The sequence below is a fragment of the Triticum urartu genome, chromosome 4 (assembly GCF_003073215.2).
Source record: "Triticum urartu cultivar G1812 chromosome 4, Tu2.1, whole genome shotgun sequence".
NCBI lineage: Eukaryota > Viridiplantae > Streptophyta > Magnoliopsida > Poales > Poaceae > Triticum > Triticum urartu.
The window spans coordinates 210,223,256-210,295,344 of record NC_053025.1 but is presented as its reverse complement, the minus strand read 5'-3'; the positions used below and the strand labels follow the sequence as shown (position 1 = coordinate 210,295,344).

At 47.4% G+C, this 72,089-nt stretch overlaps 1 pseudogene; it reads right to left on the bottom strand.

The window, feature by feature from the left end:
- Positions 1 to 47,860: 47,860 nt before the first annotated feature.
- Positions 47,861 to 48,972, bottom strand: LOC125554693 (annotated as a pseudogene).
- Between the last annotated feature and the right edge of the window lie 23,117 nt (positions 48,973 to 72,089).

Sequence of the window (72,089 nt, the reverse complement as noted above, 5' to 3'; positions counted from 1 at the left end):
GCAGCGGAATAAGTACTCAAAAGTAAACACAGTAGAATACAAGCATAGTCATCATGATGAAATGAAGACAGGCACAGAGTACAGGAAGCATAATCACAGGATAACTCAGGATGAAGACAAACAGACTGAAGAAATTGAACTGAGGAGATTGAGAAAGTCTTCAGTCAAAGTCTTCAAACACAGATATGAACAAACATACATCACAGTTATGAGGAAATGAAAGAGTTGAGAAAATAAAACCAGTAAGCTCGGTGAAGACAATGATTTGGTAGACCAGTTCCAACTGCTGTCTCAGTTGTACGTCTGGTTGGAGCGGCTGAGTATTTAAACTCGAGGACACACAGTCCCAGACACCCAGTCAAGGACACTTAGTCCAAGACACCCAGTCCTCACCGTATTCTCCTTGAACTAAGGTCACACAGACCTCGTCTAATCACTCATGGTAAGTCTTCAGGCGACTTCCAAACCTTCACAAACTTGGTCACTCGATGATCCACTATTCCTCTTGGATGCTCTAGACCGTGACGCCTAACCGTCTGGAAGAAGCACAGTCTTCAAAGGTAACAAGCGTCGGATCCACTCAGGATCAATCTCTTCAGTGATGCTCAATCACTTGGGGTTTGTAGGTGTTTGGGTTTTGGGTTTTTGGTTTTTCCTAACTTGATGATTTTCGCTCAAAGTCCTCGGAGGATGGGTTGCTCTCAAATGACAAGTGTTAGTTTCTCTCGGAGCAGCCAAGCAGCTAGTGGTTGTAGGGGGCGGCTATTTATAGCCTAGGAAGCAGCCCGACATGATAAGACATAAATGCCCTTCAATGATATGACCGTTTGGTGGATAGATATTTGGGACAGCTGGCGCATAGCACAGCAACGGTCGGAATTTTGAGTAGCAAAATCCTCAGGGCTATCATGTTCCTCACTGTGTAGGCAATCTGCATTGGCGAATTCCTAACTCCTCAGCCAGGACAAATTCCTCAGAGACCAGAAGAACTTCGTCTCTGTCACTGAAGAAATTGACTGAACTGTATGAGATTTCCAATGGCTTCACTCGAAGGGATTGGTAGGTGTAGGATTTGAGTTGAGCATCACATGGAAATTTTTCCTTAGTATTTCCTCGACCCCCTTTAACAGTACGGTGTTTCCTATGACTCAAGAAAGAGAAAAACAAAACTATGAAAACGGAAGTCTTCAAGCTTCATATTTCTCGCATGAATATCAAGTCTTCACGGACACACCAATTTCTTCACTTTCAAAGTCTTCATGAAAGTCTTCAGAAATACCAAAATCTTTAGTCGAAGATATTCATTTTTAGGGGTCGACTTTTCCTGTAAATATCAAACTCCTCATAGACTTATAGACCTGTGTACACTCACACACGCATTAGTCCCTTAACCTATAAGTCTTCAATACACCAAAATCACTAAGGGGCACTAGATGCACTCACAGTACCGACTACCCTTGGAAGATTCGGGCTGATCTCTGCCCCGCTTGGTGTCTGGTTCTGCCGCGAGCACGGCAGCCCCCTTGCGCTTCACATCCTTGGCCTTGGGCTTCTTCTCTTCTGGGTCTGCGGCAGGCAGCTCGAGGAGGGAGAGACGCCCTTCTTCAGCCCTGGCGCACTTGGTTGCCAAGTTGAACAACTCCAAGGAAGTGCACAGGTCTTCATGCATCGCCAGCTCCTCCTTCATCTTGACATCGCGCACGCCGTCGGAGAAGGCTGAGATGATGGCCTCCTCGGTCACCTTGGGAATCTTGAGGCGTGCAGTGTTGAAGCGCTGGATGTACTTCTGCAGGGTCTCTCCGGGTTGTTGCTTGATGCGGCGCATGTCGCTCATGGCGGGTGGCCAGTCGCGAGTACCTTGGAAGTTGGCGATGAAGCGGGTGCCCATCTCGTCCCAGGAGGAGATCGTGCCTGGAGCCAGGTTCAGGAGCCAGGTGCGGGCCCCGTCCTTGAGCGCCATGGGAAACCAGTTCGCCATGACCTTCTCGTCTCCGTTGGCAGCTTCGATGCCCAGCTCATAGAGCTGGAGGAACTCCGCAGGGTCGGCCGTGCCGTCGTAATGAGGAGGCAGGTCTGGCTTGAACTTGCCAGGCCACGCGACGCTGCGTAGCTCGGTAGTGAAGGCACGGCAGCCTGCTGTGGCCACGGGAGGCCTTGGGTGACGAAGAGCTTGGTCTTGCATGTCCCCACGCGCTGCAGATGGGAGCAGCGCAGGGTCTTGACGTGCGGGAGCAGGAGCATGGTCGCGGCGTGCTGGAGCAGGGAGTGCCCGGGCAGCTTCTTGCGGGCGAGGGACTTCTTGGCAGCTCTGCTCTTGCCGCGTTGGCACCTGACGGAGCGGGTTCCGCCCAGGGGCCACGCGCCTTGGAGCCATGGCGCCTTCTTGAGGAGGAGGCGGCTGGGGCGCCCCCGGAGCTTCGTCACCCGCGCGGGGCGGGGTGCGGTGTAGCGGAACGGACGGCGCAGGAGAGCCCCCTGCGGCGCGGACGAGCTCGGCGACGCGGTCGAGCCATTCTTCGTAGACGTCGTCGACGGGACGGTAGCGCAGGAGCTCTTTTGCCGCGATGAGTGCAGCTTGAGCCTCCATGGGTGCGCGGAGCACGCGGGACGAAGAACCAGCTGGGGTGAGCGAGGGAGTAGCGATGCGGCCGTCTTGCCGCACAGACGGATGCTGAGACGACGCTTGCTGCTCGTCCCCCGCCGGGCCGGTGGCGGCGTTGACGGCAGGTGACGGGGAACGGCGAGGACGCCTGCCGACAGGAGCCGTCTGGGCGACGTGGGAGGCGAGAGCGGCCCGGCGCTCGGCGCGGGCCCGACGAGCGTCAGACATGGATGCGATGGTCGGAGGAGAACGGGGTGGTGGAAGACGAATTCCGGCGCACCCCTACCTGGCAAGCCAAATGTCGGATTTTGGGTTCCGGCAGACCCTTGAGGTTCGAACACTGGGGTGCGCGCGGAGATTTCGCCTTCTACCTACCTGCACCCCTCCGCCTCGCTAAAATCTAAGCTATGAAAGAACAGCACAAGAGACAAAGGGTTTATACTGGTTCGGGCCACCGTTGTGGTGTAATACCCTACTCCAGTGTGTGGTGTGGTGGATTGCCTCTTGGGCTGATGATGATGAGCAATACAAGGAAGAACAGCCTCGCGAGGGTCTGTTCTTGAATGGGGCAACGAACTGCTAGGAGGAGTTCAGTCACCCTTCTCTCTCTCTCTCTCTTCTCGATTGCGATCCGATCTTTCTACCCTGTGGGTGGCTAGTCCTATTTATAGGCAAAGGCCCTGGGCCTCTTCCCAAATATTGAGCGGGAAGGGCGCCAACAATTGGCCACTTTGAAGGGGAACATCTGGTACACTTATCCTAACTAAAGTTGGTCCTCGCCTGCCAAAGGCTCTGGTGGTGACGCTGGCTGGGGCTCCACAATGACTTCCTCCCTGCCGTTGGACTGGTCTTGGTCTCGTTGCACCGAAACGGGTGCCTTTGCTTGATGCTCTCGCCTGCGCTTGCTCCCTTTGCACCAAAGAGGAAAGGAAGACACTGCGCGGCTGGCGCCCGCCTGGCGCCTTTGGTCGTCATGGCTTGCGTCACGGGCACCTTGTGAGGTACCTCGCCTTGATCTCTCCGCCTCCTCGTGGGCCAGCCTGATGAGGCCGTGCCTGAGGAAGCTCCGTGTCATCCGCCCCACGAGGCTTGACCCCTCGCGAGGGTCTTGGGTCTGTGTTCATGAAGACGGGCCGTGCTGGGCCCCCCTTTGAGCCACGCCGCAGGCCGCAGGCAGGCAAGTCTGGGGACCCCCGTTCCCAGAACACCGACAACTGCTGTCTCAGTTGTACGTCTGGTTGGAGCGGCTGAGTATTTAAACTCGAGGACACACAGTCCCGGACACCCAGTCAAGGACACTTAGTCCAAGACACCCAGTCCTCACCGTATTGTCCTTGAACTAAGGTCACACAGACCTCGTCTAATCACTCATGGTAAGTCTTCAGGCGACTTCCAAACCTTCACAAACTTGGTCACTCGGCAATCCACTATTCCTCTTGGATGCTCTAGACAGTGACGCCTAACCGTCTGGAAGAAGCACAATATTCAAAGGTAACAAGCGTCAGATCCACTCAGGATCAATCTCTTCAGTGATGCTCAATCACTTGGGGTTTGTAGGTGTTTGGGTTTTGGGTTTTTGGTTTTTCCTCACTTGATGATTTTCGCTCAAAGTCCTCGGAGGATGGGTTGCTCTCAAATGACAAGTGTCAGTTTCTCTCGGAGCAGCCAACCAGCTAGTGGTTGTAGGGGCGGCTATTTATAGCCTAGGGAGCAGCCCAACATGATAAGACATAAATGCCCTTCAATGATATGACCGTTAGGTGGATAGATATTTTGGGACAGCTAGCGCATAGCACAGCAACGGTCGGAATTTTGAGTAGCAAAATCCTCAGGGCTATCATGTTCCTCACTGTGTAGGTAATCCGCACTGGCGAATTCCTAACTCCTCAGTCAGGACAAATTCGTCAGAGACCAGAAGAACATCGTCTCTGTCACTGAAGAAATTGACTGAACTGTATGAGATTTCCAATGGCTTCACTCGAAGGGATTGGTAGGTGTAGGATTTGAGTTGAGCATCACATGGAAATTTTTCCTTAGTATTTCCTCGACCTCCTTTAACAGTACGGTGTTTCTTATAACTCAAGAAAGAGAAAAACAAAACTATGAAAACGAAAGTCTTCAAGCTTCATATTTCTCGCATGAATATCAAGTCTTCACGGACACACCAATTTCTTTACTTTCAAAGTCTTCATGAAAGTCTTCAGAAATACCAAAATCTTTAGTCGAAGATATTCATTTTTAGGGGTCGACTTTTCTTGTAAATATCAAACTCCTCATAGACTTATAGACCTGTGTACACTCACACACGCATTAGTCCCTTAACCTACAAGTCTTCAATACACCAAAATCACTAAGGGGCACTAGATGCACTTACAATCTCCCCCTTTTTGGTGATTGATGACAATATAGGTTAAGTTTTCAACGGGGATAAACATATGAAGTGTAAATATTGATATTGAGGAATTTGATTGCAAGATATAGAAGAACTCCCCCTGAAGATGTGCATAGTGAGGAATTTGCTTTTGAAGCATTGCACACTTGAAGAGTTGAATCATGGAGATCTCCCCCTATATCTTGTAATTCATACACGCATTTAACATATAATATGAAGAATTTGAAATGCATGATGAAATATGGTGCCTGATGAAATTCAGCATGTGTGCAATAATATTAACAAGGAATAAGCATGCAGAATAGTGCATCAAGAGTATCAGAGCACAGTGCATCAAAAGTATCAGAGCACCATCGGGTTTAAGATTACAACTCGATCTAATAAAGTTTTAGAAGAACGAGAGTTGTAACTTAGCAAAAAAATGCCAATATAGTAGACCCGCTTGAAGACTAACTCATATTTCTCCCCCTTTGTCATCGAATGACCAAAAGGATCGAAAATGAGGACTAACGCCCCTGAAGATAATCATGTTGATGAAGGAGCGCCAGCGTTGTTGGGGTCGTTTGTTGATGTAGGGCCTACCGCAGTGTCGTCCAAATCTTCATGTTCATCAGTGTCGCACGATGAAGAATATGAGCTAGCCACCAGAGAAGGAACCTTGACCTTCTTGAATTTCTTCGGTGGAGGTGCAGACCAGTCAAAATCTTCATTAAGAACCATGTTCTTCAGATCTTCTTCACCATACAGATGTGATAGGATTGCCCAGGTGCGACCGAAGACTTGATGGAGGTAGTAGTGGTTTTTCTTCACTGCATTGTGTGTGGCAGTCATGTTGTGAAGAAGTGAACCAAACTGACGCTTAACCCATTTGTGATTTCGATCCACCTTCTGGTGAAGACTAAGCAGAAGTTCACGGTCAGTCATCACACGCGGAGCAGTGGCTTGAGGAGTGGACTTAGGTGCATTGGCAGAGTCATGTGTGGCAGAGTCATCATTGGTGGAATAAGATGCAGCTTTGCGAAACTGACCATCCAATGGACGAATGCCTTCATCAATTACAGCTGGTGCCTTGCCCTTTCCATCAACTGAGGAATATGTCTGCTTGAGGACTTCAATTGGGGGCAAGTAGCTAAGATGATTCTGGAAATCAGCTTTGTAGTTGAGTGAAGACCTTGTCTTGAGGAATCTCATGATCCAAGGTGCATAAGGCTTCAGCTCAAACGGAGACAGTGCAACATTGGCCATAGTCCTCATGAAGAAATCGTGATAATGGACACGAATGCCATGAACGATGTTGAATACCAGATTCTTCATGATGCCAACAATTTCCTCATCAGATGAGTCGTGGCCTTTGATAGGACTGATTGTCCTCGTAAGAATACGATAGACAGTTCTGGGCACGTACAACAATTCCTTCACGAGGAATTTGGTTCTTGGTGCTTGACCTGGCTTCAAAGGTTTCATCAGCACCTGCATGTAATGATGTGTGAGCTCAGGTTCACTGTGGATGCAGCGAGCTTCTTCAAGGGGAGGACTGAGTGGTAGAGCACGAAGCAATTCAGAGGCTAGTGCAGTGTAGTGAGTGTTTTTAGACATCCAGTCCAGCACCCATGAATTCACATCTTCAGCATCTCCGGTGATGTGCAGCGTTGCATAGAATTGAAGAATAAGTTCCTCATTCCAATCGCAGATGTCAGAGCAAAAGTTGAGCAGCCCAGCATCGTGAAGAACACTGAGGACTGGTGCGAAGCACGACAGAGATTCCATATCCACGTGAGGAATATGCTCATGGTAGAAAATCTTCTCCTTGTTGAACAACACTAAGGAATAGAAATTGGGTTGACTAGCAGTCCAGAAATGCCTCTTCCTAATGCGAGCAGAGTCATATGGGTTGTAATATTCGAAGAATACGTGCTCGCCGAAGAAATCATCAGCCTTGAACTTTTGCTTGCGTGAGAATGGATCCTTTGGCTTCAGCAGAGGAGTGTCAGTGAGTTGCATCACGACTTCAGGAATCTCAATCGCAGGTTCTTCAGGCTGAGGAATTTCTGGTTCCTCCTTAGTGGTAGTCTGCATGGTTGTGCAACAGCAGCAGTTTCATCAGCGCTAGTGGCTGGAATTTCCTCATGGACAGATGCAGTGGGATGAGTTTCTTCAGAGCCCATGTGAACAGTTTGTGTGGGGGACTGAGGAATTTGCTGTAGAGGAGTGAACATTGGAGAGTTTGGATGCTGACTTTCCCAGAATTCATCACTGATGAGGGTGTGGAGCAGCCAATGTCCACATCATCATCTTCCATTTCTTCAATGCCAGCCTCTTCAGCTGTGAACTGAGGCATAGGCGAGGAGATGATAGGTGTTGAAGGGATCGCATCCACTTCAATTTCTTCATCCAATGGTTCAGACGAGGCAGCAGAATGAGTTTCTTCATCAGATCCGCTGGGGATCACATATTCTTCATCAAAAGGAACAAGGTCCTTTGATGTCCTGGTTGAGATGGGAACAACATCAATCGGATGTGCAAATGAACTTGTCATAGGCTTCATTTTCTTCGGAGCTGAAGAATCTGAAGCATGTGCTTTCCTTTTCTTCACTGCAGCACGCTCTGCAGCCTTGGTCTTCTTCACATCTGATGTAGATGGAAGGATTGGAGTTGAAGTTGGTGCAGGAGCAGCTGAGGAATCTGGTTGATTTTCTTCAGGCACAACTGATGCAGTTGCCCTGATTTCTTCAGTTTCTTCAGGCGCACCACAAGTGGATGCCCTGGCAATTTCTTCAGCGGCTGGAGTGCAGTCATCAGCCCTGGAACTCACATTTTCTTCAGCAGCCTGATTTTCATCAGCGGTGCTGGCATGTTCTTCAGTCGGCTGAGCAGATGCTTCAGCCTGAGGAATTTCCTGTTGCGTTGGGGCAGCAACATTTGAAGTGAACTGTTCAGTTATCTTTACAAATCTAACTTTGGCTCCTTGCCAATCAGCATAGTAGGCTTTGAAGTCATCGCTGAGGGTTTTGATTTCAGATTGGATTTTTACAAGTTCATCAGTTGTCATAGTGACAACGTTGTTCTTCAGAAATTTCTCCTTCTTGTACCGCGCTTTCTTGATCTGCCTGGTGTAACACCCTCGATGCGACTATAGCTCCCACATGTCGAGGCACGACTTAGAGACATAATCGCATTGAAGGCATATGTCGCAAGTTAGGAAATCTTCACAACATCCCAAGTAATAAAAATAAAAGGGGAGATATCATAGTTGGCTTACACTCGCCACGTCAATCAAGTACATAAATAACATTACATCATCCATACACTCAAGGCCCGACTATGGCGCCAAAATAAAAGAGAACCCAACATGCGACACGGTCCCAATCACCCCCAACTGGGCACCACTACTGATCGTCGGGAAAGGAAACATAGTATCGTTGAGAGTCTTCGTCAAACTCCCACTTGAGCTCATACGCGTCTTCTGGAGCGGAATCATCAGGCCCTGCATCTGATATAATAGTAATCTGTGAGCCACAGGGACTCAGCAATCTCGCACCCTCGCGATCAAGACTATTTAAGCTTATAGGTGTGGCAAGGTAAAATATGAGTGGAGCTGCAGCAAGCGACTAGCATGTATGGTGGCTAACTTATTCGCAAAGGAGAGCGAGAAGAGGAGGCAAAGCGCGAGTGAGAAACTAAAGAGCAACCCGCTCAAACATTACTCCAACACCGTGTCCACTTCCCGGACTCCGCCGAGAAGAGGCCATCACGGTAACACACTCGGTTGATTCATTTTAATTAATTAAGGTTCAAGTTATCTACAACCGGACATTAACAAATTCCCATCTGCCCATAACCGCGGGCACGGCTTTCGAAAGTTCAATCCCTGTAGGGGAGTCCCAACTTAGCCCATGACAAGCTCTCACGGTCAACGAAGGAATAGACCTCCTCCCAAGACGTCCCGATCAGACTCGGTATCTCGGTAACTCAAGACACTTCGACAGGTTAAAACAAGACCAGCAACACCGCCCGAATGTGCCGACAAATCCCGATAGGAGCTGCACATATCTCGTTCTTAGGGCACACTCAGATAGGTCAAGCTACGAGTAAAACCAACCCTCAAGTTTCCCCGAGGTGGCCCGCAGGCTGCCCGGTTCGGACCAACACTCAGAGGGAGCACTGGCCCGGGGGGGTAAATAAGATGACCCTCGGGCTCCGGAAACCCAAGGGAAAAAGAGGCTAGGTGGCGAATGGTAAAACCAAGGTTGGGCATTGCTGGAAAAGCTTTAATCAAGGCGAACTATCAAGGGGTTCCCATTATAACCCAACCGTGTAAGGAACGCAAAATCCGGGAACATAACACCGATATGACGGAAACTAGGGCGGCAAGAGTGGAACAAAACACTAGGCGAGAGGCCAAACCTTCCACCCTTTACCAAGTATATAGATGCATTAAGATAACAAGGCAATATAATGATATCCCAACAAGTAAATAAAAGATGTTCCAACAAGGAATGGCCTCCAATCTTCACCTGCAACTAGCAACGCTATAAGAGGGGCTGAGCAAAGCGGTAACATAGCCAATCAACGGTTTGCTAGGACAATGGTGGGTTAGAGGTTTGACATGGCAATTTGGGAGGCTTGCAAGCAAGTGGTAGGCATCGTAGCAATGGCATAGCAAAAGAGCGAGCAAACTAGCATAGCAAAGATAGTAGTGATTTCGAGGGTATGATCATCTTGCCTCCACAGTTGTCAGAGTTGACTGGATCCTCAAAAGCAAACTCAACGGGCTCCTCGTTAGCGAACTCGTCTCCCGGATCTACCCAAACAAGACAAACAAGCAACAAGGATACAATCAACCACGTGCAAACTCAAACAACAAGATGCAAAGATGATATGCTATGCGGGATGCGATGCGGGATGCAAAATGCAAGATATGACAGGAAATGCATGAACCTGGCCTCAACATGGAATTCCAAATGTGCCACTGGAAAGATGAGATGAAATCTCTTGAAAACGATATAAAGAACGCCGGAATCGGAGTTACGGTTTGGAAATGGCAAGCGATTCAAAAATGACACTGGTCTGCGATTTACAGCAAGTTGGCATCTAAATGCAACGAAATGAACATGCTACAGCCACCAAACATGTCAACAAAATACATGGCAGGGATGCACACAAGATGCTTAAAAAAAGTCTAGCACTGAGCTACGGCCAAATCATCCATTAACAGGTTTGAACAAGCATGGAAAAAACGCAAATGACAAACAAATCTCAGACTTAGTGAAATTAACACCTGTCTGGAATTTCAGATCATATAGCCCTCTTCGGAGCAACAAAACAACATGCTATGGGACCTGAACATGAAAAATAAAGACATGGCAAGGAGCTACTCAACAAGTTTAACAAAAGGCCCTTAGTGACCTTGAGCCAAAAGGGATCACAAAATATACTAACAAGCACACGAACATAGCAAAAACATAATTAGTTTCCAGACAGTGAAAACTGGGACATGCTGAAACATAACTCACGAAGGCATGTTTACGAGCTCGATGCACTCACTACGGTGCAAGTCATGGAAATACAAGCATACATACCTTAAGAAGGCACAAAATTCAAGCTATACATGGCAAGAACAATGGCATATCATGCACGGAACAACTACAATAACATCGGCAAAATCGCAAACAAGTTGACGATCTGCCCAGATTTGCAACGAAGCAAAAGTAGAGCTCGATTGACTCAAGCTAGGGTGCTCCATAATTGAAAAAAAAGACATGGATGGATAGATCACTACAAGAATAACAAAACTCCCTTACTGATCATCCTCAAAAGAGGCATGGATCACTAGGAAACAACAAGAACATATGGCATCATGAGATGAACAATCCCAGGACTTGGTGAAATCACTAAGTCCCTGAAAACAGAATTAGCAAGTGCACCACTTTGCAAGATTGCACAAGTCACCACACACATCCTAAAAATACATGGGTTGCACCTCTACATAGATGACAAAACCCTTAACAAAACATATGAAGAACTCACGGGCATAGCATGCACACAATAATCATGGCAAAAATGACAAAAGTGCTAAACGGAGTAACAGATCTGACAATTAACTCAAGTAGCCCTCTTCTAACAGCATTTCGGGCATCAAGATGAACTCAAATGAAAATGATGCAGTGCAATGAAATGATGTACTCTCTGAGATGAACATTTTGATATGCTATACGCCCAAATCGGAGCTACAGATGCAAAGTTACGGAGCCTCGAACATGAGCACTTGAACTAAAAATTCTGGGGACTTAGGAAAAAAATCAACCTCCGGATCTGGATCTAGGGTTTGCACGGAAACCGAGGCGCGGCGCGGCACTGTAGCTGTTCGAGGACCGCCGGAAGAAAAGGAGCCGGGGCGGCCGGAGCTCTCGCTGGAGAGGCTGCCGACGACGAGGAGGCGGGGCGGCAGAGCTTCACGGAGGCGGGGCGGCGGCCGCGGGGCTGCCCGGCGACGAGCTTGGCGGCGGGGGCGGCGAGGCGAGGCGGCGGTCACCGGCCGGTGCGGCGGGGCCGGCAACGGCGCGCGACGGCGCCGGCCACCGGGCGCGGGGACGAGGGAGGCGCGAGGGCGCGGGCCGGGGAGGGCCGGCCGCGGGCCACGGCGGGCTGGCGGTGGAGGCGGCGGGCGCAGCCAACGGGGAGGCGCCACGTGGCGGAGGCGGGCGGTGGCGGACACGTCCGGCCTGAATCGGACGTGTCCGTCGGCAGGAGGAGCAGTTTTAGGGTTTCGGGGAGGACGAAGATCCGAAAACGGAGGGGTGTATATATAGGCCTAGAGGGAGCTAGGAGAGTCCAAATGAGGTGCGGTTTTCGGCCACGCGATCGTGATCGAACGCTCTAGGACATGGAGCAGAGTTTGATGGGTTTTGGCCAAATTGGAGGGGTGTTGGGCTGCAACACACACGAGGCCTTTTCGGTCCCTCGGTTAACTGTTGGAGTATCAAATGAAGTCCAAATGGTACGAAACTTGACAGGCGGTCTACCGGTAGTAAACCAAGGCCGCTTGGAAATTCTTGGTCCAATCCGGAAATGTTTAATCCCCACACATGAAAGAAAACTAGAAATGACCACCGGAGGAGAACGAAGCGTCGGAATGCAAAACGGACAACGGGGAAAATGCTCGAATGCATGAGACGAACACGTATGCAAATGCAATGCACATGATGACATGATATGGGATGCATGACAACGACAACAACACACGGAGACAAAGACCCGAACCCGAGAAAATAAAATAACTTAACACCGGAAACGACAAGAGTTGGAGTACAAATAGGGAAAGTTACATCCGGGGTGTTACACCTGGCCTTCTCAAATTTCCACTTTTCTTCTTGAATGAAGTGGGTCAGCATGTGACTTTGGCCAGGAGTCAGCTTGAAGTTAGGCAAGGTGTGTTGGGGTCCTTGTGCCAATCATCAATGTAGTCGAGGATCAGCTTGGGATCCAAAAGTAGTGGCACCTCTGATCCTTTGGCTCTAGCGGCCCTGACTTGCCTGTCTCTGATGATTTCTGCAAGTTCATCATCATCAGCTTCATCTTCATCAGACGACACTTGGAAAGCGACTTGCTTCTTTTGAGGACTTGGGCATGGACCTCGTCCAATAGTGGCCTTTGTCTTCAGTAGTGAGGGGCCAGCTGAGGAACTTGGTGCAGCTGAGGAACTAGCGAAGACACCTGAGGCAATGGAGATGCCGACAGTCCTTTGGCATGAAGCGATATGCACAGGTGCTGAGGATTTGGTTGGAATAGCTGAAGGCTTCGGTGGAGGAGCTGAGGACTTTGGAGGAATAGGAGCAGCATGAGGAATTGGCCGTGAGGGCTTTGATGATTCTGGCCGTGAGGGCATTGCTGAGGAACTTGGCCTTGAGGGCATTGTTGGTGAAGCACTTGGCTTGCGCTCAGGCTTCTTTGACATAGCCTTCTTTGGCTTGACAGCAAAGGCCTCAGCAGAGGCAGCAGCAGAGTCTTCATTAAATTTCCTCACTGCTTCTCTGGCTTGCTTAGCCAGCTTGGCTTGCCGCTTGGCCCATTCATTAGGATAGTCCTCACCTCGCTTGAGGCTGGTGGGATCAGCAATTTGGCCAGGTGCCAATGGAGCTCTTGGGCATGGAGGATTGAGTGCGAATTTCTTCATATACTTAGGAGTGACATATCTGTACTCCCTCCATTCTCTTGCCCATCTCCTCTCTATTTTCTGAATGCGCACTTTGCGTTCATTCTTGGTTTCCTCAGTAGGTGTGTAGTACCCAGCATATATGTCATCAGGGATCTCAAACGCTGTATTTACCTCAGGCCTCTTTCCTCCCTTCTGTGGCCTTTTACCATCAGCCATTTTCTTCAGTTGAGGAATTTGAACAATCGAATTCTCTGAAGAAGTATGCAACTTTTCTTCGAGGAACGCTGCAAATGAGTTAAGTTGATGAGAACCTAGTGATTCAACAGCTGACATGTGTACCTGTGAACAGAGTATAGTTGTGAGGAATTTGGAGAGGTCATATGCGTTCTCAGAAGGTTTTTCAAAATGAACAGGTTTGAGGAATTTGACCAGATGAGTCTTGAAGATTTTCACTAAGCGTTCTTTGTCTTAGGTTCCAGAGTTGTATAGATCGAAGATCCACACAATTGTGGAACTTTGAAGAAAAATGATGCTTAGAGAAACGAATCAAGAACAGATGACTTGTGAGGTGTTTAGTGTGTGAATATATGAAGAAAAACACCTTTAAAGATTTTGTAGATAATCATTCGAATGAACGAGGGCAGTAAAAGTAACTTTTATTTACCCTGGATGAAGAACACGACGAACTGGAGTGAGGAGATGTGAAGTTCTTCTATGCATATCTTCCATGCCCTAACTTGGCACAGGAAGACGGCTACGGCGACGGTGGAGTGAAGATGTCCGCGGTCGGCGCGAGTACGTCGGCGACGAGGTCGAGGCAGTGAAGCTCTTCCTCACCGGCGGCGATGAAGTAGCGGCGGCGCTAGGGTTTGAGAAGCTCGAGCTAGAGAGAGAGGTCGAGCGGAGTAAAAGAAGTGAGGAAGGGAAGGAGGGGTATTTATAGCTATGGTGAAAAACTGCTCGCCCGAAGAAATTGGACGAACGTGCCCCTGACCCTTCTCATTCGCATGACATGTGTCACCCACGTAGTGAGAGGTGGAGATCATGTTAGATCGTGGGTGAGTGGATAAGTGTATCGAGGGATGCGGAACGGTTTGAGCGGCAAAACCGAAAATTTTGATAAGATAGGTTTTAAAGTTCCGTTCGCAATTTCTTCAGCTGACAAGGACACAGTGAAGATTTTGAACGAGTTTCAAATAGAGCGCACATGAAGAATTTGTGAACAGATTGGGTTGAGTATAGCATAGAGGGGAATGGTCCGATCACTTTCACTTAGCAGAAAACCAACTGAAAGAAATAGCAATAAGTGAATGCCGCGGAGGACATAAACTCATATATATATATATATATATATATATATATATATATATATATATATATATATATCCAATGAAGAAAAACGACGGAACCAGTGAAGACTATGCAAAGTTGAAGAATATGAATAATTTGAGGGATTTCAACTTTTGGTGGTGGCGTGACCCACCGTATAAGAATGATGATTTCAGACACCGCGTACAATTATCGTAGGGTTCTGAGAATCAAATTCTTCGTTAATTTCTTCACACTAAGAGTGTTATTCTTCATTGATTGAAGAAAAACGTTTCTTCATGTGTTGCACATCTAAGTCATCAATTTTTCATAAGTGTTAGGATGAGTGTCCTTTTCAAAGAACATTCAAAGATTCTAGGATAGTTAGCTCACACCGCAACTTGCTAAATCTCTTCTCATCCAAGGGCTTTGTGAAGATATCGGCTAGCTGTTCTTCAGTCTTCACATGCTCAATAGAAATGTCGCCCTTCAACACATGATCACGAAGAAAATGATGATGAATCTGAATGTGCTTTGTCTTCGAGTGCTGAACTGGGTTGTGTGCAATCTTGATGGCACTCTCATTGTCACAGAAGAGAGGTACATTCTTCATGTTGACGCTGTAGTCCTTGAGAGTTTGCTTCATCCATAGCAATTGGGCACAGCAAGAACCAGCGGCAATGTACTCCGCTTCAGCAGTAGATAGTGATACACAATTATGTTTCTTCGAGGACCAACAGACCAAAGATCGTTCGAGGAAATGACATGTACCAGATGTTGACTTGCGATCCACACGATCACCAACATGGTCAGAGTCAGAATATCCAACAAGACCAAAAGCTGAGCCCTTGGGGTACCATATTCCAAGTGTTGGTGTGTGAGCTAGATATCGAAGAATATGCTTCACAGCCTTATGGTGTGATTCCTTCGGTGCAGCTTGAAATCGGGCACACATGCAAACACTAAGCATTATATCTGGCCTAGATGCACATAAGTATAATAAGGAACCTATCATGGAGCGGTGTACCTTATGATCAAAGTCAATACCATTTTCATCAGTGCACAGATGGCCATTTGTGGGCATAGGAATTTTGACGCTTTTGCAATCTTGCATGCCGAATTTCCTCAATACATCCTTGAGGTATTTCTCCTGAGATATGAATATGCCATTGTGTTGTTGACAAATTTGAAGACCTAAGAAGAATTTCAACTCTCCCATCCTAGACATTTGATATTCTTCACTCATCATATAGGCAAATTCATCACTATAACGTTGGTCAGTACAGCCAAAGTAATATCATCAACATATACTTGGCACACAAACAATTCACCATCATAAGATTTAGTGAAAAGAGTAGGGTCGAGTGAACCGGGTTTGAAGCCTTTCTTCATGAAGAGTTCCTTCAAAGTATCATACCAAGCCTGTGGGGCCTGCTTGAGGCCATAGAGGGCCTTGTTGAGTCTGAAGACTTTGTCAGGATTCTTTGGATCTTCAAAACCTGGGGGTTGAGCAACATACACTTTTTCCTCAAGCTTACCATTGAGGAATGCACTTTTCACATCCATTTGATATAGAGTGATATCATGATGGTTAGCATAAGCAAGTAATATGCGAATAGCCTCAAGTCTAGCAACAGGTGCAAAAGTTTCATCGAAATCAATTCCTTCAACCTGTGTGTAGCCTTGAGCTACAAGCCGTGCCTTATTCCTCACCACAAGGCCATTTTCATCTTGCTTGTTGCGGTAGATCCACTTTGTGCCGGTGATATTGTGCTTGCGAGGATCTGGACGTTTGACCAGTTCCCAGACATTGTTAAGCTCGAACTGATGTAATTCTTATTGCATGGCCTGAATCCACCCAGGCTCCAGAAATGCTTCATCTACCTTAGTGGGCTCTGTAATAGAGACAAAAGCATACTGCCCACAAAAGTTAGACAAATGTGAAGCTTTTGAGCGTGTGAGAGGACCTGGCGCTTTGATGTCATTGATGATCTATTCAACTTGCACTTCTTTTGCAATGCGAGGATGAGCTGGTTGTCGTTGAAAAATTTGATCAGTGTTTTCTTCAGCACCATTTTCTTCAACATTTTCTTCAGGTGCATTAGCTCGATGTTCTTCATGTTCTGGAATGAATTCTTCAGCAGATTCTTCAGTAGGAATGACATCCTCAGTAGCCTTGAACTTGATAGTTTCCTCAGGTGCTGGTTCATCTATCACAGTAGGTAGGTGCTCTCTTTGCGAGCCATTAGTTTCATCGAACCACACATCTACAGTTTCAACAACTTTGTGAAGAACGTTGTTGAAGACTCTGTAGGTGTGCGAGTCCTTTCCGTAACCAAGCATAAAACCTTCATGTGCTTTCGGTGCAAATTTTGAGTTGTGATGAGGATCTCTAATCCAACATTTAGCACCGAAGACTTTGAAATAACTTACATTGGGTTTCTTATCAGTGAGGAGTTCATAGGCAATCTTTTTGAAGAATTTGTGAAGATATACTCTGTTGATGATGTGGCACGCAGTATCAATTGCCTCAGTCCAGAAATGACGAGGCGTTTTGTATTCATCAAGCATAGTGTGAGCCATCTCAGCAAGAGTCCTATTCTTGCGCTCCACGATGCCATTCTGCTGAGGAGTGTAAGGAGCAGATAACTCATGAGTGATACCAAGTTCATCAAGATAGTCATCGAGACCAGAATTCTTGAACTCAATGCCATTGTCACTTCTGATGTGCTTGATCTTCACACCAAAGTTGGTTGAAGCCCTCGAGGAAAATCGTTTGAAGACTTCCTGCACTTCATGTTTGTAAGTAACAAGGTGTACCCATGTGTAACGAGAATAATCATCAACAATAACGAAGCCATATTGAGATGCTTCATTTGAGATAGCAGAATAACGATTAGGACCAAAGAGATCCATGTGAAGAAATTCAAATGGGCGAGTGGTGGTCATGATAGTCTTCGCTGGATGCTTGGCCTTGGTCATCTTCCCAGCTTCATAGGCTCCGCATAGGTGATCCTTGAGGAATTTTATATTCTCGATGCCAATGACATGCTTCTTCTTCGCAAGCGTGTGCAAATTCCTCATGCCTGCATGACCAAGTCATCGATGCTAGAGCCAGCCTTCTGAAGCTTTTGCAAGTAAGCACACGGCTGGTTGTGGTCCTGTAGAGAAATCAACAATATACAGGTCTCCTCTCCTAAAGCCTTCAATGACTTTGGAATTGTCAGCTTCCATAACCACAACACAACGGTACTTGCCGAAGACAACAACCATATCAAGATCACAAAGCATTGAGATAGACATAAGGTTGTATCCTAAGGACTCAACAAGCATGACTTTGTCCATGTGTCGATCCTTTGTAATCGCAACCTTACCTAGACCCAATACCTGACTTTTTCCTTTGTCAGCAAAGATGATATGCTTCAGATGCGACGGAGATAATGGAGCATCCATCAATAGATTCTTGTCACCAGTCATGTGGTTTGTACATCCACTATCAAGGACCCACTCAGTGGCTTTGGGTTGATCATCCTGCAGATGAATTAGTGCAGCTTACAAACTCATATACTTCATCAGTGAAGAATATGACATCAATTCATCAGATCAATTTCATCAAGTAAAAGAACTGATAAAGCAATATGAGGACGTGAGAAAAGAAGGTTCATTTCTTCATGATTAGCCTGCGTCCTATCAGGCATGCTCAGGTCTCCAGCAAATTCTTCAGACGATTACGTGCGTCTGGAGACCTGACCCTGCAGAAGAGTTTAGTTCTTTTTCTTCACCACCCACATCTGAAGGGGTGGCAAAGAGTTCATCATTCTGCGAGCTCCATACAAGAAGGATGGCATAGAAGCCAATCCATTTCGTTTCACATAAGATGGGTTAGAGTAAGCATATGAGTAAGAAGAGAAATTCTTCGAGGACTTATGGACATAATGATTTGAAGAATAATGCACATATCAATAATCCTGAGATCTTCCCTGCGAAACAGACGGGTTAGCATGATGATGTTCATATGAGGACTTTGATCCATATGAGGAATTTGGTCCGTATGAGGAATTTGATCTGGGGTTCCTATTCTTCACAGGTGGCGTCATGATGACATTCACCTGAAGATTTTCAAGGCATCTTTTGGGAACCTAGATTTTCTGCATAGGGGAGCCGTTCCTGCAGTTAGTGCCAACATATCTAGCAAATACTTTACCATTCTGATTTTTGAATAACTTATAGTTGGAGTCAATTGACTCATAATCAGAATGAGGAGATTCACATGCAAATCCAGATAAGTTAGATGGATGAACTGGAGGTCCCTTTGCAGCAACCCATGTAGTTTTGGGGTACTGCTCAGGCTTCCAATATGTACCATCAGCATTGAGTTTCCTCTCAAAGGCGATACCCTCTTTCCTAGGGTTCCTGTTGAGGATCTGCTTTTTAAGCACATCACAAAGAGCCTGATGCCCTTTGAGGCTTTTGTACATGCCTGTCGTGTACAATTCCTTCATCCCTGCATTGTCAGTGATACTAGCAATGTCCTCAGATGAGGAATTAGTGATGGCAGAGGCATGTGAAGAATTTGAAACATTAGCAGCATTTGAAGATTCAGGTGAAGAATTAGCAGATTCACGTTCAATGCACTTCAAGCATGGAGGAACAAATTCTTCCTGAGATGCGCTGATTTGTTGAGCAAGTAATGAATCGCGCTCCTTCTGAAGATCTTCATAACTCACTCTTAGCTTCTCAAGGTCTTGCTTTCTTTGAAGAAATTCATAAGAAAGCTTCTCATGATCCGATAAGAGAGTGTTATGATGACTTTGAAGTTTGTCAAGCTTGGACTGAAGTCTCTGAAGATTTTCAGTCAAAGTTTCAGTGCGATCCATTTCTTCACCCAGCATATCATCACTTTTATATAGCATGTTTTGAACCTTTTCTAAAGCCCTTTGTTGTTTTATAGAAATCTTAGCAAGTTTAGAATAGCTGGGCCTAAGGTTTTCATCAAATTCATTCTCACTTGATTCAGAGGAGGTATATTTGAGTACCTTGGCACCCTTTGCCATGAAGCAATAGGTGGGAGTGTAGTCATCATCGCCTTCATCAGCCTTGTTGGTGAGGTCATTTTCTTCAGTGTTGAAGATAGACTTGCTGACGAATGCAGTAGCGAGAGCTAGGCTCGCCACTCCGAATTCAGACTCCTCAGATGACTCCTCTTCCTCATTTTCTTCATATTCAGCCTCAGAGTCCATTTCCTTGCCAATGAATGCCCTGGCCTTCTTGGAGCTGCTCTTCTTGTGATATGAAGGCTTTGAGGATTTTGATGATGAGGATTTTGTGGATTTCTTCTTTTTCTTTGCATCATCAGAACTGTAATCCTTGTATTTCTTCTTCTTTGATTCCTTTTCCCACTGAGGATAATCTTGAATGAAATGTCCAGGTTTTTTACACTTGTGACAGACCCTCTTCTTGTAGTCACTGGATGAGGAATCATTGATCCTTGAGGATCTTCCAAGGCGACCACGTCTTGAGAACTTTTGGAACTTCTTCACGAGCAGAGCCAGATCATGGCTCAGTTCTTCAGGATCACCAAGGCTGCTACCAGAGTCTTCATCTTCGGACTCAGATACTGCCTTGCCCTTCAGTGCACGTGTTCTGCCATAGCTTGAACCATAGAGATCTCTCTTTTCAGCAAGTTGGAACTCATGAGTATTTAGCCTCTCGAGAATATCAGCGGGATCAAGTGACTTGTAATCAGCACGTTCTTGTATCATCAATGCCAGAGTGTCAAATGAGGAATCAAGCGATCTCAGCAATTTCTTCACCACCTCATGGTCGGTGATGTCAGTGGCACCAAGTGCTTGAAGCTCATTTGAGATGTCAGTGAGGCGATCGAAGGTTTGTTGAACATTTTCATTGTCGAGTCTTTTGAAGCGGTTGAAGAGATTGCGAAGAACATCAACTCGAGAGTCACACTGACTTGAGACTCCTTCATTCACTTTGGACAACCTGTCCCAGATAAGCTTCACTGTTTCCAAAGCACTCACTCTGCCATAATGTCCTTTGCTTAGATGGCCACATATGATATTCTTCGCTTGAGAGTCGAGTTGCTTGAATCTCTTCACATCGACAGCATTCAGAGAAGGTGTGACTAAGGGAACACCATTTTCCACAACATACCAGAGATCGTTACCAATTGCTTCAAGATGCATTCTGTAACGCCCCGAGACCGATGTGCCAGGTGTCTTCCAGATATTCGCTGTTGTTTCCTTGTCATTGCTTGCGTGTCATGCATCTCATATCATGTCATCATGTGTGTTGCATCATCATGTTTTCAAAACTTGCATCTGTCCCGGTCTCCTTGTTCCTTCCGTTGTCCATTCTGAGCCCACAAACACTTGCACACGCCCGCGGCATGTCTGAAATAATATTTTATAAGTGGCCAGAAAATGTTCTTGGAATGGGATGAAAGTTGGCGTGTGGTCTTATTATAGTGTAGATAGACCGCCTGTCAAGTTTCATCGCATTCGGAGTTCGTTTGACGCCCCAACGTTTAACTATAGCGGCAGTATAGCCGGTCTTTTCGTCGGACGTTTTTGGTCTCCGGAAACCCTGCCAGGCTGCATCTCTCCCCTCTTCTCTCAGACCAACCCACTCTCCATAGTCCACTACCTACCGTCAGGTCCAACCTAACCTCTCTCGTCAGCCCGCGGACCTCCTCGTGCATGCGTTCGAAAGTTGTCCCGAAACCCGACCCAGACAGTTGTCACCGTTGGGTCCGGTTCATCCCCAAACATCTTCAAAACATCACCGTTTTCTTATTTGGACTCCCTAGTCTATTTTTCTCAAAATGTCCGATTACGATCGGAGGGACCTAACCGCCCTAACCGGATCTGAATTGCTATATATAGTGTCCCCTTTGTCCATTTCTAGACTAACCCTAAATACTAGGCAGTTGTCCCTCGCGCCGCCGCCAGCAGCATCTTCCTCGGGATCCCACCCGAGCGAACCCACACATAGCCATCCATCCTATCTCGTTTCCCCCAATCCACCAAACCAGATCCAGCCCCTCCTGTCAATCCTGACTGCCGGATCTTGCATCTAACGGCCAGGGGAGCACCCGCAACCACCAGCAGTCAGCTGCGTGCCCGCTCGAGAGGAGCCCGAGGCCTCCACGCTGGAGCCACGAGCGTCACCGCCGCCGTTTGGAGCGCCGCCGTTGCCGGAGATGAGTGCCCTGCTGCCCATGCTTCTTCTCCCTCTCCTCTCATTCGTTTTCTCTTGGTTCTCTAGCTCCCTGCCTTCAAGTTTTCTCTCGTTCTCTCCATAGGAGCCCCATGGCACTGCCGGCCATCAAGCTCGTCGCGCCGCCTCCAGTTGCGTGCGGATGCGCTACCTGCAGGCCCGTCCTGGCCGGATCCCGCCGCCGCGCTGCAGTTCCTCGCCACAGCTCCGCCCAGCTGCCGTTGTCCTGTTTTCTTCCCGGCGAGAGCCGCGCCTCTGCTTCGTCTTGTTTGAGCGAGCGCCTCTGCTCGCCCGCGTGGACCGATCGGCCGATGGATCGTCCCCGTGCCCAGATCCGCCCGTTTCCCTGTCGTTGACCGGCCTCCCCTTCTCAGGAGCTGTATTGCCCCTCTGCTGCTGCTTCCTTGGACGAGCGCCCTCGCCTGGGCATGTTCGTCCCTGCCACTGACCTCTTCTTCCTCTGCAACGAGCAGAACACAGCTGCTCGCCCCGTTGACCACGCCTACTCGACCGCGCCCCCTGGGCCGCCTCCACCGACAATCGCCAAGGCCCAGCGCTCGGCCTCCCGGCCCAGGCGCTTCCTCCCCAGCCAGCCTCCTTCACTAACGGGCCGAAGCCCATGGTGAGCAGTCGCCCAGATCCTATGCATTGTTGGGCCGGCCTTTGTTGCGACCCATACCTGTTTTTTTTCCAGTTATGCGAATTTGTCTATTATTCCAGTAAACCTGTTTTACAGTTTAGTCCCTCTAGATCACGCATTTAATAACTCATCAACGGTGCATCATATTAAAATGATTTATATATGAAAAATGACTAGAATTTCATCTAGTTTCACAATATCCAACTTTCATGCATGTTTGAGATGTTTAACTTGCTGTTTGCATTAATTTGGCCCTATGTCATGTTAAAATGCTTTAATTCATAACTAAATAACCGTAACTTCGAATTTAATGAACTTTATATGTATATGGGGTAGAATTTTGCCTAGTTTATCATGGTGTACTTGCCTTGCATGTTTAACAACTCTAAAATTGTGTTTAGGGAAGATCAGTACCAAACCTAATATATGCATATGGGGATTTACCGGAATTGTTGTTCGTTGCTTCCGACCTCATTTAAACTTGACTAGATAGGTAGCTTTACTTTGCTTCACCCTCTTGCCATGCTAACAACATTTAATATTGTTGGGTACATAAACGAGATCGAACTAAGTAACCCGAATGTGGTGTTCCGTCAATATGCATCCCATTGCATATTGAGCTCCACTTAATTTGTAGGATTGTTTGTGCATTTTGCCATGCCATGCCTCTTTAAACCAGACATGCATCATACTTGGTTGTGAATCATGCCATGTCTATGTGGTGGTTGTTTACTATGTTGTTTGCTTCTTTCCGGTGTTGCTTCTTCGGGTTGGTTCCGATAACGTCGCGTTTGTGAGGAACCGTTCGTCTACGTCCGTTTGTCTTCTTCATGGACCCGTTCTTCTTCCTTGCAGGATCTCAGGCAAGATGACCATACCCTCGAAATCACTTCTATCTTTGCTTGCTAGTTGCTCGCTCTTTTGCTATGCCTATGCTGCGATACCTACCACTTGCTTATCATGCCTCCTATATTGTTTGAACCAAGCCTCTAACCCACCTTGTCCTAGCAAACTGTTGTTTGGCTATGTTACCGCTTTGCTCATGTAACACCCCAGATATGATTTACCCAATCTGTACTCCAACTCTTGCCGTTTCCGGCCTTAAGTTATTTTATTTTCTCGGTTTCGGGTTTTTGTCTCCGTGTGTTGTTTTCGTTGTCATGCATCTCATATCATGTCATCATGTGCATTGTATTTGCATACGTGTTCATCTCATGCATTCGAGCATTTTCCCCGTTGTCCATTTTGCATTCCGGCGCTTCGTTCTCCTCTGGTGGTCAATTCTACCTTTCTTTCGTGTGTGGGGAGTGAACATTTCCGGATTGGACCGAGACTTGCCAAGCGGCCTTGGTTTACTACCGGTAGACCGCCTGTCAAGTTTCGTACCATTTGCACTTTGTTTGATGCTCCAACGGTTAACCGAGGGACCGAAAAGGCCTCGTGTGTATTGCAGCCCAACACCCCTCCAATTTGGCCCAAAACCCACCAAAACCCTCTCCATCATCTAGAGCATTCTATCACGATCGCGTGGCCGAAAACCGCACCTCATTTGGACTCTCCTAGCTCCCTCTATGCCTATATATACCTTCCCCATTCCAAATCTGGATCTCTCCCCCGTCCAAACCCTAAAAATTGCCCTTCGCCGCGCCGGACACGTCCGTCCCCGGTCGGACAGAATCGCGCCGCCGCCCCAGGCGAATCCGCGCCCGCCACCTGTCCCGCGCCGTCTCCCACCGCACCGGCCCGCACGGCCCGGGGCAGGCCCCCGCGGCCCGCCTCCGCCGCCACTCGCCTGAGGCCGTGCCTCCCTCGCCGCGCCGCCCACGCCGGCTGCCGCCTCCGCCGCGACGCGCCTTGTCACCGGCGCCGACCCCGCCGACCGCCGCACACCGCCGCCCATCACCTTCCTCACCGGCGCTCCGCCGCGCCTCCTCCTACTCCGGCAAGGCCGCGCCGCCACCACCCAGAGCCGGCGAGCACGCCGACGACCGCGCCCCGGCGAGCCCCTCCTCTTCTCGGCAAGTCCGGCGACGCCCCCTGCTTCTCCGGCGAGCTCCGGCGACTTCGGCGACGAACCTCGATCCGCGTGCAAACCGGATCCAGATCTGGAATCGATTGACTTTTATCCCCGAAACCCTAGTTCATATGCCCTTGTTCATCATGCCGTAACTTTGCATCCGTAGGTCCGTTTCACGCATATAGCATATCAAAATGTTCGTCTCAGAGAGCACACCATTTCATTCCATTGCATCATTTTCATTTGAGTTCATCTTGATGCCCGAAATGCTGTTAGAAGAATGCTATTTGGGATAACTGTCAGATCTGCTGCTCCATTTAGATATTTGTCATTTTTGCCATGATTATTGTGTGCATGATATGCCCATGAGCTCTACATATGTTTTGTTAAGGGTTTTGCCATCTTTCCAGAGATGCAAACCATGTATTTTTGTGATGTGTGTGGTGACTAGCACAAGATTGCAAAGTGAGGCACTTGGTAATGCTGATTTCAGGGACCTAGCATTTCCACTAAGTCCTTGACCTGTTTATCTCATATGGCAATATGTTCATGTTGTTTCCTAGTGATCCGTGCCTCTTTTGAGGATGATCAGTAAGGATGTTTTGTTAATCTTGTAGTGCTCTATCCATCCATGTCTTTGTTTGTAATTATGGAGCACCATAGCTTGAGTCAATCGAGCTTTACTTTTGTCATTTCGTGAATCTGGGCAGATTGTCTACTTGTTAGAGATTTTGCCGATGATGTTGTAGTTGATCCGTGCATGCTATGTTATTGTTCTTGCCATTTGTAGCTTGCATTTTGTGTATTCTTGATGGATGTATGCTTAGATTGTCATGATATGCTATGTAGTGAGTGTATCGAGCTCGTAAACATGCCTACTTGATATTTGTTTCAACATGCTCCAGTTTTCACCAAGTCTGAGAACTGATTATGTTTTTGCCATGTTCACATGCTTTCATTGTATTTTCTGATCCCTTTTGGCTCAAGGTCACTAAGGGACTTTTGTTAAGCTCTTTCAGTAGCTCCATGCCATGCTTTACTTTGCCATGTTCAGGTCCTGTAGAGTGTAGTTTTGTTGCTCCAAAGAGTGCTATCTGATCTGAAATTCCAGACAAGTGTTAATTTCACTAAGTCTGAGATCTGTTTGCCATATGCATTTTTGCCATGCTTGTTTGAACCTGTTAATGGATGAATTGGCCGTAGCTCAGTGCTAGACTTTTCTTAAGCTTCATGAATGGATATGTGCCATGTATTTTGATGCCATGTTTGGGTGCTGTAGCATGTTCATCCTGTTGCATTTAGATGTCTACTTGCTGTAAATCGCAGAACGTGGCCATATTTGAATTGCTTGCCATTTCCAAACCGTAACTCCGATTCCGGCGTTCTTTATATCGTTTTCAAGCGATTTCATCTCATCTTTCCAGTGGCACACTTGGATTTCCATGTTGAGGCCAGGTTCATTCATTTCTTGTCAAATCTTGCATATGCATCACATAATGCATCCCGTATAGCATACCATCCTTGCATCATGTTGTTTGAGTTTGCACGTGGTTAATTGTTTTCCGTTTGCTTGTTTGTCTTGTTTGGGTAGATCCAGGAGACGAGTTTGCTAATGAGGAGCCCGTTGAGTTTGCTTTCGAGGATCCAGTCAACTCTGACAACTTTGTAGGCAAGATGATCATACCCTCGAAATCACTACTATCTTTGCTTTGCTAGATGCTCGCTCTTTTGCTATGCCAATGCTACGATGCCTACCACTTGCTTTCAAGCCTCCAAAATTGCCATGTCAAACCTCTAACCCACCATGTCCTAGCAAACCGTTGTTTGGCTATGTTACCGCTTTGCTCAGCCCCTGTTATAGCGTTGCTAGTTGTAGGTGAAGATTGGAGACTGTTCCTTGATGGAACATTATTTACTTGTTGGGATATCATTATATTATCTTGTTATCTTAATGCATATATATACTTGGTAAAGGGTGGAAGGCTCGGCCTCTCGCCTAGTGTTTTGTTCCACTCTTGCCACCCTAGTTTCCGTCATATCGGTGTTATGTTCCCAGATTTTTGCGTTCCTTACGCGGTTGGGTTATAATGGGAACCCCTTGATAGTTCGTCTTGATTAAAGCTTTTCCAGCAATGCCCAACCTTAGTTTTACCATTTGCCACCTAGACTCTTTTCCCCTTGGGTTTCCGGAGCCCGAGGGTCATCTTATTTTAAACCCCCCAGGCCAGTGCTCCTCTGAGTGTTGGTCCACCTGTCAGCTGCTGGTGGCCACCAGGGGCAACTCTGGGCTGGCTACCCGTACCTAGGACAATCTGAGTGTGCCCTGAGAAAGAGATATGTGCAGCTCCTATCGGGATTTGTCGGCACATTTGGGCGGTGTTGCTGGATTTGTTTTAACCCGTTGAAGTGTCTTGAAGAACCGAGGTACTGAGTCTGATCGGAACGTCTCGGGAGGAGGTCTATTCCTTTGCTGACCGTGAGAGCTTGTCATGGGCTAAGTTGGGACTCCCCTGCAGGGATTTGAACTTTCGAAAGCCGTGCCCGCGGTTATGGGCAGATGGGAATTTGTTAATGTCCGGTTATAGATAACTTGAACCTTAACTTAATTAAAATGAATCAACAGTGTGAGTTACCGTGATGGTCTCTTCTCGGCGGAGTCCGGGAAGTGAACACGGTGTTGGAGTAATGCTTGCCGCAGGTTGCCCTCTAGTTATTCGTTCGCGCTTTGCCTCCTCTTCCCGCTCTCTTTTGCGAACAGGATAGCCACTATATATGCTAGTCGCTTGCTGCAGCTCCACATATTTTTCCTTGCCTTACCTATTAAGCTTAAATAGTCTTGATCACGAGGGTGCGAGATTGCTGAGTCCCTGTGGCTCACAGATTACTATTACACAAGATGCAGGACCCGATGATTCCGTTCCAGATGACGCGCTTGAGCTCAAGTGGGAGTTCGACGAGGACTCTCAACGATACTATGTTTCTTTTCCTGATGATCAATAGTGGTGCCCAGTTGGGGTGATCGGGACCGTGTCGCATGTTGGGTTGTTCTTTCATTTTGGCACCGTAGTCGGGCCATGAGTGTTTGAATGATGTAATGTTATTTATGTACTTGATTGACGTGGCGAGTGTAAGCCAACTATGTTATCTCCCTTTTATTATCTATATTACATGGGATGTTGTGAAGATTGCCTAACTTGCGACATTGCTTTCAATGCGGTTATGCCTCTAGGTCGTGCCTCGACACATGGGAGATATAGCCGCATCGAGGGCGTTACAGCTCTGCCCCTCTTATAGCGTTGTTAGTTGCAGGTGAAGATTGAAGTTTGTTCCTTGTTGGAACATGGAGATGTTGTTCCTTGTTGGAACATGTTTACTTGTTGGGATATCACAATATACCTTATTTAATTAATGCATCTATATACTTGGTAAAGGGTGGAAGGCTCGGCCTTATGCCTGGTGTTTTGTTCCACTCTTGCCGCCCTAGTTTCCGTCATATTGGTGTTATGTTCCCGGATTTTGCGTTCCTTATGCGGTTGGGTATAATGGGAACCCCTTGACAGTTCGCCTTGAATAAAACTCCTCCAGCAAAGCCCAACGTTGGTTTTACCATTCGCCACCTAGCCTTTTTCTTTCACTTGGGTAGGCCTGCCCAAGGTCATCTTTATTAAACCCCCGGGCTAGTGCTCCTCTGAGTGTTGGTCCAAACTGAGCGATGTCCGGAGCTACCAGGGGCAACTTTGGGCTGGCCCACCCGACGTCTGGCTCATCCGGTGTGCCCTGAGAACGAGATATGTGCAGCTCCTATCAGGATTTGTGTCACACCCTAGCTAGTTCAAGCATTAGAATGTGCATCATGTTTAAATTCCTCTTAAATTTGAATTGGGGAAGACAGAACCCCCAACACACCCCCTGGAAACAACTAGCGTTTACTAAAAATATTTTCAATGAACCTGAAATGCCCTTCTAAAAAGTTCACCCTCTTTGTCTTAGGTTAGAACCTCTGGCAAAATTGGTGCACAATTTTCTTGGTCAACAAAAGGTCATTGAATTAAATCATAAGTATTTGAATTTGGGCATTTAAATGCTATAAAATAATCTAATTGCTCAAATAATTCTGGGAATAAATGTTTCCTGTTGGAAATAATCTAAACAGAGGCCACATTTATTTTCAGGATTTTTGGAAACGTTTTAGTATTTTATTTAAAGCCCAATAGTTGCAGTTAAATAGAAAACAGAAACAAAAATCAAAAAAGAGGAGAAAGAAGCCCACCTGGGCCTTACCTGTGCTGGCCCAGCCACCTGGCTTAGCCCAGCTTGCTGGCGTTGCCAGTCGTCGTCCTCCTCGCGCCAGAAGGACGCGGAGCGCGTGGCCGGCGCCCGCGGCCACACGCCGGCCACCTCCTGCTTCCACCGACGCCCGGGAGACGCCCTGAAGTGCCACGCGACCCCCACGTCTCCCTCTCATCCTCGCTCACTCTCCCCCTCGTCTCCCTCTCTCTCTCCCGCGACGGCCGAGCGCGTACCTCGCCGCCGATCACCGTAGTTGCCACCATAGCCACTCCCTTGCCCCTCCGACGAGCCCATTAGCTCTGCCTCGACTCCCTCGTCCTCCCCACCGAGCCACGCATCGCCGGAGGCCCTACATCGCCGCCTTCACCCTCGTCTTCAACCTCGGGCACCCGAGCCATCTCCGGTCGAATTTGCCGCTGCCAGGACCTCCCCGAGCCCGCTGACCCCCTCTCCGACTCCGCTGTGAGCTCCTCTTCCTTTCCCCTCTTCTCTCGTGCTCGCGCTCGTCCCCTAGCTCCATTCTCCACCGCGGTCGAGAGCTTCTCGCCGCCAGCCATGGCGCAGCCGTGGCCACAGCCGTGCAAGCCCACAACGGAGCGCCTCACCGTGCTCAGTGCAGCACCAGGAACCCGTAGCCACCCCCAGTTCTCCCTCTCGTGCACCGTAGCATCAAAACCGACCTCGCCCGAACTCCGGCCGCCGCCACGAGCTCGATTCCGGCGAGCTCGCTCCACCCCAGCTCCTCCCACTTGCCCCACTAGATGCGCACAAGCCCCAGCTATGCGTAGCACGTCTCCGCCGTCGATTTGGTCACCGGAGGACCAAATCCGAAGCCCTCCGCCGTCTCGGGCCTCGCGGGCGTCGAGCCGCCGGCGAGTTGACCCAGTTTGACCCCTGGGTGGGCCCAGGAAGACCCCCCCTGAGTCTATGACAGGTGGGGCCGTTCGGCTAACTAAATTAGGATTTGTCTTAATTAATTTTAATTAAATCAGTCACTGACATGTGGGCCCAGGCCCCACTGACAACTAATTAGTGTTAATCTAATTTTGCTAATTAGCTGAGAGGCTGACAGAAGGGGCCCACCAGTCAGGTTTGACCTGGGCTGGCGCCTTTGACCTTGTGAGGTCAGCATGACGCAATGCTGACGCAGTATTGCATTTTCTGGATTTATTTTTATTCAGGAAATTCCAGAAAATGTTTAAAACTTCTAAAAATCATAGAAATTCAACCGTAACTCCAAATGAAATAATTTATATATGAAAAATTATCAGAAAAATTCAATCTATCCATCTGTAATGGTTTCATGCATGACAAAACAAGTTTACCTTGCTGTTTAAGAAGAATAAGGAAATGCACTATTAAGGCCATGCTTAATGAGCTAATATTTGAATCTTTGATTCAAATGAGTTCTTCCCTTTCTATTCTAGATTGCATTAGGCCAAAACACATTCATATTGCCATGTCATAGCATGCATCATATTGTTGCATATCGTCATGTGTTGATTGTGTTCCGATGTGTTCCCTGTGGTAGGTTCTGCCTCCGAGGATATTCACGAGTATCCAACTGAAGGGCAGTATCCTGCTACCACTCCATCAGGCAAGCAACCATTGATCATTTCGATACAAACCCATGTTCTCGCTTCTGCTCTTATTTACTGCATTAAGACAACGCGATTCAAACTGCTATGTGCTACGGTAGTTGAACCCTTATCCTCTACATGACCTGTCATTGCCACAGTAACTAGATGAAACCCACTAGCATGTGTAGGAGTTGATTGAGCCATGTATATGATTCCTACCTTGCTATGCCTGCTATGCTTAGAGTTATGTCAGGTCTGGTTCATCTGGGTGATGGGCTAGAGTGAAATGCTTATGTCGGTAATGTGAGGGATGTGTTGAACATGTTTTGGTAAAGGTATCGATGAGAGGCCATGTAGGAGTACATGGTGGGTTGTTTCATTGAGGCCGTCCCTAAGAACCGAGATCTGTATGTGTGATTTTAAGATTCAGCTACTACCATGCATTGGGATCCTTAATTGACCCTCTCGGCTTCTTAATCACCCTAGTACTCTGTCCAGGAGTTGCAAATAGTTTCTGGTGTTTGTAGGTTATGTGTTGGCGGCCGTGCGTAGCGCTGACCCTAGGGGTGGGCTATGTTGCGGTAGATACACCGTGGCCTGGTATGCCGGGCGCCCGTTTGGCGTCTCGGGACCCTGTTCACATCGTTCAGGGCCGTATGTGGAAACCTCGGCCGGACTCCCTGCGGATGGAACCTGGATAGGCGATAAACCTGGACTAGAGACTTAAGTGTTTAGGTAGGCCGTGGCCGACACCCTCGCTGGGCTTCCGCTTGATGGTTGCCGAGTACATGTCGTGTAAACGGTGGTAAGTGGTGAAAGCGTGTGTGACGAAGTACACCCCTGCAGGGTATAAAACTATTCGAATAGCCGCGTCCACGGTAAAGCACTACTTGGTTGCCTATACAGTTCATAGACAAGTTAATGGATACTACTAAAAGACTCAAGATAAGTGTGAGTACCGAGGATGGCCCTCTCGTAGGATGACGAGGGAGGATCCCCGGTGGAGTATTGTGTTGGTGAGTAGTGGACTCGTGTGCGAAAACTATTTTACTCCTGGAGTTCCATAGGATAGCTTAGCCAAGAGTCAAAGCTGGCTTGCTGCATCAACCCCACCGCCTCCTTGAGAATAAGCATGTATAGTAGGTTCTGATGTAAGACTTGCTGAGTACCTTCGTACTCATGTTTGCTTATTTATTGTTTTCAGACGACAAAACTGCTCCCTCCGATGGGTTTTATGTAGACCTTGACGTCGACGAGTGACTAGCCACCTAGGTGGTGATCCTGGCCATGGAGGGCCCCATGTAGATAGACAGGCTTCGAGAAGCCTTCTTTCTTTCTAGAGTCTGTACTCAGACTAGTTGCTTCCGCATGTGCTTGTATGTTTGTATGACTTGAGTGCCGAGTCATGTGACCCCTATCTGTATGAACATGTTATGTATGGCTCTCTGGAGCCTTTAAATAAAGTACTTGAGTTGTAGAGTTTTGTTGTGATGCCATGTTGTATGTACTCATATCGGGCATATTGTGTGTATGATTGAAATGCTTGGTATGAGTGGGATCCGACAATCTAGTTGTTTATCCTTGGCAGCCTTTCTTATGGGGAAATGTAGTCTAGTGTTCCTCGAGCCATAGTAGTCCGCTACAGCCCGGTTCACCGGAGTCCTGCTAGCCCAGCACTACTGCTCAGGACACTTGACTGGCCGGCATGTGTTTCACCTCGTCCCTATGTCTGTCCCTTCGGGGAAATGTCACACGGTGACTTCTGGAGTCCTGCCTAGCCTGCTACAGCCCGGGGTTCCCCGGAGTCCTGTTAGCCCAGTGCTACAGCCCGGAATCACTCGTTGATGACCGACATGTTCGATGTGATTCATGTATGCCTGTCTCCATAGGTCTGTGCCGCTTTGGGTACACGACTAGCCATGTTGGCCCGGGTTCTCTGTCATATGGATGCTAGCGACACTATCATATACGTGAGCCAAAAGGTGCAAACGGTCCCGGGCCATGGTAAGGCGACACCCGTGGGATATCGTGCGTGAGGCCGCAAAGTGATATGAGGTGTTACCGGCTACATCAATGTGACTTGGAATCGGGGTCCTGACAATTTGTCGGCACATCTGGGTGGCTTTGCTGGTCTTGTTTTACCATTGCCGAAATGTCTTGTAACCGGGATTCCGAGTCTGATCGGGTCTTCCCACTAGAAGGAATATCCTTCATTGACCGTGAGAGCTTGTGATGGGCTAAGTTGGGACACCCCTGCAGGGATTTGAACTTTCGAAAGCCGTGCCCGCGGTTATGGGCAGATGGGAATTTGTTAATGTCCGGTTGTAGAAAACCTGAAGTTGATCTTAATTAAAATACATCAACCGCGTGTGTAACTGTGATGGTCTCTTCTCAGCGGAGTCCGGGAAGTGAACACGGGGTTGGAGATATGCTTGACGTAGGTTGTTCTAGGATCACTTCTTGATCATACTTTTATCGACCATGCTTTGCCTTCTCTTCTCGCTCTCATTTGGCGTATGTTAGCCACCATATATGCTAGTCGCTTGCTGCAACTCCACCTCATACCTTTTACCCTTCCTATAAGCTTAAATAGTCTTGATCGCGAGGGTGTGAGATTGCTGAGTCCTCATGACTCACAGATACTTCCAAAACCAGTTTGCAGGTGCCGATGTTACCGAGCAAGTGACGCAACCAAGCTCAAGGAGGAGCTCGATGAAGATCTTGTCCTTCGTGTTGTTTCGTTCTCCAGTTGATCAGTAGTGGAGCCCAGTCAGGACGATCGGGGATCTGTGTAGCATTTGGGGTAGTCTTCTTTTATTTTGGCTCCGTAGTCGGGCCTTGATTGTAGCTGGTTGATGTAATGCTTTATTATTGTAATTGTGTGAAGTGGCGATTGTAAGCCAACTATGTATCTCTTTCCCTTATGTTTTACATGGGTTGTGTGAAGATTACCTCACTTGCGACATTGCTTTCAATGCGGTTATGCCTCTAAGTCGTGCTTTGACACGTGGGAGATATAGCCGCATCGAGGGCGTTACACATTCGCATCTTATTCTTCCAGTAGGGGTAGTCCGTCCCATCGAAGGTAGGGCACCCAGTAGAGACCTTGATCATACTTGCGGTCGACATAACTAAAACTCCAGGCGGTTAAACCAAAATCACACAGAACAAGGGACTACCTTGCTCTGATACCAATTGAAAGTGCGTTATATCGACTAGAGGGGGGGTGAATAGGTGATTTTTATGAAATTCTTCATTGAGGAATTTGCTGGTGAGGAAATTCCTTAGCAAAGAACTACTAGCAGCGGAATAAGTACTCTAAAGAAACACAACATAATACAAGCATAGTCATCATGATGAAATGAAGACAGGCACAGAGTACAGGAAGCGTAATCACAGGATAACTCAGGATGAAGACAAACAGACTGAAGAAATTGAACTGGGGAAATTGAGGAAGTCTTTAGTCAAAGTCTTCAAACACAGATATGAACAAACATACAACACAGTTATGAGGAAATGAAAGAGTTGAGGAAATAAAACCAGTAAGCTCGGTGAAGACAATGATTTGGTAGACCAGTTCCAACTGCTGTCGAATTTCGGGTTCCGGCAGACCCTTGAGGTTCGAACACTGGGGTGCGCGCGGAGATTTCGCCTTCTACCTACCTGCACCCCTCCGCTCGCTAAGATCTAAGCTATGGAAAGAACAGAACAAGAGACACAGGGTTCATACTGGTTCGAGCCACCGTTGTGGTGTAATACCCTACTCCAGTGTGTGGTGTGGTGGATTGCCTCGTGGGCTGATGATGATGAGCAATACAAGGAAGAACAGCCTCGCGAGGGTCTGTTCTTGGCTGGGGCGACGAACTGCTAGGAGGAGTTCAGTCACCCTTCTCTCTCTCTCTTCTCGATTGCGATCCGATCTTTCTACCCTGTGGGTGGCTAGTCCTATTTATAGGCAAAGGCCCTGGGCCTCTTCCCAAATATTGAGCGGGAAGGGCGCCAACAATTGGCCACTTTGAAGGGGAACATCTGGTACACTTATCCTGACTAAAGTTGGTCCTCGCCTGCCAAAGGCTCTGGTGGTGACGCTGGCTGGGGCTCCACAATGACTTCCTCCCTACCGTTGGACTGGTCTTGGTCTCGTTGCACCGAAACGGGTGCCTTTGCTTGATGCTCTCGCCTACGCTTGCTCCCTTTGCACCAAAGAGGAAAGGAGGACACTGCGCGGTTGGCGCCCGCCTGGCGCCTTTGGTCGTCATGGCTTGCGTCACGGGCACCTCGTGAGGTACCCCGCCTTGATCTCTCCGCCTCCTCGCGGGCCAGCCTGATGAGGCCGTGCCTGAGGAAGCTCCGTGTCGTCCGCCCCGCGAGGCTTGGCCCCTAGCGAGGGTCCTGGGTCTGTGTTGATGAAGACGGGCCGTGCTGGGCCCCCCTTTGAGACACGCCGCAGGCCGCAGGCAGGCAAGTCTGGGGACCCCCGTTCCTAGAACGCCGACAGTAGCCCCCGGGCCCAAGGCGCGCTCGGACTTGCCCGTGCAGGGAGGCGAAAGGGCAAGAGCGAAGTGCCGCGGGCCCTAACAGCCTGTGGCCTTGGGCGCCGCGTGGCGGTTGATTGGACGTGAGCGCCTCAGCAACTGCGCGAGTTGATAAAGGAGCGGCATCTGCCTAGGCTTTGCTTTTTGCTTTCTCCGGTTGCTGCTCAGATCCCCTTTCTTGCGCCTCTCCTTCCTTCCTCCAAAATTTCCAGATCTACTCCGACCGCGTGACCTAGGAAGCCATGGCGCCTCGTCAGTCCCCGGTCGGAGCTTGGTACTCGTCTGCCCTGGACTCGCCGAACGTGTCGGAGGCGAGCCTCGCCCGGTTGCGCCGGATGGCGGCGGCGCAGGGCATCGATGGGGGGAAGGTGTTCAAGGCCGGCTCTGCCACCCCTGAGAGCCAAGGGAGCACCTTCTATCCATTCTTTGTAAGCACCATTGCTGCTGGCCTGGTGCCTCCCTTCTCCGAGTTCTTCTTCTCTGTCCTCCGCCATTATAAGCTACAGGCTCTGCATATCCACCCCAACTCCGTCCTTCTCCTGGAAATCTTCGCCTATTACTGCGAGGCTCACGTAGGGGTGTAGCCCTTAGTGGCCTTGCTGCGCCACTACTTCTACCTCCGGACCTCTCGTGGTCCTGCTTCCGCGTGCGCGAGCTTCATCGCGTACGGTGGCGCCATTGCCATTTCGAACCCCGGGAAAAGGATTGAGGGCATCAGGAGCAAGTGGGTCTTGGCAGATGCTAGGCACATCCACCCTCGGCTGATCTTGCCCACGGAGCAACCCACAAGCTCCAGCGATTGGGGTCGAGCGGAGCTCGCGGACCCCCGCGCGAAGCTGGTGTTGGAGAAGATGGACGCGGATCTGAGGACGGCCAACATGGCGGCGGCGAAGCTGACCGGCGCGTCGCTGCTGAGGGAATTCCTGGAGCACCAGCTGGCTCCGCTTCGGCAGTACTCACTTCCGATGTGGAGGCCCCATCCAAGCCCCGCGGCCTTGGCCGACGAAGATCTGGCTGCGGTCCTCCAATCTCTGGTCGGGGGCGATGTGGCGAGGTTGGAGGGCGCTCCTACGCCCTTGTTCCTCCGCGACGACTGGGAGCAGGTAGTGGAGTCCATGCCCGTCTTCAACGGGGACGGGCCCATGCCCATGGAAACTCCCGGGGAATCGGTGGACGTGTCCTCCGACGACTCCAGCGAAGAGGAGGAAGGAGGGGAGCGGGAAAAAGGGCCTGACTCCGAGGTGACTGACGGAGAGTCGAGGGCTCCCCTTCCCCGGTGCAAGTCCCGCGTTCTCCCCCTCTCTCCGAGCGATGACGACGAGGATGATGATGAGCAGGACGGCGGGAGCTTGCCCCCAATCCTGAAGAAGGACAGGACCGGGCTGATCTCCCACGGGTCTGTCCCGACCCCGAGGCGGACCGCAGACGCGCCTTCCGCTTCCAAGCTTCCCGAGGTTTACCATTCCAGCCGGCTTTCGGGCTTCAAATTTGGCCGGAGGCCGCTTGAGCTCACTGCCGACGACCCGTAAGCGCTTGATTCTTGTCTTTATTTCTTGTTCTGCTTCTGAGGCTTGACATCCGCATCTCTTGGATAGGCTGGCGCCCGCAGCAAAGAAGCCGAAGGGAGCTCCTGAGGTTCCATCCGTGGCAGCGCCTCTGCCCGCGAAGGAAGGTGACCGCGACGCATGGGCTTCTCCTGCCCGGTCGTCCTCGCGAGGCCTGGCTGAGCCGGCTGGGGCGAGCTCAGCTCCCATGGCCCAAGTGACTCCGGAGGTGCCTTTGCCTGCTGCCGCCACTTCAGCCGTTGGGGCGCAGCAAGTTCCGCCTCAGGATGCTGTGGTCGCGCTGCCGCCTTATCCTCCTACTCCACCAACTAATGTCTCTCCGACTCCTCCTGCCGTCCTGGATCGTGCTGCTGCTGAGCTGGACCGGCTGCGGCAGGATCTTCTTGGCGCGGACCCTCGCTTGGTGGCCGGGCGCTTGGAGCTGGCTTCAGGATGGATTCGCTCTGACGCTTCGATTCGGGCAGCGCTGGTCTAGGCCTCGACGGCTTGCGATGAGGAGAGGCAGGCCGTCCTTGAGGCGAAGGCTGCTCGTGACGCAGCCCTGGGGGAGGTGGTCGACGTCCGTGGTCGCTGCAAGGCGCTGGAGGACGAGCTGCAAGGCCTGCGGGACCAGCTCGCGAAAGAGGCCCGCCTTTGCCAAGAGCAGGAAGAAGGCATGAAGGCTCGCAAGGCGGCCGTCAAGGAGAGGGAGGTCAAGCTCAGGAGGCGCCGTGACTGCCTAGGCACGCTGGAGCAGGAGTTGGGGCCGAGGAAGGTTGAGCTGGACGAGAAGGCCCAGGTTCTTGCCGAGGACCGCGTGGCCTTCGCGGAGATGGAGGCGAAGGCTCGCTCCTCGCTGAGGACGCTTTACGACAGCGGCCTAGAGAGCCCGCTGGCTGGCGCCGAGGACGGCCCCGCCAAGCTGCTTCCCTTCCTGGTTCGCGCTCTTGAAGATATCGCCCTTGGCCTTGGCCCCACGGCCGAGGCCGAGGCGCGTGGCCTGTCTTCTGCAGCGCTAACGCGGGTCCTCACCCACATCTACCTTCGCGATCCCGGTGTCGACCTCGACAGCCTGCTGGAGCCAGTAAGCGGCGAGCGTGCCGCTGCCGCTGCCGAGGCCGTGAAGGGTCGCGCGGAGGCTCTTCTCGGGAAGTTCCGGGCCTTCAGCACCAAGCCAAAGCAAGGCGCTGCCGACCCCGCTGCTCCATGAGGCGAACCCACTCCGTGCTGCTCCACCGCCGACAAGTGACTCCGTTGTGGCTCCTGTCCTGCCTTTAATTCCTGCACATGTATCATGCCTGGGGAGGCGTTTAAACTTGCGTTTGGCATTGAGATAACAGTGTGGACTGTAATATTTGCTTTTGAATTCCTTGAAATTTACGCTTTTCCTTCCTACTTGCTTATGTTCTACGCCGGCAGAGCCCGGCCCCGCTCATACCTCAGCCGCCGTTAGCCCCGACCAGAAACCAGGACGGGACCAAGGAGTGAGGGGCTACGTGACAAGTTAGGCTCCTGAGTCGCGATGCTCAGGAGTCCCCCTTGGCGCACGAACAGCAAGTAGGGAGGTGTGATGTGGGTGGATCTACCGTTCTACGTCTGCAAAGCCCGGCCGTGCGCATACCTCAACCGCCGTTAGCCTTTCGGAACTAAGGAGTGAGGGGCTACGTGACCAGTTAGGCTCCTGAGTCGCGATGCTCAGGAGTCCCCCTTGACGCTCAAATGGCCTTCGTACCATGGCTCCGCTCGGGGAGAGACGCGCGACCAACCAGGCCCGGGGGGGAGGGGCTGGCTGGGTGGCGTGCGTCTAGGCGTGACCCAGGCGCAGCCCCCGTGCCCAGCCCCCTCACGCGGCACTCCCGAGGGGAGGCGTTACGATGAGGCTAGACACTGAGCTCTGGGCTCCCTGAGGTTGATGCGGCCCGGGGGACGCCCTCAATTGTTTATCACCAGCGCGGAGCATAGCGCTTCCGTATGTGTACGGGCATAGCCGCTCCTCGGCAGTGTCGTCAGCCAGCACGGAGCATGGTGTTTCCATTGGTACGTGGGAGGGGGCTCCCCTCCGGGAGGAGCCCCCGGGGCGTGTACAGCCCCGCCCTGACACGTGGCTGGCACGGTAGGGCCTGGCGAGGTGTATCTGGGCACCCGTGAGCCAGCGCAGGACTCACGGGGCCCTACCTCTAGGCGGGTTGCGCCCTGGCACTGGGCCTTATCTTGTGATGTGTCCCTGCAAATTTGGTTAGATGCAGGCACTCTACGTCCTCGGGTCCTGGCCCTCGAGCTGGTCTCAGCCGTCGCTGGTATGCCAGGTCGCGATGCCGTGGACAAGGCCAGAGGGTGAGGGCTGGAGAGCCAGTAAGAGCCCTGAGTCGCGATGCTCAGGTACCCCCCCTTTAACGTGCAAGTGGTCGGCATGGATAAGAAGAGGTGCCGTGGACAGGAATCAAATAATCAAGCAAGGTGGGTCGAACGCATAGCCGGAAATAAACGCAAAAGGGATACATGCCGCTAGGTCTGGCCCGAGCGACTTGGGGGATGATGCAGCCCGTGGGGCGCCCCCAACAAAGTAAGCTAACAACATGAAATAAAAGGGATACATGCTGCAGGGACGGCCCCACGTGGCCTGGGAATAATGCGGCCCTGGGGGGCGCTCCCAGCTGGAAATGAGACTTGAAAGATGTCACCTGATGATGTTGAGGACGAAGGAGTGTTGGTGTAGCAGACTCGGTGGGCTGCGGAAGCCGATCCTCACGAGCCCCCAGGCCCAGGGGCCTCGGGAGGCTCCGGAGGCGCTGGTGGCTCCTCGCGGACCATCTCCATCTCCGCCAGGGCTGCGGAACGCCTGGCCTCTTGAGCCTCCATGATACCCCTCATGAGGCGCTGGTACGTGGCAGCCGCGTTCAGCAAGCCGTAAGGCATGCGAACGTAGCTGTGGGGTGGACCTTCGCAGCGCCCCACTCACGAGGGCCAGAGGCACTCCAGAGAGGCGACTCGATTGAGCCCTGGTATGTCGATGCAGACGCGCAGCCCACCATCCTCGCCTGGATGGGGAGCCACAGCTGGTAGGTGGTGGCTGCCTTTCATGACTCTTGACTCCTGTAGCTCCTGAATGGCCTTGCTGACGAACTCCTGAGGGTCTGGCTCTCCTTGCCTTACTCCTTCTTAAGGGAAACGTGCTTCGAAACATGCCTCCATGTGGTGCCCAAGCGCCTCCCTCGTGACCTTAGCCAGGTCGGTGGCCCTCCAGCGGAGAGCCCCCGAACCCTGCCTGAGGAGGGTGCCGGGCGCGCTTTCCTATGTGATGGAAGGAGGTTCCCCCTGGGCTGGCGCGGGCCCTGAGGGGCCTGCCTCCTGAGGGGTTGGGCCGGACGATGTCTTCTTCTTCTTGGGGGTGGTCTCGGGAAGCCTCCTGCTTCCGCGATCCGGGTTTTCCAGTGATGCGGCCTGAAAGGCTCGTTCTAGGGAACACACCGTGTCCTTCTGTTCACAGGGCACCGTGATGACTCCGCCACTTCCTGGCATCTTGAGGACGTTGTAGCCGTGGTGAGTTACGGCCATGAACTTGGCCAGCGCTGGGTACCCAAGGATGGCGTTGTACGGCAGGCGAATGTGGGCGACGTCGAAGTCGATGAGCTCGGTGCGGTAGTTGTCGCGTGCCCCGAAGGTGAGAGTGAGGCGGACCAGCCCAATCGGGACCGTGGATCCGGCGGTGACTCCGAAGAAAGGCTTGGTTGGCTGAAGCTGGTTGTAGGGCACTTGGAGATTGTTGGATGTTTCCACGGACAGGACGTTGAGCCCTGCCCCGCCATCGATGAGGGTCCTGGTGACCACAACGTTGCTGATGATTGGGGAACAAAGCATCGGGAGGACTCCGGCTGTGGCCGCACACTTGAGCTGATCTGCTGAGCTGAACGTGATGGCGCACGCCGACCACCTGAGAGGGCGCGTGGCTTCGAGCTTGGGGAGGACTGCATTCACTTCACGGGCGAACTGCTTGAAGATGCGTTGAGAGGCTGGGGCTTGAGCCCCACCCAGGATGCAGGCGATCGCGCGCGGCTCCTGGAAGCCCCCAGCCCCCTCGCCCTGATGGCGGTCCTCGTTTCTCCTTGGCTACGGTGGCAGCGGAGGGAGGCCTGCGTTGCCTTGCGGGCGATCCTCGCGAGGCTAATCCCTCCAGTCTCCCTCGCGAGGCGGGTCTTGCCAGCGATCCTCGTGAGGTCGATTGCGCCACCCTTGGCGCGGGCAGCGGTCTTCCCGGCGTCCTGCGTTCCTTCCTCCTCCTCGACCGTAGCCCCGGTCACCGCGGTTGGGGCGACGGCCGATCCTTCCTTCTCGCACGGCTCGGAGCTCTTGACATTCGTTGGTGTTGTGGGTGTGGAGGTCGTGGTACACACAGTACTGACTGCCCTTGGAAGATTCGGGCTGATCTCTGCCCCGCTTGGTGTCTGGTTCTGCCGCGAGCACGGCAGCCCCCTTACGCTTCACATCCTTGGCCTTGGGCTTCTTCTCTTCTGGGTCTGTGGCAGGCAGCTCGAGGAGGGAGAGACGCCCTTCTTCAGCCCTGGCGCACTTGGTTGCCAAGTTGAACAACTCCAAGGAAGTGCACAGGTCTTCATGCATCGCCAGCTCCTCCTTCATCTTGACATCGCACAAGCCGTCGGAGAAGGCTGAGATGATGGCCTCCTCGGTCACCTTGGGAATCTTGAGGCATGCGTTGTTGAAGCGCTGGATGTACTTCTGCAGGGTCTCTCCAGGTTGTTGCTTGATGCGGCGCATGTCGCTCACGGCGGGTGGCCGGTCACGAGTACCTTGGAAGTTGGCGATGAAGCGGGTGCGCATCTCGTCCCAGGAGGAGATCGTGCCTGGAGCCAGGTTCAGGAGCCAGGTGCGGGCCTCGTCCTTGAGCGCCATGGGAAACCAGTTCGCCATGACCTTCTCGTCTCCGTTGGCAGCTTCGATGCCCAGCTCATAGAGCTGGAGGAACTCCGCAGGGTCGGCCGTGCCGTCGTAACGAGGAGGCGGGTCTGGCTTGAACTTGCCAGGCCACGCGACGCTGCATAGATCGGTAGTGAAGGCACGGCAGCCTGCTGTGGCCACGGGAGGCCTTGGGTGACGGAGAGCTTGGTCTTGCATGTCCCCACGCGCTGCAGCTGGGAGCAGCGCAGGGTCTTGACGTGCGGGAGCAGGAGCATTGTCGCGGCGTGCTGGAGCAGGGAGCGCCCGGGCAGCTTCTTGCGGGCAAGGGACTTCTTGGCAGCTCTGCTCTTGCCGCGCTGGCACCTGACGGAGCGGGTTCCGCCCAGGGGCCACGCGCCTTGGAGCCATGGCTCCTTCTTGAGGAGGAGGCGGCTGGGGCGCCCCCGGAGCTTCATCACCCGCGCGGGGCGGGGTGCGGTGCAGCGGAACGGATAGCGCAGGAGAGCCCCCTGCGGCGCGGACGAGCTCAGCGACGCGGTCGAGCCATTCTTCGTAGACGTCGTCGACGGGACGGTAGCGCAGGAGCTCTTTTGCCGCGATGAGCGCAGCTCGAGCCTCCATGGGTGCGCAGAGCATGCGGGACGAAGAACCAGCTGGGGTGAGCGAGGGAGTAGCGATGCGGCCGTCTTGCCGCACGGACGGATGCTGAGACGACGCTTGCTGCTCGTCCCCCGCCGGGCCGGTGGCGGCGTTGACGGCAGGTGACGGGGAACGGCGAGGACGCCCATCGACAGGAGCCGTCTGGGCGACGCGGGAGGCAAGAGCGGCCCGGTGCTCGGCGCGGGCCCGACGAACGTCAGACATGGACGCGATGGTCGGAGGAGAACGGGGTGGTGGAAGACGAATTCCGGCACACCCCTACCTGGTGCGCCAAATGTCAGATTTTGGGTTCCGGCAGACCCTTGAGGTTCGAACACTGGGGTGCGCGCGGAGATTTCGCCTTCTACCTACCTGCACCCCTCCGCCTCGCTAAAATCTAAGCTATGAAAGAACAGCACAAGAGACACAGGGTTTATACTGGTTCGGGCCACCGTTGTGGTGTAATACCATGCTCCAGTGTGTGGTGTGGTGGATTGCCTCTTGGGCTGATGATGATGAGCAATACAAGGAAGAACAGCCTCGCGAGGGTCTGTTCTTGGCTGGGGCGACGAACTGCTAGGAGGAGTTCAGTCACCCTTCTCTCTCTCTCTTCTCGATTGCGATCCGATCTTTCTACCCTGTGGGTGGCTAGTCCTATTTATAGGCAAAGGCCCTGGGCCTCTTCCCAAATATGGAGCGAGAAGGGAGCCAACAATTGGCCACTTTGAAGGGGAACATCTGGTACACTTATCCTAACTAAAGTTGGTCCTCGCCTGCCAAAGGCTCTGGTGGTGACGCTGGCTGGGGCTCCACAATGACTTCCTCCCTACCGTTGGACTGGTCTTGGTCTCGTTGCACTGAAACGGGTGCCTTTGCTTGATGCTCTCGCCTGCGCTTGCTCCCGTTGCACCAAAGAGGAAAGGAGGACACTGTGCGGCTGGCGCCCGCCTGGCGCCTTTGGTTGTCATGGCTTGCGTCACGGGCACCTCGTGAGGTACCTCGCCTTGATCTCTCCGCCTCCTCGCGGGCCAGCGTGATGAGGCCGTGCCTGAGGAAGCTCCGTGTCGTCCGCCCCATGAGGCTTGACCCCTCGCGAGGGTCTTGGGTCTGTGTTGATGAAGACGGGCCGTGCTGGGCCCCCCTTTGAGCCACGCCGCAGGCCGCAGGCAGGCAAGTCTGGGACCCCCGTTCCCAGAACGCCAACAACTGATGTCTCAGTTGTACGTCTGGTTGGAGCGGCTGAGTATTTAAACTCGAGGACACACAGTCCCGGACACCAAGTCAAGGACACTTAGTCCAAGACACCCAGTCCTCACCGTATTCTCCTTGAACTAAGGTCACACAGACCTCGTCCAATCACTCGTGGTAAGTCTTCACGCGACTTCCAAACCTTCACAAACTTGGTCACTTGGCAATCCACTATTCCTCTTGGATGCTCTAGACAGTGACGCCTAACCGTCTGGAAGAAGCACAGTCTTCAAAGGTAACAAGCGTCGGATCCACTCAGGATCAATCTCTTCAGTGATGCTCAATCACTTGGGGTTTGTAGGTGTTTGGGTTTTGGGTTTTTGTTTTTTCCTCGCTTGATGATTTTCGCTCAAAGTCCTCGGAGGATGGCTTTCTCTCAAATGACAAGTGTTAGTTTCTCTCGAAGCAGCCAACCAGCTAGTGGTTGTAGGGGCGGCTATTTATAGCCTAGGGAGCAGCCCGACATGATAAGACATAAATGCCCTTCAATGATATGACCGTTAGGTGGATAGATATTTTGGGACAGCTGGCGCATAGCACAGCAACGGTCGGAATTTTGAGTAGCAAAATCCTCAGGGCTATCATGTTCCTCACTGTGTAGGCAATCCGCACTGGCGAATTCCTAACTCCTCAGTCAGGACAAATTCCTCAGAGACCAGAAGAACTTCGTCTCTGTCACTGAAGAAATTGACTGAACTGTATGAGATTTCCAATGGCTTCACTCGAAGGGATTGGTAGGTGTAGGATTTGAGTTGAGCATCACATGGAAATTTTTCCTTACTATTTCCTCTACCTCCTTTAACAGTATGGTGTTTCCTATAACTCAAGAAAGAGAAAAACAAAACTATGAAAACGAAAGTCTTCAAGCTTCATATTTCTCGCATGAATATCAAGTCTTCACGGACACACCAATTTCTTTACTTTCAAAGTCTTCATGAAAGTCTTCAGAAATACCAAAATCTTCAGTCGAAGATATTCATTTTTAGGGGTCGACTTTTCCTGTAAATATCAAACTCCTCATAGACTTATAGACCTGTGTACACTCACACACGCATTAGTCCCTTAACCTATAAGTCTTCAATACACCAAAATCACTAAGGGGCACTAGATGCACTTACAGTTCCGCCTCGCGGCAGCGGAGTTTCGTCCCGTGAGCTTGCTTACGATTTTTTTCTCGACAAAAGACTCCATGTAGCCAAAGATGGGCATCGGAGGGCCACCAGGGGGTAGGGCGAGCCCCCACCCTCGTGGACGGTGGGTGGCCCCCCTCTGGTACTTCTTTCGCCCAATATTTTTTATATATTCTGAAAATAATTCTCGTGGAGTTTTAGGATTTTTGGAGATGTGCAGAATATGTCTAATATTTGCTCCTTTTCCAGCCCAGAATTCCAGCTGCCGGCATTTCCCCTCTTCATGTATACCTTGTAAAATAAGAGAGAATAGACATAACTATTGTGACATAATGTGTAATAATAGCCCATAATGCAATAAATATTAATATAAAAGCATGATGCAAAATAGACGTATCAGTGACCGGCAACCAGCGGTGTCAAATAACTTCAAAAGTTGGGTAAATCGATTGCCAGATGAACATATGTATGCACGGTGTAGAATATGTGGAGCTAGGTTGGCTTTTATATATGTGGAAAAAAATGCTACGACCACATTAATTAATGCGAGCTGAAAATTCGTTCAAAGTGGTCGAGTGTTGGTTCTAGGCTAGACTATATTAAAGACGCGAGCCTAAAACACAGATGAATTCACTCACTGGACAAAAATGAATGAGCGTGGGCGACAGATAGAGTGGCAACTGATGAGATAAAAAAATATATAGAGAGAAACAAATAGATGAATAATTGATGGAACTGTGCACCCAATTTTGTCCAAGCAATAACAACCGATCAATATTTTTTTATGCGAACCAATTTATGGTTGGATGGTTAGAGGGACTGTGGTATCCCCAGCCCACTAAAGTTCAAGTCCTGATGCTCGCATTTATTCCTGAACAAAATAAAAAGAATGTCCTTCCAATCAGATCAACTCTTTCCTTTTCCCTAAATCCCTTTTCTTTCCTTCTCTCTCTGAATTAAATATGCATGGCGTGTGAATCTCTTCCACCGAAAGCTCTCTTCCTTTTTTATTCCTTTCGTGAAATACTTCCCGCAAACCTCACATGCAAAACTTTCCAAAACAAGTTATTAGTACACAGTCTCTTCATGATATACTTCCATAATGCGTCTCCTTCAAGATATACTAGATCATTGATAGCGCGCGTTGATGCGCCTGTCTTTTTTAATACCGAATGTTAAAGCACTGATGCAACAATGTGTAGGCATCTTGTTTTAAAGTTAACTATATGTAATTATGTACAAAATTATCTAAAGTTAAAGCAGTTGTAATATATACTCCCTCCGGTCCTTTTTAGTTCGCATATAAGATTTGACTGAAGTCAAGCCTCGTAAAGTTTGACTAACTTTATAGAAAAAAGTGCCAACAATCACAATCTGAAATGAATATCACTAGATGTGTCATGACTTAAAGTTTCATATTATATAACTTTAGGATTCCAGATGTTGATATTTTTTCATATAAATACGGTCAAACTTTGTGAAGTTTGACTTCAGAGAATTCTAATATGCAAAGTAAAAAAGGACCGAAGGGAGTACTATAAAGGATTTTGTTTTTTTGTGCATTTTAGCATAAGATGGTCATTATAATATACCAAGGCCATTTGCATGAGGCTAGTATTTTTTTTGTCAAAATCATGCATGTCAAGATCTTCTTGGTCTTTAGGCCTACCAAATTTTGAGTTCGCTGGCTAGAATATTTTTTTATGATCAACACTTTGTCCGTAAAATTTGGACTTGAAATAACTACTATTTTTTACAACTGGTGTGTAAAAGAATGGCTTTATGCAAACAAAAAGATGATGGAACATCAGAATTGATTTGCGATGCACAATGGAGACACCTATATTCAGTTCCAAAAATAGAAAACATTGACATTAACAGAGAAGCTGATGTGCAAACAAAAAAAAAGAGAAACTACAAACCATTACCGTGCAAAACGTTCATGTACACATAACTACAGACTGCTGGCTATTGGCGAGTGTTGAGAGGCAGTGGCGAACCCAGTAAAAAATGGAGGGTGTGCACACTTCAAAAAAATCTACCTAATCTAAGTGTCATATCATGTATGACAAAAGAATAACACAAATAGCTCAATCAAGTCTCACAATATTATGTTTTAGAAAATAATTTCAAATTTGTGAAATTACAATACAAATAGTCTCACATGAAAGATGCACAAGAATAACTTAGTTTTGCCCTTCAGCTACAACCTTCTTTATTTGACCTCATGTTTTCAACAAAATGGAGATAATACTGCCAATACTCTTTGTCTTGAGTTATGCAAGTACAACAAAACAAGAAGTAAGAGTCCTACAATTACAACAAAACGGTAACTATTGTTTTGTTCAAATGATGAATAGTTTTTATGTCTTTAAATGGACAAGAATGTGGTCGTAAATGGGCTTCAATGTCCTATTTCCACAGCGGGCGACTGATGCGGGTGATCCATGCATCCAACTGGTCAATGGAAAGCGTTTCGGGGAGGACGGCCGGTGGAGAAAGGAGGGGAAGGGACCGGGCGACAAGGCGAGCGGAGGGAAGCACGGGGAGAGGTGATGTCCGAAATGTAGACTAGCAGTCAAGATGAGTGATTAGGTTCGGATGGCTGGCTCCCGCATTCGTGTCCGTGGACTGTCCCCATTGTTTGTGGACGGATGCAGGAGAAAATTTGTGGGCCAGCGTTGAAAATCAAATCTTGTTATACCTAGCTTTTCTTTCCCCTCTCACAAGGAAATTAGGGAAAGCCTTCCTCCCCTCGATCTTCACCGGCGAGTCCATGGATTCACCTTCTCTCAGCATGCCGCTCCGGTGGCCGGTGGCGGCAGGGGATTTCTGGTGTGTCGAATCCTGCTAGTAGATAGGTAGGATTTTAGTCCTCACAGGGGCGGCGTTCAGACGGATGGCGGCGCTTCTTCTTCGAATCAGTCTTCCGGGCTCCGATCCTCCTCAAGTTCGTTCATTGGGACGGATTAGATGGAGCTCCGACGTAAATTCCTGCCAGCTCCTCGGGGCGGTGAGGTTAGGGTTTCTCGCCGTGCGCACGCAACGGCGATATTTGGTGTCAGGTTCTTCAGATCTATTCAAGGATTCAACGGGGACGACTACGGCTTCGGGGCGCTGGTCCTCAAGGGAGACTTCCTGGCACGTGCACGAAGACTTCCCGGCTGTCATCGACAAGGTCAGGCCGGCTCTGGTGGGGGAGCGACGACAGCGACGCGTCGGCCGCTCGTTCTGGCAGCGGCAATGATCGTTCGATGGTCCATGGACCTTGATATAAGTTTTATTATGCTTGAGGTGTTTTGTACTTCGTGAATATTTATAGTTGATTTGATCCTTTTCGCAAAAATAGTTGAAAATTTCACGTGGTAGATCGAAGTTGTCTCAAAAAATAACGTGGCAGACCGAAGAGTCCTATTCCCCCCCTTTTTTCTGTTTGCAATCTACACGTGTCGCCGCTAGAGTTTCCATCGAGTTGATCGATGGAATTGATCTAGCTAGCTTCTGTCGGGCTCATGTATGTACAAGAGTCTTTGGGTGGACACACACACAGTGCTGCTAGTAGAAAAAACAGTCGAGCTGCTTCTATGGTTTGCTAGGTTTGCATGTACGTGTACAGCTTCAGGTGAATTAGTTCTAGTACTGTAAAACCAACAAAAACAGAAAAAGATGACATAGTGAAAAAAATCTGTAAAATACTGGGTGTGCCACGGCACACCCGGCACACCCTCTAGGTCCGCCAATGTTGAGAGGGTCTTCTCATTGAGGAAGTTCATTGGGTGGGTATTGAATGCAGCCTCCTTCTACAGGGCGCCCACCAGCCTGACCACGCCTCACCCCTGCACTTCATGACTCAACTTAAAGCAAAAGACACATCAATGCTCACAATGATCAAATTACAAGTGTACGGAGAACATAGATCATGAACGCATTAAAAGGCAGATATCATGGCGTGGATGTGGCAAGTGCAATCCAAGGCTCTGTTGCCTCCACTGTTTGTCATCTCGACAAGCACCGGGAGCAAATTCAATTGCGAGCATTTGATACAATATTGCATCCCATGAACAAATTAAGGGAATAATGTATGCTTAGGCAGGAAATTTAACATAACTACTCTATTGCATTGGCTTGAAATGTGATTCTTTGGGTTTACAAAGATGGTGCAGCCAAATTTCTTAGCTATTTTTTTGCTGAAGTTTAGTGTGTGTCCATTAACATTTACCAGAAAATATCATTCTTTTTTCTTTCTAAAGGTAACAATAGATTGTACCTTGTACGTATTTTGCAGGGTTCAAGTCCACACTGATAATACTTGATGCCCTAGCCATCCTGGCCACTTCCATAGCCTGACCATGTGAAAAGAACATAAAAGTGATGGTCATAGGGAATAATTCTTCTAAACTTGCAATAGTATATTGTGTAATATAAAATATCAGATGTCACATACAATAAGGCTTACAACTCCAAGGCCGAAAATCACCACCGTCGAACCCTTCATTGGTTTCACAAGGCATTCTGAATCTGAATATGGTGTCTCGTTGAGAAATAATGGCATCAGAACAATCACTGAAGGTTAAGGTCCGGACGAAGATGAATATTGTTTTCCTGCTGATGGTAAAGCGGGATGGCACATAGTCAACCAGCATACCCCAGTTGACATTGATACCGAGGAGGTTACAGCGAGCAAACTCCTTGCACTGGCAAGTTTACACTAGCAGGACATGGTCACCTGGCACGAGCTCGGTCATGCTTCTCTGATGCTCTCAACAATGCTGTGAGGGAAACATAATTGGGGAAAGATTCCCATTTAAAATATGTAAGTGTAACGACTAACACATTATTAATTGAAATAACACTACTACAGAGTGAATTGACAACGATGATGAAAATGTGTCACTCCAAATAGTCCATAAAATATGTAGCTATGTGCATGTGTTTTCTCAAAGAATTACTAATGAGCTAAAGAGTATGAAACAGAGCATCCATATTTTATTGCCATGGGATAGAAACAGCATATGAAGAATCATGGGACAACTTCATCACACAAGCTTTCAAGAAGTGCTTTGCTTTGTAAAATATAATTATGTTACTCTAATTAGGTTTTTTCATATTTTGCTACAGGACTCTCTATGTACCGACCTCATGATCCCACTGAATGAGTAAACTTGTACTAACATTTATTGGTGTATATTAATAATTAGAAAGTTCACCAATTAACATATGGCCAAGCCAGACAACAACACCATGGATGGCAAAGAACCAATTTGACAAACACCTGACCTGCAATAATCGACAAAGATGTATATCTTTCTAAAGATCTAGCCATGCCAAAACTAAAGTAGAGAGTTACACAGAAGCATCACCAAACAGGCACGCGGTAGAAATTGCATTAAAGAAAAATCACAATGAAGGTAAAAATATGGGTAGAGGGAAACCTTAGCCGAGAACCATACCGCTGAAGGATTTGCTGCAAGAGCAAGAATGGTGAGGCAATTGTTTCCAACCAGTGGCATCACGTAATGGGCATGATTGTATAATTTTTTTATGTTTTCTGTATTTAACACGTGCGACACGATTTTCCCTGGATGTCGCTTATATAATTAGGAAAGAAATTATCCACAGGGTTGTTCTGCTTTGCTCGTTTATGGATAGAAGAAGAAGAATGCCTGGTGTTTTGTTCCACTCTTGCCGCCCTAGTTTCCATCATACCGGTGTTATCTTCCTTGATTTTGCATTCCTTACGCGGTTGGCAGAATGGTACCCCCTTGACAGTTCGGTTTGAATAAAACTCCTCTAGCAAGGCCCAACCTTGGTTTTACCATTTGCCACCTAAGCCTTTTTCCCTCGGGTTTCTGGAGTCCGAGGGTCATCTTTATTTTAAACCCCCGGGCCAGTGCTCCTCTGAGTGTTGGTCCAACCTGTCAGCCGCCGGTGGCCACCAGGGGCAACTCTGGGTTGGCCTACTGGAATCTTGGACAATCCGGTGTGCCCTGAGAATGAGATATGTGCAGCTCCTATCGGGATTTGTTGGCACATTCGGGTGGCTTTGCTGGTCTTGTTTTACCATTGTCGAACTGTCTTGTAACCGGGATTCCGAGACTGATCGGGTCTTCCCGGGAGAAGGAATATCCTTCGTTGACCGTGAGAGCTTGTGATGGGCTAAGTTGGGACACCCCTACAGGGTTTTGAACTTTCGAAAGCCGTGCCCGCAGTTATGGGCAGATGGGAATTTGTTAATTTCCGGTTGTAGAGAAATTGAAACTTAACTTAATTAAAATGCATCAACCGCGTGTGTAGCCGTGATGGTCTCTTCTCAGCAGAGTTCGGGAAGTGAACACGGTCTTGTGTTATGCTTGAACGTAAGTAGTTTCAGGATCACTTCTTGATCACTTCTAGTTTCTCGACCGTTGCATTGTTTCTCTTCTCGCTCTTATTTGCGTATGTTAGCCACCATATATGCTTAGTGCTTGCTGCAGCTCCACCTCACTACCTTTTCCTACCCAAAAGCTTAAATAGTGTTGATCTCGCGGGTGTGAGATTGCTGAGTTCTCGTGGCTCACAGATACTTCCAAACAGTTGCAGGTCCCGATGATACCAGTGCAGATGACGCAACCGAGCTCAAATGGGAGCTCGATGAAGATTGTGTTCGTTGTGTTGTTTCGTTTCCTGTTGATCAGTAGTGGAGTCCAGTTGAGACGAACGGAGATCTAGCATTAGGGGTTGTCTTCTTTTATTTTGGTTCCGTAGTCGGACCTTGATTGTATTCTTGATGATGTATGTTAACTTGTATTTGTGTGAAGTGGCGATTGTAAGCCAACTCTTTATCCCTTTCTTATTCAGTGCATGGGATTGTGTGAAAATTACCCCTCCTGCAACAAACCTACCATGCGGCTATGCCTCTAAGTCGTGCCCCGACACGTGGGAGATATAGCCGCATCGTGGGTGTTACAAGTTGGTAATCAAAGCCATCCCCGACTTAGGAGCCCCCTGCTTGATCGAATCGCTGACATTGTTGAGTCTAGAAAAAAAATGTTTTCAGTTTTAGGATTATATATATAGGAGAGTAGGATTCTTTTTACTCCTCAGTCCCTTCGTCGCTCTGGTGAGGCCTCCTGACGTAGAAGTTTTGACCCTTCTCTCCTCAAATTTCACTAAATTTTTTTAGGATCACGCGGGTATCTTGGAAATGTTCCGATGGTTTTGTGACAAGAACATTGTTCTTGGTGCCTCCTGACATTTAGGGGTTGTGGAAGTGTCCCGGGGAGTTGAGCTCCGAGGTGTTATCGTCACAATTTTATCATTGCAGTTCTGGAATACCTGAGTTCACCGACATCGAAAATCTCTTTTATGCAGTTGTTGGTGAGATAACCTCGACGCCGCCCAGTACTGGGGCGGGAGTTCAGGAGTATTTCCATAACTCATATAACGGATGCTTTTCGAAGGTTGAGGTAAATGATTTCCGAAGGTTTCTTGGTTATGTGTTGAAGGATGGATACAACTGGATGTAGGATTTGTTAGTTTTGGGTGAGATATTATGCTTCCCCTGTATCCCCAACACCTGATTGCATAACCAGATAGTTTTGGGAGTTTATAAGTGGGAATTCAAGTTGCTCCTAGGATATCTTTCCGACAGATGCATGATACGAGATTGGGGTTCAACCTCTAGTGGTCCGCCTATCCACGGTTGGTTTTACAGTGGTCTCGTTGTGTCTTAAAGAGTCCTTGGCTATGCTGACTCGGGGTCGCTTCGTATGCCATGTGCATTGCCTTGTACATGATGGTGTTGTATGATCGAGCCCGTGTGGGCCCCACCACGAAAACTTCAGACGAAATCTCTATCATATGTTTGTTCCGGCTTATCCTGCAAGCCAATCCTTTGTTTTGTTTTGAGTTGTGGTATTCGAGTTGCTTCGAAGTCAAGTGTTGATCCCATACCTTTCCGAAGCGGTGTTCTCATACTCCTATGTGAATACCAATCCTTCATGATAATCGAGATTGTCATGTCAATCCTTTTCAACCGGCGTGTTTCTCTTCAAGTGGATCCGATCATTTCAACATCCGCAAGATCAATTCTAAGTTTCTCAACGGTGTTTGTTTCATCCGTCCGAAGTTGTCTTTGTTTTCCCCACCCTCCCACCCTTTTCTTCAAGGGCTTAGATTTCTTAATCAAATATCCATTTTATTCATGCGAAGTCTCTTCGTTCTTTTTCAGTCAACGTTCTTACTCGGTGTTTTCTCATGAAGATGCTCTACTAGTTTATCATTCTTCATTCTTTTCTTCTCCGGTGGATTTAATTCAAGCTTTGTCTATCATATCATTTCCTCGTTTCAAATGTTTTATCATGCCGGTGCACCTCTTTATCATTCACCACTCACTATTCAATTGTTCCGGAGTGCTGAAGATATCTCAGAAGACTCACAGTTACATTCTTGATCCGTTCAAGTTATTTCAAGGTTGTTATGTCATTCAAGCCATTTAATTCAACCGGCGCAATATCTCTTAAGTTGTTCTACGTTGTTTTCTCTTGAGTGGGCCCTAACCCCATGTCTTTTCCCAGGACCTTACCTGACTCTTCTTTTCTTTTCCTGGAGCTACCTCTCAAATTCTTCAAGATCTGTCAAATTATTTTCATCGTTGGTTCAACCTTTCTAATTTCCATTCCAGAGTGTCTCAACAATTCGTGGTGTTGTTTCTCATCGTCATTCTCTGCATTTGAAGACCGAAGAAGATTTTTCTCTCAATCTTGCTCCGTTCTCGTGAAGATTCATGGTTCTAGCTTGTTGCCACCCTCTCATAATTATTTTTGATTGTGAGAATTCCTTTCACCCTTCCGGAGCAAATCAGGAGCCTTTTTAGTTTGATTCTCCGGAGCCCATCATCTCAGAATTATTCATTCTAGTTTTCAGCTCTCGTTCTCCAAATCTTACCGGTGCATCATTCAAGTATTCTCTAAGCAACTCGTGTTCTATTCGCTCACACATATCTAAATCCCAGCAAGTATATTCATTCGTTTTCAAATTCTTCCCGGTGTTTTGTGCCTTTGCTACTTTCATTTTCAAGTCTTACGGTGGTTTGCTCAAGATTCTCTTCCATGGTTATCATATTAATTCATTCGTTGTTTCAATCCTACCGGTGGTTCGTTGAAGATTTCCCAAGTTTGCGCTATATCACTGTTAATCCTTTCTATGAGAATAAGTAGTATGCCAAATCCGTTGCTTGTCATCAATTTAAATTGGTGAAGGATACACATAACATAATTCTTATTCTTGCTTCATCCAAATGATGGATTCTTTCTTTCGGAGTTTGTCCACGATGAGTAAATTCTCGGTTCAAGTGCTTCATACTTTTCCCAGAGTTCCAAGATCTCTCAACTATATCACCACAAAGATCCATCTAAATCATTACAAGGCTTCACCTTGTGTTTTCAACTTCTCTTTATTTTATCATCATTTTGTTACCGGAGTTCTTCATGGAGGCTCTACTTCATGGTTCGTCAAGGATTCTTTTCATTCTTCAATTGTTCTTCAAGATTTATCTTGAATTTATGATCCGCCAAGCTATACTCTGAAATAAACATGGTGCTCAACACATGTCTTGTTTTGAGGAGTTCAAGCATTCTTCATATTGCATTCCGAAGTGCAATTCTTTCTACCTTATCTTTTGAGGTGGTGTTATGTCATCCTTGACAATTTCCCTTCGTGTTTCATGATTCACAAGTTGTCACGGATGAGATATGTAAACCCTTCATTTTCTTTTCGTTCAGGAGATCCTTTGCAATCCATTAACCTCTTCGTTGGAGTTATCTTGGGTTATATTTCACCTAAAGATTTCCCTAAGGATTGTTGCTATTTATGGTGCTTATAAATGACCCAAGTTCTTCATTTATCCTCCCGCTGAAATAAGTTTCTCGTCTCCTTGTTCATATCAATCCAATCTATTGTTTCCGTTAGTGGAAGGTTTCACCTCATAGTTTTCAGAAGTTTTCCATAAGCCCACTACAAGCTTACTCTTTTCGTTGTTGGTTTTCCAACAACTCTGTTCGACCCTTCTCCTAATGATGTTTTTTTTTCAAGCTCATTTGAGGTAGAAGATGTTGTTTTCTTCTCCGTTCCTTTAATTCCATTCTTTCATTTCTTCCGGAGGCTTTGTGATGTTGTTCTATTCAACCCATTATCTCATTTTTGTCAAAGATCATGTTCTTTCCATTGCTTATCCATTCAACTGGAGTGTTGTGCCCTCTGCTCAAGTTCTTTTCATCTTATCAAAGTCTTACATCTCTTTTCAACCGGAGTGCTGTCCGAATTTGTTCTTCCTTGTTCCTCTTTTCTAACGGAGTGTTTTCAACTTTGTTCATCTTTGTCGTATTCTTTCTTTAAATTTGTTCAACCTCTCAAGGTTCATTGGTTTCACTTGTTTGTCAAAGACGCAACTTAGTTTTATCTCTTCTCTTCCTCTTCTGTTTCCCTCCGGTGCCATCCTAGATGCCGGGACGAGATCCTCTCGTAGTGGTGGAGTGTTGTGACGCCCCGAGTCCGATGCGCCAGTTGTCTTCCAGTTATTCGCCGTCGTTGCCATGTCTTTCACTTGAGTGTTGCATCTTGTCATGTCATCATGTGCTTTGCATCATCATGTTTTCAAAACTTGCATCCGTTCGGGTTCCCCCAGTTCCATCCGTTGTCCGATCTGTGCCCAGACACACTCGCACGCGCCCGCGGCACGTCCAAAATATTATTTTATAAGTGGATGGGAGATGTTATCGGAATGGTTTTAAAGTTCGCGTGAAGTCTTATTATAGTGTAGATAGACCGCCTGTCAAATTTCATCGCATTCGGAGATCGTTTGATGCCCCAACGGATAACTATAGCAACATTATAGTCGGTCAAATCGTCGGACATTTTCGGACACCGGAAACGGCTGCCGGGTCTCTCTCTCTCTCTATCTCTTCTCTTCTCTTCTCACACCTGAGGCCTTCTGCACAGTCCACTACCTACCACTAGGCCCAACCTAACCTCTCTCGTCAGCCCGCGGCCCTCCTCGCGCGCACGTCCGAAAAGCTGTCCCGGACCCGACCTGGAAAGTCATCACCGTTGGGTCCAGATCATCCCCAAACGTCTATAAAACATCTCTGTTTTATTATTTGGACTCCCTAGCCTATTCTTTCTGAACTGTCCGATTAAGATCGGAGGGACCAAATGCCCCTATCCGAAAATCCATTTGCTATATCAATAAGACCAAACCCTAAAACCTAGGGGAGCTGTCCCATCCATCAATCCCCATGCCGCCACCACCTTCCTCGTTTTCCCCATCGATCCTATCCATCGATCCACTGCCGATTCCCCATCCGACCACCTGCCTGAGCTCCTCCCGTTTGCTCTCACCACCACATGGCACCGTCGCCGTCGGCGCACCCAGCCACCTGGACCGCGCTCTGTCTTCCCCGTCGACCAGGACCGGCCTCGACCCTCTCTCTCCCTTTGTTCTCCTTCTCCTGTCGTTTCTCTCTCTAAATCTGAAGCTCTCTGTCTTTTGAATAGAGGACGTGCGTCGCCTCCTTCAGCTCCGCCAGCGCGCCACCTCGCCAGAGAACGCCGCCACGCGCCCGGATCCGCTCGTCTCGGCCGCCTCCCCAAGTTCCGTCGCTGCTGCGCCTTCGTTGTCCCGCTCCCACGCCACCGAGCACCCGAGCCCCGGTGTCATGTTCCTCCTCTGCCCATGCGTCCGAGCTCGGCCGTCGTCGTGCGCCTCCAACCTCGACCCCGCCACCATGCCGGAGTAAGCCAGCAAGCAGGCCCCCGTCGCGTCCTCTCCGTCGTCCTTCCCCTCCTTCCTGTCCCTCTAACCTCCCCTGCTCTCCTTGTCTTCTCTGTTGGACAGGAGAAACCAGGGCGTCCCTGAGCTCCAATCACCGCCAAGTCCAATCGCCGGCCAGATCCATCGAGTCTCGACCATTTCCGCCGTTCTCGGTCCTCCCCGCCACCCAAGTCCCTCGCCTTGCCACCCCTTCGTCCCGCTCGCCGGAGCTCTGCTCCCAGCCGCCAGCGCCTCTGCTACGCCTTCCGCTCGAGAATGAGCGCGTTGACCGTGCCCCCTCCACCTCGTTCGATCCAGCCTGCCAGCAACCAGATCCACCAGGCCCAGTCGCATGCCACGCCGGCCTGCTACTTCACCCTCCACCGATCGGGCCAAGCCCATTGTGAGCATCAGATCCAACGCCCCCTGTGCACTATTGGGCCAGCCAGTTTCGGCCTGTAGTGTTTTTTTCCTGGTGCTGCGATTTTAGCTTTATCCAGAGAAAACCAGTTTTGCAGAAACCCCCTAAGTTTAATGCATTTAATAAATCACCAACCATGCATATTTTGTAAAAACTTTATATATGAAAAATGCTTAAAATTGTGTCTAGTTTCATAATATCCAACTTTCATGCATGTTTGAGATGTTTAATTTGCTGTTTGCATTAATTTGCTCATATGCCATGTTAAAATGATTTAATTCATAACTATTCAACCGTAGCTCCAAATTTAATAAACTTTATATGTAAATGGGTAATAAAAATGCATAGATTATCATGGTGGAATTACTTTGAATGTTTAAAAACTCTAAAATTGTGTTTAGGGCAGATCAGTACCAAATTCAAATATTGCATGTGGGGATTTACCGGAATTGTTGTTTGTTATTTCCGGCCTCATTTAAACTTGCCTAGATAGGTAGTTTTCATATGCTTCACCTCTTGCCATGTTTAACAACATTTAATATTGTTGAGTACCTAACCGGGAGTGAACTAAATAAGTCATGCGGTGTTCCACTTAATTTGTAGGATTGTTTGTGCACTTTTCCATGCCATGTATCATTAAACCGGACATGCATCATACTTGGTTGTGCATCATGCCATGATTATGTGATGGTTGTTTACCATGTTGTTTTCTTCTTTCCGGTGTTGCTTCTTTGGGTTAGTTCCGATAACGTCGCGCTTGTGAGGATCCGTTCGACAACGTCCGTTTGTCTTCTTCATGGACTCGTTTTTCTTCCTTGCGGGATCTCAGGCAAGATGATCGTACCCTCGAATTCACTTCTATCTTTGCTTGTTAGTTGCTCGCTCTATTGCTATGCCGCGATACCTACCACTTGCTATATCATGCCTCCCATATTGCCATGTCAAGCCTCTAATCCACCTTTCCTAGCAAACCGTTGTTTGGCTATGTTACCGCCTTGCTCAGCCCCTCTTATAGCATTGCTAGTTGCAGGTGAAGATTGAAGTTTGTTCCTTGTTGGAACATGGGTTTTGTTGGGATATCATTATTATATCTTGTTTACTTTAATGCATCTATATACTTGGTAAAGGGTGGAAGGCTCGGCCTTATGCCTGGTGTTTTGTTCCACTCTTGCCGCCCTAGTTTCCGTCATACCAGTGTTATGTTCCTTGATTTTGCATTCCTTACGTGGTTGGGGGAATGGGACCCCCTTGACAGTTCGCTTTGAATAAAACTCCTCCAGCAAGGCCCAACCTTGGTTTTACCATTTGCCACCTAAGCCTTTTTCCCTCGGGTTTCTGGAGCCCGCGGGTCATATTTATTTCAAACCCCCAGGCCAGTGCTCCTCTAAGTGTTGGTCCAACCTATCAGCCGCCGGTGGCCACGAGGGGCAACTCTGGGTTGGCCTATCAGAATCTTGGACAATCCGGTGTGCCCTGAGAACGAGATATGTGCAGCTCCTATCGGGATTTGTCGACACATTCGGGCGGCTTTGCTGGTCTTGTTTTACCATTGTCGAAATGTCTTGTAACCGGGATTCCGAGACTGATTGGGTCTTCCCGGGAGAAGGAATATCCTTCGTTGACTGTGAGAGCTTGTGATGGCCTAAGTTGGGACACCCCTGCAGGGTTTTGAACTTTCGAAAGTCGTGCCCGCAGTTATGAGAAGATGGGAATTTTTTAATGTCCGGTTGTAGAGAACTTGAAACTTAACTTAATTTAAATGCATCAACCGCGTGTGTAGCCATGATGGTCTCTTCTCGGCGGAGTCTGGGAAGTGAACACGGTCTTGTGTTATGCTTGAACGTAAGTAGTTTCAGGATCACTTCTTGATCACTTCTAGTTTCTCGACCGTTGCATTGCTTCTCTTCTCGCTCTTATTTGCGTATGTTAGCCACCATATATGCTTAGTGCTTGCTGCAGCTCCACCTCACTACCTTTTCCTACCCAAAAGCTTAAATAGTCTTGATCTCGCGAGTGTGAGATTGCCGAGTCCTCGTGGCTCACAGATACTTCCAAACAGTTGCAGGTCCCGATGATACCAGTGCAAATGACGCAACCGAGCTCAAATGGGAGCTCGATGAAGATCGTGTTCGTTGTGTTGTTTCGTTTCCTGTTGATCAGTAGTGGAGCCCAGCTGAGACGATCGGGGATCTAGCATTAGGGGTTGTCTTCTTTTATTTTGGTTCTATAGTCGGACCTTGATTGTATTCTTGATGATGTATGTTAACTTGTATTTGTGTGAAGTGGCGATTGTAAGCCAACTCTTTATCCCTTTCTTATTCAGTACATGTGATTGTGTGAAGATTACCCCTCTTGCGATAAACCTACCATGCGGCTATGCCTCTAAGTCATGCCCCGACACGTGGGAGATATAGCCGCATCATGGGTGTTACAATGCTCCCTTCGTGTTTCAATTGCTATCTTTCATGTGAGCATCATTAAAATTATCAATGCCTAGCTAGGGGCGTTAAACGACAGCGCTTGTTGGGAGGCAACCCAATTTTATTTTTGTTTATTGTTTTTTGTTACTGTTTAGTAATAAATAATTCTTCTAGATTCTGTTTATATGTGGTTTTATGTTTTAATTAGCGTTCGTGCCAAGTAGAACCTTTGGGAAGACTTGGGGGAAGTCTTTGCGATCTTGCTGTAAAAACAGAAACTTTAGCGCTCACGAGATTTGCTGCCATTTTTTTACTGGAGAGTGCGATTAGGTTGATTCTTTTTTCCGATGATTAATAGACAAATTCCTCACGTCAACCAATTTATTTAAGTATTTTTGGGGCTATATAAAATTTCAAAACCTACATATTACTATAGACTGTATTGTTTTTGACAGATTCTGTTTTTCGTGTGTTGTTTGCTTATTTTGATGAATCTATGGCTAGTATCGGGGGGTATGGACCATAGAGAAGTTGGAATATAGTAGGTTTAACACCAATATAAATAAAGAATGAGTTCATTACAGTACCTTTAAGTGGTGGTTTGTTTTCTTATACTAACGGAGCTCATGAGATTTTCTGTTGAGTCTTGTGTTGTGAAGTTTCCAAGTTTTGGGTAAAGATTTGATGGATTTTGGAATAAGGAGTGGCAAGAGCCTAAGCTTGGGGATGCCCAAGGCACCCCAAGGTAAACGTCAAGTACAACCAAAAGTCTAAGCATGGGGATGCCCTGGAAGGCATCCCCTCTTTCGTCTTCGTCCATCGGTAACTTTACTTGAGGCTGTATTTTTATTCACCACATGATATGTGTTTTGCTTGGAGCGTCTTGTATGATTTGAGTCTTTGCTTTTTAGTTTACCACAATCATCCTTGCTGTACACACATTTTGGAGAGACAACATGAATCGGAATTTATTAGAATACTCTATGTGCTTCACTTATATCTTTTAAGCTAGATAATTTTGCTCTAGTGCTTCACTTATATTTTAAGAGCATGGTGGTGGCTTTATTTTATAGAAATTATTGATCTCTCATGCTTCACTTATATTATTTTGAGAGTCTTTTAGAATAGCATGGTAATTTGCTTTGGCTATAAAATTAATCCTAATATGATAGGCATCCAAGATGGGTATAATAAAAACTTTCATAAAAAGTGCATTGAATACTATGAGAAGTTTGATACTTGATGATTGTTTTGAGATATGAAGATGGTGATATTAGAGTCATGCTAGTTGAGTAGTTGTCAATTTGAGAAATACTTGTTCTAAAGTTTGTGATTCCCGTAGCATGCACGTATGGTCAACCGTTATGTGATGAAGTTGGAGCATGATTTATTTATTGATTGTCTTCCTTATGAGTGGCGGTCGGGGACGAGCGATGGTCTTTTCCTACCAATCTATCCCCCTAGGAGCATGCGCGTAGTACTTTGTTTCGATAACTAATAGATTTTTGCAATAAATATGTGAGTTCTTTATGACTAATGTTGAGTCCATGGATTATACGCACTCTCACCCTTCCACCATTGCTAGCCTCTCTAGTACCGCACAACTTTTGCCGGTACCATAAACCCACCATATACCTTCCTCAAAACAGCCACCATACCTACCTATTATGGCATTTCCATAGCCATTCCGAGATATATTGCCATGCAACTTACTGTCGTTTCATTTATTATGAAAGGCTTCATCATTGTCATATTGCTTTGCATGATCATGTAGTTGACATCGTATTTGTGGGAAAGCCACCTTTATAATTCTTTCATACATGTCACTCTTGATTCATTGCACATCCTGGTACACCACCAGAGGCATTCACATAGAGTCATATTTTGTTCTAAGTATTGAGTTGTAAGTAAATAAAAGTGTGATGATCATCATTAATAGAGCATTGTCCCAAGTGAGGAAAGGATGATGGAGACTATGATTCCCCCACAAGTCGGGATGAGACTCCGGACGAAAAATAAAAAAAGAAGAAAAAAAAGAGGCCATAAAAAAAGAAAATGCCCAAATAAAAAAAGACGAGGGAAAAAGAGAGAAGGGACAATGTTGCTATCCTTTTACCACACTCGTGCTTCAAAGTAGCACCATGATCTTCATGATAGAGAGTCTCCTATGTTGTCACTTTCATATACTAGTGGGAATTTTACATTATAGAACTTGGCTTGTATATTCCAATGATGGGCTTCCTCAAAATGCCCTAGGTCTTCGTGAGCAAGCGAGTTGGATGCACACCCACTTTGTTTCTTTTGTTGAGCTTTCATACACTTATAGCTCTAGTGCATCCGTTGCATGGCAATCCCTACTCACTCACATTGATATCTATTGATGGGCATCTCCATAGCCCGTTTATATGCCTAGTTGATGTGAGACTATCTTCTCCTTTTTTGTCTTCTCCGCAACCACCATTCTATTCCACCTATAGTGTTATATCCATGGCTCACGCTCATGTATTGCGTGAAGATTGAAAAGGTTTGAGAACATCAAAAGTATGAAACAATTGCTTGGATTGTCATCGGGGTTGTGCATGATTTAAATATTTTGTGTGATGAAGATAGAGCATAGCCAGACTATATGATTTTGTAGGGATGACTTTCTTTGGCCATGTTATTTTGAGAAGACATGATTGCTTTGTTAGTATGCTTGAAGTATTATTATTTTTATATCAATATTAAACTTTTGTCTTGAATCTTTCGGATCTGAACATTCATGCCACAATAAAGAAAATTACATTGATAATTATGCTAGGTAGCATTCCACATCAATTTTTTTGTTTTTATCATTTACCTACTCGAGGACGAGCAGGAATTAAGCTTGGGGATGCTTGATACGTCTCCAATATATCTATAGTTTTTGATTGTTCCATGCTATTATATTATCTGTTTTGGATGTTTAGTGGGCTTTGTCATGCACTTTTAAATTATTTTTGGGACTAACCTATTAACCAAAGGCGCAGTGCAAATTGATGTTTTTTTGCCTATTTTAGTGTTCCGCAGAACAGGAATATCAAATGGAATCCAAACGGAATGATACCTTCGAGAGAGTTATTTTTGGAACAAATGTGATCCGGGAGACTTGGAGTGGACGTCAAGAAAGAAGCGAGGAGGCCATGAGGCAGGAGGGCGCGCCCAGGGTGGTAGGCGTGCCACCCACCCTCGTGGGCCCCACGCAGCTCCAACGACGTACTTCTTCCTCCTATATATACCCATATACCCCAAAAACATCCAGGAGCACCACGAAACCCTTTTTCCACCGCCGCAACCTTCTGTACCCGTGAGATCCCATCTTGGGGCCTTTTCCGGCACTCCGCCGGAGGGGGAATCGATCATGAAGGGCTTTTACATCAACACCATAGCCTGTTCGATGATGTGTGAGTAGTTTACCACAGACCTTCGGGTCCATAGTTATTAGCTAGATGGCTTCTTCTCTCTCTTTGGATCTCAATACAAAGTTCTCCTCGATTCTCTTAGAGATCTATTCGATGTAATTCTTTTTGCGGTGTGTTTGTCGAGATCCGATGAATTGTGGGTTTATGATCCGGCTTATCTATGAAAAATATTTGATTCTTCTTTGAATTCTTTTATGCATGATTTAATATCTTTGCAAGTCTCTTCAAATTATCAGTATGGTTTGGCCTACTAGATTGATCTTTCTTGCAATGGGAGAAGTGCTTAGCTTTGGGTTCAATCTTGTGGTGTCCTTTCCTAGTGACAACAGGGGAAGCAAGGCACGTATTGTATTGTTGCCATCAAGGATAAAAAGATGGGCGTTTAATCATATTGCCTTGAGTGACCTCACTACATCACTGTCACTCTTGCATTAATGCGTACACGTTTCTTATGAACACATTAAATACCCACTAAATCGAGAATAACGGATAGCGATCGATGTTGAGTAATATACTAAGATGCATGGTGAATCAATCGATCTACTTAACGGAACGTGATGCCTAACAATCAAAATTCATGCCTAATATCTCTAACTACGCCTTGCTATCATTGCTCGACCAAGTAAGCGTGGTGTTCACTACCATAGAACTCGTAACATCACTAATCATCAAGGAGAGAACCCACAGTTAGAACACATGCCCCACGGGTCCTTCTTAATAATGCATTGGTTTAATTAAATCACATCTCATTTATATGTTTAGCAAACTTTACTTCCAATCTATACACAAAAACCAAAAAATAGTATCTTATATCTTATCAGACTCCACTTTGCATGCAATCGAAGGAGTCTCGAACAACCATCCCCTAATACTCACGTTGTGCAAGTGCTGATTGTTTGGCAGGTACAGTACGGAAGCGTGTCTCCTACTTGGATTGATACTGGTCTCAAAACGAGGGAATACTTACGCTACCATGCTGCATCACCCTTTCCTCTTCAAGGGAAAACCAACGCATGCTCAAGAGGTAGCTATACCCTACTGATTTTCTTGTTCTTACTTCCCCATAATGACTTTTGTCCCATTATATTTGGTAGACCTTTCTTGAATATTGTTAATACTAAGATGGACTGTGAGAAAGATATTGTTACTATTGGTTTAGGGGATATGTCTCATGATTTTAATTTCTCTAAATTTCGTAGACAACTGCATGATAAAGAATTACTAGTAAGGATGAAATTATTGGTCTTGTTTCTATTGCCGTACCTCGTACCGATCCTTTAGAACAATATTTTCTAGACCATGAAAATGATATGTTTATGAATGAAAGAAGGGAAATATATGAAATATTCTTTAATCAAGGGCCTGTTTTGAAACACAATTTGCCTATTGAAATCCTTGGGAATCCTCCTCCACCCAATGGTGATCCCGTGTCTGAGCTTAAACAATTACCTGATACTTTGAAGTATGCTTATCCTGATGAAAAGAAGATATATCCTATCATTATTAGTGCTAACCTTTCAGAGCATGAAGAAAATAAATTATTTAAAAATCTGAAGAAGCATCGTGCCGCTATTGGATATACTCTTGATGATCTTAAGGGCATTAGTCCCACTCTATGTCAGCACAAAATTAACTTGGAGCATGATGCTAAACTAGTTGTTGATCAACAACGATGGTTAAATCCTAAGATGAAAGAAGTGGTAAGAAATGAAATACTAAAGCTTCTGGAGGTAGGTATAATTTATCCTATTGCTGATAGTAGGTGGGTAAGTCCTGTTCATTGTGTCCCTAAGAAGGGAGGTATTACTGTTGTTCCTAATGATAAGAATGAATTGATTCCACAAAGAATTGTTACAGGTACAGAATGGTAACTGATTTTTGTAAATTAAATAAAGCTACTAGGAAAGATCATTACCCTCTACCTTTTATTGATCAAATGCTAGAAAGATTATCCAAACATACACATTTTTGCTTTCTAGATGGTTACTCTGGTTTCTCTCAAATACCTGTGTCAAAAGATGACCAGGAAAAGACCACTTTTACTTGCCCTTTCGGTACTTTGTCTTATAGACGTATGCCTTTTGGTTTTTGTAATGCACATGCTACCTTTCAAAGATGTATAACTGCTATATTCTCTGACTTTTGTGAAAAGATTGTTGAGGTTTTCATGGATGATTTCTCCATTTACAGAACTTCTTTTGATGATTGCTTAAGCAAGCTTGATCGAGTTTTGTAGAGATGTGAAGAAACTAATCTTGTTTTGAATTGGGAGAAGTGCCACTTTATGGTTAATGAAGGTATTGTCTTGGGGCATAAAATTTCTGAAAGAGGTATTGAAGTTGATAAAGCTAAAGTAGATGCTATTGAAAAGATGCTGTGTCCTAAAGATATCAAAGGTATAAGAAGTTTCCTCGGTCATGCTGGTTTCTATAGGAGGTTTATTAAATACTTCTCTAAAATTTCTAGGCCTCTCACTAATCTCTTGCAAAAAGATGTTCCTTTTGTTTTTGATGATGATTGTGTAGAAGCATTTGAGATACTTAAGAAAGCCTTGATTTCTGCACCTATTATTCAGCCACCTAATTGGAATTTACCCTTTTAAATTATGTGTGATGCCGGTGATTATGCTATTGGTGCTGTTCTAGGGCAAAGAGTTGATAAGAAATTGAATGTTATTCATTATGCTAGTAAAACTCTAGACAATGCGCAGAGAAATTATGCTACCACTGAAAAATAATTTTTAGTAGTTGTTTTTGCTTGTGACAAGTTCAGATCTTATATTGTTGATTCCAAAGTATCTGTTCAGACTGATCATGCTGCTATTAAATATCTTATGGAAAAGAAAGATGCTAAACCTAGACTTATTAGATGGGTTCTCTTGTTACAAGAATTTGATTTGCATATTATTGATAGAAACGGAGCTGAGAACCCTGTTCCAGACAACTTGTCTAGGTTAGAAAATGTTCTTGATGACCCACTTCCTAGTGATGATAGCTTTCCTGATGAACAATTAGCTGTCATAAATGCTTCTCGTAATGCTCCATGGTATGCTGATTATGCTAATTACATTGTTGCTAAATTTATACCACCTAGTTTCACATACCAGCAAAAGAAAAATGTTTTCTATGATTTAAGACATTACTTTTGGGATGACCCACACCTTTATAAATAAGGAGTAGATGGTGTTATTAGATGTTGTGTACCTGAGCATGAACAGGAACAGATCCTACGCAAGTGCCACTCAGAGTCTTACGGAGGACACCACGTTGAAGATAGAACTGCACACAAGGTATTGCAATCCAGTTTTTATTGGCCTACTCTCTTCAAGGATGCACGTAAGTTTGTCTTGTCTTGTGATGAATGCCAAAGAATTGGTAATATTAGTAGACATCAGGAAATGCCTATGAATTATTCACTTGTTATTGAACCATTTGATGTTTGGGGCTTTGATTATATGGGACCTTTTCCTTCCTCTAATGGGTATACACATATTTTAGTTGCTGTTGATTATGTTACTAATTGGGTAGAAGCTATTCCAACTAGTAGTGCTGATCATAACACTTCTATTAAGATGCTTAAAAAGTTATTTTTTCCGAGGTTTGGAGTCCCTAGATATTTAATGATTGATGGTGGTTCACATTTTATTCATGGTGCTTTCCATAAAATGCTTGCTAAATATGATATTAACCATATAATTGCATCTCCATATCATCCTCAGTCTAGTGGTCAAGTAGAATTGAGCAATAGAGAGATTAAATTAATTTTGCAAAAGACTGTTAATAGATCTAGAAAGAATTGGTCTAAGAAACTTGATGATGCATTATGGGCTTATAGAACTGCTTATAAAAATCCTATGGGTATGTCTCCTTATAAAATGGTTTATGGAAGAGAGAACTACATATCTCAACCCCGAACTCTAGCCCTAGTCTAATTTACAACCCCGAACTTCAATACCGTCTAAATTACAACCCCCAACTCTCAATACCGGTTAGGAGTCAACCCTTCTCTACCTCTTGACCGGTTTTGACCAAGTTGACCGATTTTGACCCATTGACTGGGTGAACAGTAAATTAAAAAAAACTATTTTTTTTGCCTCGCGAACAATAAGTTTTTTTGAACATTTGAGTAGCTTGTTTGGACATTTGAGTAGCTCATAGAAAAAGACAAATGTGGAGCTGATTTTGTTTTTTTTGCTGAGAGCTACTCAGATGTTTGAACGTAATGAAAATTGGCATGGACCTCATGCATTGATACATCTTCCGTGCAAAAAAATATTTGGATTTTTGAACTTTTTGTATTTTTGAATTTACTGCTTGGCCAGTGAAAAAATCAAAATTGTTTTTTGAATTTTTATTTTTTGAATTTACTGTTCATCTTGTGCAAAAAAAATCTTTTTGATTTTGTACAAAAAAATTAATTCACTGTTTACTAGTCAACGCGTCAAAACTGGTCAACTAGGTCAAAACCGGTCAACAGGGAGAGAAGGGTTGATTTTTGACTGGTTTTGGGAGTTGGGGGTTGTAATTTAGACGGTATTGGAGTTCAGGGTTGTAAATTAGACTAGGGTAAGAATTCGGGGTTGAAATATTCACTTCTCTCTTTATGGAAAGGCTTGTCACTTACCTCTTGAACTAGAACATAAGGCATATTGGGCTATTAAAGAGCTCAATTATGATTTCAAACTTGCCGGTGAGAAGAGGTTATTTGATATTAGCTCACTTGATGAATGGAGAACCCAAGCCTATGAGAATGCCAAGTTGTTTAAAGAAAAGGTTAAAAGATGGCATGACAAGAGGATACAAAAGCATGAGTTTAATGTAGGTGATCGTGTTTTGTTATACAACCCTCGTTTAAGATTTTTTGCAGGAAAACTTCTCTCTAAATAGGAAGGTCCTTACATTATCGAGGAGGTTTATCGTTCCGGTGCCATCAAAATCAACAACGCCAAAGGTACAAATCCGAAGATGGTGAACGGTCAAAGAATCAAACATTATATATCAGGTACTCCCATATATGTTGAGACCAATATAAACGACACCATAACACCAGAGGAGTACATAAGGGACACTTTCCAGAACATTTTAGACTCCGAAAAGGAATAGGTATGTGGTACGGTAAGTAAACCGACTCCAAAACTGTTCTAATGACATTTTTTCTCCGTTTTGGAATATTTAAAAAATTAGGAAAATTAAAAGTAGTCCGAAAGAGACACGAGGCGACCACAAGGGTGGAGGGCGCGCCCTACCCCCTGGGCGTGCCCCCTGCCTTGTGGCCACCTCGTGTGCCCTCCAGACTCTGTTTTCTTGCATAATACTTCTTTTGGTCAGTAAAAAATCATTATATAATCTCCCGAAGGTTTTGTCCACCGTACCATGATAATATCTCCTATTTTTGTTTCAAGCTGTTTTTCTGATAGATCTAGATCACCATGACGTCTCCAAGCGCCCCCAAGGACAACTTTTTCGAGAAGGTCATCAACCCCTACCTTGCGGAGATTTGAGGATCCTGGAGAATCGTTCATCTTTCTATGATGTTGTAACGCCCCGAGACCGATGTGCTAGGTGTCCTCCAGTTATTCGCTGTTGTCGCCTTGTCATGTGCTTGCGTGTCATGCTTTTCATATCATGTCATCATGTGCATCGCATTTGCATACGTGTTCGTCTCATGCATCCGAGCATTTTCCCCTATCCGTTTTGCAATCCGGCGCTCATATGTCATCTGGTGTCCCTTTCTACCTCTTTTCGTGTGCGGGTGTTGAACATTTTCGGATTGGACCGAGACTTTTCATGCGCCCTTGGTTTACTACCGGTAGACCTCCTGTCAAGTTTCGTACCATTTGGACTTCGTTTGATACTCCAACGATTAACCGAGGGACCGGAAAGGCCTCGTGTGTGTTGCAGCCCAACACCCTTCCAAACTAGCCCAAAACCCACCTAAACCCCTTCCATCATCTAGAGCATTCGATCACGATCGCGTGGCCGCAAACCGCACCTCATTTGGAGCTTCCTAGCTCCCTCTACCTATAAAACTAGATCTCCCTCGAAAATTCTGGATCATTTCCGCCCCTAAACCCTAACCCGCTCCTCTCCGCGCGGCCGGACACGTCCGCCGGCCGCCGGACTAAATCACCGCGCCAACCGGCGACTGCCATGTGTCCCGCGTCTCCTCCCACCGCCGCCAGCCTGGGCGAGCCCGGATCGGGCCCCCGAGGCCCGTCTCGCCAACGCCGCCCTTCCCCGCCGCCAGGGCGCCTCCCGCCGCCCGACTCCTTCCAGCTCCACCGCGCAGCCGCGCAGCTCCGTCGCCGCCGCGCATCCCTGGCCGGAGCTCGCCGCCGGCCAGCCCCGTGAGTTCCCGCGCCTCCTCGACCACCGAAGTGGCCGGAGCCGCCCCACCGCCGCCGGATCCGATCGGGAGAGGCCGGATCTGCCTCCCCCTCGCCTCCCCGCCGCTTCTTCGACCTCGCCGGAGTAGCGTCGAGCTTGCCGGAGTTGCCTCGGTTCGTGTGCCGAGGAACCCTAGATCCAGATCCGGTTGACTTTTTCCCTCTTCCTCAATATTTTTTTGCATACTTTGTCAGCTCATAACTCTGCATCCGTTGCTCCGATTCGCGCGTGTAGCATACAAAATGTTCGTCTCGACGAGTACATCACTTCATATTATTGCATCATTTTCATTTGAGCTCATCTTGATGCCCGAAATGCTGTTGGAAGAGGGCTATGAGATGATTATGTCAGATCTCTTTCAGCAAATGGCCTTTTGTCATTTTTGCCATGATTAATGTGTGCATGCTATGATCTTGAGCTCTACATGTGTTTTGTAGAATGCCATGCCATCTTTACGAAGATGCTTTCCATGTATTTTTGTGATCTATGTGGTGACTAGAACAAGCATGCAAAGTAGCTTACTCAATGATGATGATTTCAGGGACTTAGAATTTCACTAAGTCCTTGTCCTGTTTTTGTCTTTATGCCATATGTTCATGTTGTTTCCTAGTGATCCGTGCCTCTTTTGAGGATGATCAGTAAGGATGTTTTGTTAATATTGTGGTGCTCTATCCATCCATGTCTTTGTTTGCATTTATGGAGCATCCTAGCTTGAGTCAATCGAGCTCTACTTTTGCTATAAAATGTTCCTGGCAGATTGTTAACATGTTTTGCAATTTTGCCAAGCTTGTTGTTGTTGATCTGTGCATGCTATGATGTTTTTATTGCCATGTCTAGCTCCTATGCCATGTATTATTGATGGGTGTATGCTTAGATTGTCATGCCATGCTTTGTAGTGAGTGCATCGAGCTCGTAAACATGCCTACTTGTTAATCTGTTTTGCATGCTCCAGTTTTTCACTAAGTCTGAATTTGTTTATGTTTTTGCTATATTCACATGCTTGCAATTGTATTTTCTGATCCCTTTTGGCTTATGGTCACTAACGGACTTTTGTTATATACTTTTAGTAGCTTCATGCCATGCCTTGCTTTTCCATGATATGTTCATGTAGCATGTAGTTATCATGCTCTAAAGAGTGCTTCCTGATGATAAATTTCACTAAGTCTGAAACCTGTTATCATTTGCACTTTTGCCATGCTTGTTTGAACCTGTTAATGAGTGAATTATCCGGAGCTCAGTGTTCATCTTTTGTCAAGCATCATGAGTGGATCCCTGCCATGTATTTTGTTGTCCTGTTTGAGTGCTGTAGCATATTTATCTTAATGCATTTAGATGGCTACTTGCTGATTATCGCAGATCGGTGCCATATTTGTTTTGCTTGCCATTTCCAAACCGTGCATCCGATTCTGGTGATCTTTATATCGATTTCAACCGAAATCACCTCCTATTTCAAGTGGCACTCTTGGATTTCCAAGATGAGGCCAGTTTCAATCATTCGTTTGCAAATCATGCATATGCACCACATACCGCATCCCGCATATCATACCATGTTCATGTGTTGGTTGTTTACTATGTTGTGTGCTTCTTTCCAGTGTTGCTTCTTCGGGTTGGTTCCGATAACGTCGCGTTTGTGAGGACCCGTTCAAATACATCCGTTTGTCTTCTTCATGGACTCGTTCTTCTTCCTTGCGGGATTTCAGGCAAGATGACCATACCCTCGAAATCACTTCTATCTTTGCTTGCTAGTTGCTCGCTCTTTTGCTATGCCTATGCTGCGATACCTACCACTTGCTTATCATGCCTCCCATATTGTTAAGCCAAGCCTCTAACCCACCTTGTCCTAGCAAACCGTTGTTTGGCTATGCTACCGCTTTGCTCAACCCCTCTTATAGCGTTGCTAGTTGCAGGTGAAGATTGGAGTTTGTTCCATGTTGGAACATGGATATTTTGTTGGGATATCACAATATCTCTTATTTAATTAATGCATCTATATACTTGGTAAAGGGTGGAAGGCTCGACCTTATGCCTAGTGTTTTGTTCCACTCTTGCCGCCCTAGTTTCCGTCATATCGGTGTTATGTTCCCGGATTTTGCGTTCCTTACACGGTTGGGTTATAATGGGAACCCCTTGACAGTTCGCCTTGAATAAAACTCCTCCAGCAATGCCAAACATTGGTTTTACCATTTGCCACCTAGCCTTTTTCTTTCCCTTGGGTTCTGCAGAATCAAGGGTCATCTTTATTTAACCCCGCCCTGGGCCAGTGCTCCTCTGAGTTTTGGTCCGACCGAGTAGACTGCGGGGCCACCTCGGGGCAACTTGAGGGTTGGTTTTACTCGTAGGATGTCTCATCTGAGTGTGCCCTGAGAACGAGATATGTGCAGCTCCTATCGGGATTTGTCGGCACATTTGGGCGGTGTTGCTGGACTTGTTTTACCATTGTCGATGATGTCTTGTAACCGGGATGCCGAGTGTGATCAGATTGTCTTGGGAGAAGGAATATTCTTCATTGACCATGAGAGCTTGTGATGGGCTAAGTTGGGACACCCCTGCAGGGATTTATCTTTCGAAAGCCGTGCCCGCGGTTATGGGCAGATGGGAATTTGTTAATGTCCGGTTGTAGAAAACCTGAAACTTAACCGAATTAAAATGCATCAACCGTGTGTGTAACCGTGATGGTCTCTTCTCGGCGGAGTCCGGGAGGAGAACACGGTGTTGGAGTAATGCTTGACGTAGGTTGTTCTAGGATCACTTCTTGATCATAGTTGTTCGACCGTGCTTTTGCCTTCTCTTCTTGCTCTCATTTGCGTATGTTAGCCATCATACATGTTAGTCGCTTGCTGCAGCTCCACCTCATACCTTTTACCTTACCCATAAGCTTAAATAGTCTTGATTGCGAGGGTGTGAGATTGCTGAGTCCTCGTGGCTCACAGTTACTTCCAAAACCAGTTTGCAGGTGCCGATGTTACCGAGCAGGATATGCAACCAAGCTCAAGGAGGAGCTCGATGAAGATCTTGTCCTTTGTGTTGTTTCGTTCCAGTTGATCAGTAGTGGAGCCCAGTGGGGACGATCGGGGATCTGTGTAGCATTTGGGGTAGTCTTCTTTTATTTTGGGTTCCGTAGTCGGACCTTGATTGTATCTGGTTGATGTAATGCTTTATTCATGTAATTGTGTGAAGTGGCGATTGTAAGCCAACTATGTATCTCTTTCCCTTATGTATTACATGAGTTGTGTGAAGATTACCTCACTTGCGACATTGCTTTCAATGCGTTTATGCCTCTAAGTCGTGCTTCGACACATGGGAGATATAGCCGCATCGAGGGCGTTACAGATGGTGAGCCTATGCCTTGGAAGAGGGATGTCAAGCCTACTTCATCAACAACTCCATCATCACCACTTCCAGAGAAA